Source organism: Grampus griseus (assembly GCF_964374135.1).
Source record: "Grampus griseus genome assembly, chromosome: 3".
NCBI lineage: Eukaryota > Metazoa > Chordata > Mammalia > Artiodactyla > Delphinidae > Grampus > Grampus griseus.
Window position 1 is genome coordinate 67,426,160 of NC_139019.1, and position 72,089 is coordinate 67,498,248.

Sequence of the window (72,089 nt, forward strand, 5' to 3'; positions counted from 1 at the left end):
CTTAATGTTTCCACTGGTAAATAAGGTAAACCATTTGGAATTATAGGTTTTATAGTAAAATCTTAGATAGAGTGATTTCCATGATTGCACTAAACAAAGTTTCAAGTTTAAAAATATTCATTTAATGAGATGACTTAAAAGAGGAATCACTAGTGAGGCTTTCATGAGATCACAGCTGAGGTGCTGGAGATTTCCGAAGAGATGCTTTAAATTATCATATGAGTTTGAATTGGATTGTTCACTGAGCAATCACAAATGTATCTGCTTTATGAAAGCAATGAGATCATAAAAATACAAGCCTTCTAAACTTGTTCCATCTCTAACTCCTCCCTTTAAGATTCACCGTCATCACCACAGTTTCCGTTTTTTATTTGACTCATGATTCTGACTCACCTTCCTTTTGGCCACTTGTTCTAGCTTTCAGGCAATTGTTTAATTCATATTCTCAACTACATGGATCTGGTCATAGGGATGTGGGAGTGAGATGAAAATGTAGCTTTTCCTGCAATATAGACCTTGTAGTCTTTAGGAGGAAGAAAAGCAAGATGAGAGAATGCAAGTCTCCAGGACTAACACACTCTTCTCTTGTTAATTCTGACATTGTCCATCCTTCATAACACCCATTATTATGACTACAGAACCTCTGACATTTTGCTTTGCTTTCCCAAACTTGGTATTGACCAGGGCTAAGGAGGTGGAATGCTAAGATATCCTTCCTAAGGAAGGAAATGGAAGAAGAGGCAGAGGAAAAAAAAAAAAAAAATCCCAACCTGCTAAAGATAGAGGAAACCTTTCAAAGTTATTTTCAGAAGAGACCTCTGGGATAGTTGGTAGCTAATTACAGTAAATTTATTATACTCTTTAAAAAAGTAGATGGACTGAGGACGTTGCAAGTAGGCCACTATAACCTGTTTCCATCCTTCAGTTATAGAAGTATTTTTTGAAGGAAGTGCCTAAGCTCTACAGAGGAGCAATGCAGTTGAGCCATTGTAATAATGTCTATGCTTTTATACAGGTTGGTGATCTGGTTGGGAATCATTGGCTGAATCTACAGGGTAGCTCTCTCAGGCCCACTTGCAGGGCTCAGAGAGTCAAAGATTCAGAGATTAGATCATGCTATGCAAATAGTCTCCAGCTAAATGTTTCCACTGGGCTTGGTGTCAGATTGGGCTTTATGACTTCCTAAAGGATCATGGTCCTATCACAATGAACAATTTAAATAAGGAAGCTTGGTTTTTCTTATATACAGAGAAACAATTGACAATTTATTTTTGTTATGATAACTGTGCTCAGCTTCTAGGTGAGTTTTATAAGGACAACTGAAGCACAGCAAGATAGCCTACAAGTGGATAATATTGAGAAAAAGTAGATATGCTTTCCCTCTTTTTTGCTGAATGCTTATATAAGTCAGGTGGAATAAAGTAAGGTTGGGGTGGGGTGTGGAGATTAGTGAAGTCCCTAATACCAGTAGTAAGCTTTTTAGACCATATAGAAGATTTTGCATTCTCCTTTAATGACTAAATGACCCAGACTTTGGGGGTAAAGCAGAAGTTTGAGAGAGAAAAAGTCTAGATGTTGATTAATAAGAAAGCTGTCCGAAATGGATAACAGATTTCATTTGAAAATGAGTTTCACCTTTATCTGTTAGAATTAATTGCAGAATGTCTTGCAAGAAATGTAAAGAGGTATTAGTTACAGGGAATTTACATCCTATCTCTTAATGAAGGGAATTTAAACAAAAGGAGTAGATAAAATAGGTTGACTTTTTTCTGCTAGATAGAATTGAGTGAAAGGAAAAGAAACAGGTGAAAGCACAAGCAACAGAAATACATCGTGTGGTATCTAATTAATGTAAGTAATTGAAAATTGGACAAGTGCTAGAATATATTAAATCCAGCACCTTTTTTGTATATTGGTAAAACACTATAATAAAAATAGCTCTTGGGAGAATTAATAATTAAAAATTTAATGGCATATAGTATTTAAAATACCTCCATTTGGAAAGTCATTTTTATAGTAATCAGCAAGGATCAAAAGATGTTTATTTCTAATTATTAACACTGTGTTAGTTCTGAGAATAATGATAAAGTTAATTCACATATTAACAGAGACAGAGGTGACTTTTGTAGATAAGAATTTAGGTTAACACCAAAATTCAAAAGATATAAAATTTTAGTATTCAACTTCATGGAATAGGAAGAATCATCATTATGAGTTTCTTTCAATAATTTGATTATTGCTCTTTATGGTATGCAAGGTAAAGACACATTATTGTTGTTGTTTTATTAGAAATCATGGTGGATAATACTTAAAAAAATTAAGATTGCCTCTGGACTGCAAGTCCTGGGATCAGTCCAATTTTTCAGTTTTCACTTAAACTGAAAAACACCCAAACAGCATTTCACAGTGCTGACTGTGAGACGTGTGTTCTCTTTCTTTTATCACTTTGAAACAGAAATTATAGAATAGTTGTATTTGGAATAGAAATTATAAAAATCAAACAAAAATTATATGTTTATATAAATTACAGTTTATGTCAGTATCCTTTGAGCAGTCACAAAAGTGGTCTTTTACAAGGATTTTTATTTTTCATAGTGCAATACAGAGTTTTATTTGCTAAATACTTTTCCAAGTTTGCTTCTAGGGACCCACATATATATAATAAATAATTCTAATTTAAATGTCACATAAAATGATTGGGTTTTACTATTAATATTTTTACAATAACGAAACTTTTGTTTAGAAGTAAGCTAGGAACAGATGTTTGTCCTTTCTTTATTGTAGTTGTGTTGCAGGAGTTTTTTGTAAAGGTGAGATTTGCAGTACCTACAAGCATGAAAATGATTTTACTCTCTTTCTGTGTGTTCTCAGAGAAAAGAAGAGGCTCTTTTAATTGTGCCAATAGCAAGAAAACAAGGATAAAAAAAGGAGAATAATTAGAAAGGCTGAATCAACAAGAAAATAAAAACAGAAAACAAAAACTAAAGAAAATCAACATGGTTATAATTAAAGTTAGTTTCTTGGAAAAAATCCTTGTTTAATGAAATCTTCACAGGATGTTTAGGATGAATGAGAACTATTTGGTAAGTCTAACTCAACCCATTTGTTTTTCAATATACAAGCCCAAATTTTAATAACTTCCCTAATTTTAAGAAATTTTTTATAACATACTTTGACTTCAAGTGAAATATTTGAAATATATGATTGTTACTTTCCTTGTACCTAGGAATGACTAAAATTATTGCCTTAGCTAATTTATTTAACCCAAGTCAATAAAACTTTCTGATTTTCAAAATAGGGATCATGTTATTTATCTCATGGTGTTATGATTAAAATTCAATAAGAAACCAGGAAGGGCATCACCAAAATGAAAGAGTAGGCAATTCCATACATCCATCTCCCCATAGAAACATTGAAAAACAAGGGGGTGGAGTCAAGATGGCAGAGTAGGAGGATGTGGAGTTCACATCTCCTCACAAGTAGGGTATCAACTAGGCGCCAGTGGGGGACTTCCTTCCCTAACATGGGAAAGGAAATAGCCACCCAAGTCTAGGAAGCATAGAGAGTCCCATACAGGATAAACCCAAGTAGAAACATGCCGAGACACATATTAATCAAACTAACAAAAATTAATACAAAGAAAAAATATTACAAGCAGCAAGGGAAAAGCACCAAGTAACATACAAGGGAATCCCCATGAGGTCATCAGCTGATTTTTCAGCAGGAACTCTGCAGACCAGAAGGAAATGGCAGGATATATTTAAAGTGATGAAAGGGAAAACCCAGGAGTATTCTACAACCAAGAAAGCTCTGCATGGCAAGGCACTCATTCAGATTCAATGGAGAAATGAAAAGCTTTACAGAAAAGCAAAAGCTCAGATAATAAAGAACCACCAAACCAGCTTTACAACAAATGCTAAAGGAACTTCTCTAGGCAAAAAACACAAGAGAAGAAAAAGACCCACAAAAAACCCACAAAACAATTAAGAAAACAGTAATAGAACATACATATCAATAATTATCTTGAATATAAATGGATTAAATGCTCCAACCAAAAGACACAGATTGGATGAATGGATACAAAAATAGGATCCATGTATATGCTGTCTACAAGAGACCCATTTCAAAGCTAGGGACACATACAGACTGAAAGTGAGGGGATGGAAAAAGATATTCCATGCAAATGGAAATCAAAAGAAAGCTGGAGTAGCAATACTCCTATCAGATAAAATAGAGTTTAAAATAAAGACTGTTACAAGGTATAAGGAGGGACACTACATAATGATCAAGGGATCAATCCAAGAAGATATAACAATTATAAATATTTATGTGCACAACATCAGGGCACCTCAATACATAAGGCAAATGCTAACAGCCATAAAAGGGGAAATCAACAGTAACACAATAATACTGGGGAATTTGTACACCCCACTTACACCAATGGGCAAATCATCCAGACAGAAAATTAATAAGGAAACACAAGTTTTAAATGACACAATAGACAAGATAGAATTAATTGATGTTTATAGGACATTCCACCTGAAAGCAACAAAATACATTTTCTTCTCAAGTGCACACGGAACATTCTTCAGGATAGATCATGTCTTGGGTCACAAATCAAGCCTCGGTAAATTTAAGAAAATTGAAATCATATCAAGCATCTTTTCTGACCACAATGCTATGAGATTAGTAATCAATTACAGGGAAAAAACTGTAAACAAACACATGGAGACTAAACAATACGCTACTAAATAACCAAGAGATTAGTGAAGAAATCAAAGAGTAAATAAAAAAATACATAGAAACAAATGACAATGAAAACATGATGACCCAAAACCTATGGGATGCATCAAAAGCAGTTCTAAGAGGGAAGTTTATAGCAATTCAATCTCACCTCAGGAAAAAAGAAAGGCCTCAATAAACATTCTAACCTTGGGACTTCCCTGGTGGTCCAGAGGTTAAGAATCTGTCTTGCAATGCAGGCATGCCATTTCAATCCCTGGTTGGGGAACAAAGATTCCACATGCTGTGGGGCAACTAAGATAGCATGCCTCAACTACTGAACCCACGCACCAAAACTAGAGAGCCCGTGTGCTGTAACTAAAAAGGCTGAATGATCTGGAGCCTGCATGCCACAACTAGAGAGAAGCCTATGCAGTGCAACAAAGAGCCCGCATGCTAAAATGAAAGATCCTGCATGCTGCAATGGAGACCCGACACAGCCAATAAATAAATAAATAAAATCTTACTTTACACCTAAAGCAACTAGAGAAAGGACAAAAAAACCCAACAAAATAAGTAGAATGAAAGAAATCATAAAGATCAGAGCAGAAATAAATGAAATAGAAATAAAGAAAACAATAGCAAAGATCAATAAAACTAAAAGTTGGTGCTTGGAGGAGATAAACAAAATTGATATACATTTAGCTGGACTCATCAAGAAAAAAAGAGAGGATCCAAATCACTAAAATTAGAAATGAAAATGGAGAAATTACAACAGACACCACAGATATACAAAGGATCATAAGAGACTACTACAAGCAACTATATGTCAATAAAATGGATAACCTGGAAGAAATGGACAAATACTTAGAAAGGTACAACCTTCCAAGACTGAACTAGGAAGAAAATATAAAGAGACCAATCACAAGTACTGAAATTGAAACTGTGATTAAAAATCTTCCAACAAACAAAAGTCCAGGACCAGATGGCTTCACAGGTGAATTCTATCAAACATTTAGAGAAGAGCTAACACCTATCCTTCTCAAACTCTTCCCAAAAACTGCATAGGGAGGAACACTCCCAAACTCGTTCTATGAGGCCACCATCACCCTGATACCAAAACCAGAGGTATCACAAAAGAGGAAAATTTATAGACCAATATCACTGATGAAAATAAACAAAAACTCCTCAACAAAATACTAGCACAAAAAGTCCGACAACACATTGAAAGGATCATGAACCATGATCAAGTGGGATTTATCCCAGGGATGCAAGGATTATTCAATATACACAAATAAATCAGTGTGGTACACCATATTAACAAATTAAAGAATAAAAACCATATGGTCATCTCAATAGATACAGAAAAAGCTTTTGACAAAATTCAACACCCATTTATGATAAAAACTCTCCAGAAAGTGGGCATAGAGGGAACCTACCTCAACATAATAAAGGCCATATATGACAAACCTATAGCAAACATCATTCTCAATGGTGAAAAACTGAAAGCATTTCCCCTAAGATCAGGAAGAAGACAAGAGTGTCCACTCTTGCCACTATTATTCAACATAGTCTGGGAAGTCCAACCACAGCAATCAGAGAAGAAAAAAGAAATAAAAGGAATCCAAATTGGAATCCAACAAGTATTCCTTGGAAAAGGAATCATTTTCAGATGACATGATACTACATATAGAAAACCCTAAAAATGCCACAAGAAAACTACTAGAGCTCATCAATGAAACTGGTAAAGTTGCAGGATACAAAATTAAGGCACAGAAAATCTCTTTCATTCCTATACACTAACGAAAGTTTAATTAAGAGAAATTAAGGAAACAATCCCATTTACCACTGCAACAATTAGAATAAAACCTACCTAAGTAGGCAAAAGACCTGTATTCAGAAAACTATAAAACACTTAAAGATTTAAGATTTCTTAAATCTAAGAAATCAAAGATGACACAAACAGATGGAGAGATATACCATGTTCTTGGATTGGAAGAATCAATAATGTGAAAATGACGATACTACCCAAAGCAATCTACAGATTCAATATAATCCCTATCAAACTACCAATGGCATTTTCCACAGAAGTACAACAAAGAAGCTTTACAATTTGTATGGAAACACAAAAGACCCTGAATAGCAAAAGCCACCTAGAGGAAAAAAAACAAAAATGGAGTTGGAGGAATCAGGCTCCTTAACATCAGACTATACTACAGGCTACAGTAATCAACACAGTATGGTACTGGAACAAAAACAGAAATATAGATCAATGGTACAGGATAGAAAGCCTAGAGATACACCCACACACCTATGGTCACCAAATCTATGACAAAGGAAACAAGAATATACAAGAGAGAAAAGAAAGTCTCTTCAACAAGTGCTGTTGGGAAAACTGGACAGCTACATGTAAAAGAATGAAATTAGAACACTCCCTAACACCATACACAAAAATAAACTCAAAATGTATTAAGGACCTTAATGTAAGACTGGAAACTATAAAAGTTTAGAGGAAAACATAGGAAAAACACTCTTTGACATAAATCACAGCAAGATCTTTTTTGACCCACATCCTAGAGTAGTGAAAATGAAAACAAAAATTAAAAAATGGGACCTAATGAAACTTAAAAGCTTTTGCCCAGCAAAGGAAACCATAAACAAGATGAAAAGACAACCCTCAGAATGGGAGAAAATATTTGCACATAAAGCAACTGACAAGGGATTAATCTCCAAAATATACAAAGAGCTCATACAACTCAATATCAAAACAAAAAAAAACAATCAAATAACGGGTAGAAGACCTAAATAGATATTTCTCCAAAGAAGACATACAGATGGCCAAGAGGCACATGAAAAATGCTCAACATCACTAATTATTAGAAAAATGCAAATCAAAACTACAACGAGTTATCACCTCACACCAGTCAGAATGGCCATCATTAAAAAATCTACAAACAGGGCTTCCCTGGTGGCGCGGTGGTTGGGAGTCCGCCTGCTGATGCGGAGGACGCGGGTTCGTGCCTCAGTCTGGGAGGATGCTGCATGCCGTGGAGCGGCTGGGCCCGTGAGCCATGGCCACTGGGCCTGCACATCCGGAGCCTGTGCTCCGCAGCAGGAGAGGCCACAGCAGTGAGAGGCCCACGTACCGCAAAAAAAAAAAAAAAAAAAAATCTGCAAACAATATATGCTGGAGAGAGTGTGAGAAAAGGGAACCCTCTTGTACTGTTGGTGGAAATGTAAATTGATACACCCACTATGGAGAACCGTATGGAGGTTCCTTAAAAAAACTAAAAATAGAACTACCATATGACCCAGCAATCCCACTACAGGGTGTATAGCCTGAGAAAACCATAATTCAAAAAGAGTCATGTACCCCAATATTCATTGCAGCACTATTTACAATAGCCAGGTCATGTAGGCAACCTAAATGTCCATCATCAGATGAATGGATAAAGAAGATGTGGTACATATATACAATGGAATATTACTCAGCCATAAAAAGGAATGAAACTGGGTCATTTGTAGAGAGATGGATGGAAGTAGAGTCCGTCATACAGAGTGAAGTAAACCAGAAGGAGAAAAACAAATATCGTATATTGATGCATATATGTTGAATCCAGAAAAATGGTACAGATGAACCTATATGCGGGCAGGAATAGAGATGCAGATGTAGAGAACAGATGTGTGGACACGGAGGGGGAAGGGGGGTGGGACGAATTGGGATATTAGGATTGACATATTTATACTACCATGTGTAAAATAGATAGCTAGTGGGAACCTCCTGTATAACACAGGAATCTCAGCTCGGTGCTCTGTGATGACCTAGATGGGTGGGATATTGGGGGGTGGGAGGGAGGTCCAAGAGGGACGGGATATATGTATACAAATAGCTGATTCACTTCATTGTACAGCAGAAACTAACACAACATTGTAAAGCAATTATATTCCAATTAAATAAAAAGAATAAATAGAAAACATAGCGCTAGAATAAAAGGTAGGCTGGAAAGGCAACTTTAATGAGCAATGAGGCCTTGAATGCAAAGAATGAGGAGATTGGGTTGATGAGAGGATGAGGCTGCAGACCCAACCAGCACTCAGATGCAGCTGTGAGCAACAATGTGGGAATTTTCCCCAAGAGCAGTTTGGTGAAGCCCTGGTTGGTATCTGGTAAAATCTGGGTGGTTTATCTTTACTAGAAAAAAAGAGCAGTTGAGAGTGTGGTGGTTTTAAAATATGTCGAGAATCTTTTATGACAGTCCTCCCTTCTAAAAATGAAATCCCTCCTCCCCTCCACTCATGTGGGGACAGACTTAGTGCCTTGCTTCTAACAACAAAAGTGTGACAGAAGTGACAGTGTGACTTCTGTCATAAAGGACCCTGAAGTTTCCTCCTTGCTCTCCCTTGGATCACTCACTCTGGCGACAGCTATGCTGTGAGGACACTAAAGTGGTCCTATGGGAAGGACCACAAGCAAGGAATGAGGCATGTGAGTGCACCATCTTGGAAGTGGCTCCTCCACCCACAGTCAGGCCTTCAGGTGATGCAGCCCTGGCATGAATGACAATCTTGGCTGCAGCTTCATAAGAGACCTGGAACCAAAACCATCCAGCTAAGCCACTCCTGAGTTCCTGACCCACAGAAAGTTATGAGATTATAAACCTGTATAAGCTGAAAAAAAGAAAGGAAAGAAAAAAAGAAAGAAAGAAAGAAAGACAAGCAGAAACTGTCAGAACCAACTTTTTCAGCACTCTAAAAAATAGTCAAAGATACAGTAACCAAGCAAATGCTAAACAAGAAAAAAGCAATATAAAAATGTTAAAACAAACAAACAAACAAAAAAACTTTGAGGCACTTTTACTTGTCTTTGCCCCACCACTCCCCAGACTCAAAGGTGGTCTTGAAGATAGTGGCTTGTCCCTTCAAAGGAAGTAGAGCAGATCTTATTCACAAAGTATTATGTTACTTTGTTCTAAGTTGTCTGATGGCTCTCTGAAGACTTAATGCCAGGTGCTCATTTCTGTTTTACCTAACTCAGAACTTGTTAAAGACAGAAGAGGGATGGGCATTGTTACAAACATTGTAACATTGTAAAGTGAATGAAAAACCTCTAGCTATCAGGGACAAAAGATTACAGTTGGAACATAAAATATACTGCCTAAATATGGTAGGAAAATCCAGGAAAAGATTCATTTGGGAAATTAGGACATTCAAAATTTCCCATGTCCTGGGTGCCCATGACCTGCACCCAGGACAGGGTGCATTAGCTCAGAGAAGACTTGAGAACATTCTAAACTTACACCTCTGCCTTATCTCTAGACTCAGGGCTAGCAAGAAGTGTATAGTAACTGAAAGGAAAAATTCATAGAAGGACTCAACAGCAGAACTGAGCAGGTGAAAGAATTAGTGAACTCAAAGACAGCACAATTGAAATTAACTAAAGTTTTATAATGAATATCCTCACCTGTCACATTTCCTTAATAAATATATTTAAATAAAATTTTTAATGTTTTAAAAGAATAAATTAAGGATGACATGAATATTTCAATGTAATTGAGACTAATTAATTGTCCAAACATTTTTAATTTGCCTACTTTGATTGCCTCTATGAAGTTCTGGAGATTCCTCAAACCACTCTCACTTCTCACACCAAATGCAAATCTGGGAGTCCTCAAGACCACAGTCAGATTCAATCATTTGCTACAAGTACTTGTAGAACTCAGAAAAGCCATTATACTCATGGTTATGGTTGATTACAACAAAATAAGTTAGTATCAGAGAGGAAATATGTACCTAGGGCACAGTCCTGGGGATACCAAGGCTTGGAGCTTCCAGTTGTCCTCTCCCAGTGGAACTGTGCAGGCAGCACCTGTTTTTACCAGCAGTGATGTGTAACAATATGCATAGAGTACTGCCAATCAAGGATGCTCACCTAAGCCCTGGTGTCCACAGTTTTATTGGAACTGGGTCACATAGAAATGTTTCACCCCCTATGTGGCTAAAGTTAGACTCTCCATTCCCTCCAGATGTTGAGCTGATTCTTTGTGGCCAAAGACCCCCAACCATAAATCATACCATTAGCATAGACTACCTGGCATGGCCAAAACCTCCAGGTAAACAAGGACTCACTTTCAGGCAGAGCATTCCAAGGGCTTAGAGGTTACCTCCCAAGAGCTGAAGCCAAAGCCCAAACCTCTTTTGAGTAAGTTACGCACCCTTTGTGTATTTATGCAGAAGAAACATTGAGTGATACCATTTATTGTTTTCTGCTCTTCTGGTATGTGATTGCTTACAAAAGTATTGCAGGTTGAACTATAGAATCCTTTGTGCAACTGACATTAAAGAAGGTTAATATACAATGAATTAATTAGAACATAAAGTATATAAATACAAGTATATGTATAATTAAATGTTATATATATCAAAACAAAGTAAACAGCATATAATTAAAATTTTGAATTCTCAAATTGAACATAATCTAAATTCTCAACAAATAAATATAAATTTGAATATCAGGGGAAGTTTTTCACCTCTATGGACATTTTTTTTCAATAAGTAATAAATGAAAGCTGAAAAAAAAAATCTAGTTTCATGCTTGTCTGCCTTCCATAGAATAGGACCTCTTATAATAGTAGCATTTTGCAGACAGTAGTTCAACTTAGATTTTACTGGAGAAAGAATGTTAAGAACCTCATTTAACTTGTGTGTATCAGTATATTGGAAAATGAAGAAATGTGGTTACAACTTCACAGTCCATTGCTCAGTTTTTCTGGGACTGTGGAATTGGAAAAACAAAACTGACCTCTAGAATATTTTGCAAAAGTAAGGATGATTAAAGCAAACTTGGAATTTTTTTTTCTTTTTTTTGTTTTTTTAACCGGTACACGGGCCGCTCTGCGGCATGTGGGATCTTCCTGGACCGGGACATGAACGCGTGTCCCCTGCATCAGCAGGTGGACTCTCAACCACTGCGCCACCAGCGAAGCCCAGAATTTTTTTTTTTCAAAAGAGTTTGATAAATCCTAATGCTGTGCTACTTGTTAGAGACTTCAATTGTCACACCTCGTGCTACTCTCTTAATATAGATAAAAACAATATTACCCTTCAATCTTATGGGAATAAGCATAAAAATAAAAGAATGGAAACTATACTCATAAACAACAAGATGGTAAAGAAGAGGACATTCAGCTCACCTTTCCCCATGAACACATCAAAAATACATCTGCTTGTGGTACAATTCTCACTGAAAACTAAACTGGAAACTAGCAGAATGACTTCTGTACAACCAAAGCTGTAAGAAAGATACACACGTAATTGGGTAGGAAGGAAATAAAAGCAATAGGGTCAGGACTTGTGTTACTGGGAGGGGACACAGAGGAAAAGGGAGACTATATGAGGGGACACCCTCCCTGGGGAGTGAGCAACGAGAGCCACAGATTGGGAACCACAGTTCTGGGGTCCTATGTTGGGGAGATGAGCCTCCTTGGCTGTTTGGAGAAACTCTGGGACTAACAGGAGGGTGGTAGGAAGCCTGGCTTGCCCCTGAGCAAGGTGAAGAGAGGTCTGATCTATGGGCTGCCGGATCTCCTGAGACCTTGTGACAACCCCAGCTGGAGCCAAGCAAACACTCCTGCCCCATTCACTCCACATCACAGTGTAGCACTGGATCTGGGGTGGCCACAGCCTGGGAGAAGATTAGACTGTGGGATACAGAGGCAACTCCAACCAAGGGCAGAGCCTGGATGGGGCGGCAGCAGCCATGGCCTTTACTAAAGCAGCCCACATCTCTGATGGTGGCTGCTCCACCACAGCTCACCCCTCAGTACACACCAAGAGTCTGCGTGGGCCCCACCTGCCCCACAATGTGGCTCCACAACAGGGTGGGGGTAGTGGGGGCTGGGGGCAGTGATCAGCTGTGAGGGACAAAAGGAACTTGGCACCCGGGGCTCATCTAAAAGAACCAAGGAAAACAAATGTGGGTGCCTGCACAGGCAGCACCTCTGAGACAGCTTGGATATTTGTCTACAGTGGACATGAGCCAAGAGCTCTCATGGGTCTCACTTGCTTCAGCATTCCCCTTCTCTGGGGCAAGGGTCCTGGTGCAGGGAGAGGGGAAAACACACACTTAAAGGGAACAGAGCCAGCTCAGGTCCAACCCTCAAGGCTTCTGCTCTAGCAACTTGGGATCAGACCCACAAGTCTACAAATAAAAAATGTTGGAGAGGATATGGAGAAAAGGGAACACTTGTACCCTGTTGGTGGGAATGTAAACTGGTGCAGCTACTATGGTAAACTGTATGGAGATCCCTCAAAAAACTAAAAATAGAACTACCATATGATCCAGCAATTCTACTCCTGGGAATATATCAAAAAAAAAGAAAAGAAAAGACTAATTTGAAAAGATTCGTGCACCCCAATGTTCATAGCAGCATTATTTACAATAGCCAAGATATGGAAGCAACCCAAGAGCCCATCAACAGACAAATGGTTAAAGAAGATATGGTACGTGTAGGCAATGGAATAATATTCAGCCATAAAAAAGAATGGAATTCTGCCACTTGCAGCAATGTAGATGGACCTAGAGAATATTATGCTTGGTGAAATGTCAGATAGAGAAAGACAAATACTGTATGATATCATTTTTATGTGGAATCTAAAAAAATAAATGAATGTATAAAGTAAAACAAAAACATACAGATATAGATAACTAGTGGTTACCAGTGAGGAGACAGGCATTGGGGGGAGGTGCAAGATAGGGATATGGGATTAAGAGATACAAATTACTAGGTATAAAATAGATAAGCAACAAGTATATATTTTATAGCACAGGGAATTATAGCCACTATATATATATATATATATATTTTTTTTTTTGGTACGCGGACCTCTCACTGTTGTGGCCTCTCCCGTTGTGGAGCACAGGCTCCGGACCGCAGGCTCAGCGGCATGGATCACGGGCCCAGCCGCTCCGCGGCATGTGGGATCTTCCCAGACTGGGGCATGAACCCGTGTCCCCTGCATCGGCAGGCGGATTCTCAACCACTGCGCCACCAGGGAAGCCCTATAGCCACTATTTTATAACAACTTTTAATGGAGTATAATCTGTAAAAATAATCACTATGCTGTATAAGTGAATTTAACATTGTAAATCAACTATACTTCGCTGTTTTAAAACGTCTATTAGAACAGAATGGAGATGCTGTGCATTATAGAATAGGAGAAAGAGAGAGAAAGAGACTGTCCTTGGGTGTTGTTCATCAGTAGTAATAATAGAAGTCATTTTCTCTAAGAGAAACTTTCCTGCTTAAAAAACCCCCAAATCATCAAGTTTTTAAACAGCCATTCCCCAGATAAATAAGAAAATATAAAACATACAACAAATAGTTTCTTCTAATTTGTCCTTCTTTGGGAAAATAATAAATAAAATAAACAAACTTATTTTCTATCAAGCTACAGAAATTTAGCCAAATTACAAAGACTAGAACTTTTTTCTCCTAAACAGTCTTTTTAAAAGAAAACCACTTTATTTTTCATTTATTAATTTATGAGTGAAGGGGAAGATTGAGCCAGCACTCATCAAATAAAATAAATTCATTAATGAGTCAAATTCACTTGAAAAAAATTGAAAAGTGATACTCAACTTACACGTCATTTCGTTGTAAAAAAAGGAAGAGAGAATATACTTTAAAAAAATATTTAGACACTTAAGTGCTTGTGATGATTTATACCTTTGATTTCAGCAGGGGTTAGGATCTCAACAGCAACACTGCAATTATTTGTAAAGTTCTGAACATGGCCTTTAGCACATGATTAAAATAAAGACACTTCACAAGTGGGATCTTAGGGATCTCTAGCAGCCAAAGGGAAAAAAAATAGGGGTTAATTTTGTTTTCTTTGAAATAAAAGTAATTGTATTAATAAAATCTGTGTAATAGCTATCAGCTCAGAAGTTTTATGATTGGGTGAAAAAGGGAGAAAAATATGGAACATACAAAGATTAGAAATAGCAATAATATAGATATGGAAAACTAACATTCACTTAAAACTTTTGATTTTACAAGGCACTTTAACATATACCACCTACTTTGTTCTCCACAGCAAACTTCTTATTAAGTTCTACCAAAATTCATTAGGTAAGAAAATGTTTTCAATATCCACATTTTACTGCTGTTTATACTGAGGCTCAGAGATTAAATGACCAGTCCAAGGTCATTACCAAGTAAGTATCATACCAGGACTTAAACACACATTCCTCTCAAAACACATCTTTTTCTATTAAACAAAACTGCCTTTATCATACTTTAGTATCACCAAACTAAATACCATTCATGAAGAGAAACAATTGAGACTGGTCTGTGTTAGATATTACTAGTCTTCAGGTCTCTAACTCCTTGGGCCAGGCAAATTTTTATTTCAACATTATCCAATTTATTCCAACATATTATTTATGACAAAGAAACCAATAGAAAAATGAATGCCAACTGAAATTTTAAATTATAAATGGTATGTTCTATGCATTAAAACTTTTGACATATGGTTATAGAAAAATTTTAAATAAATTTTATAGAACCTAAAATACTGAAACAGAAGTTTCCCTTTATCTTTTAAATCTAAAAAGGTTTCTTGAATTACTTTTATTTTCTCCTTATTGTGAGAAACAGAATATATTCTTAAATAATGTTAAGGAGCATCTCTATCTTTTCATGATAGTTAAAGTAATGTAAATTTTGTATTCCTACATGACAAAACAAATTTAATCATTCCTAATTTTCAAGAAGCTGCCATGTGCCAGAGGAGTTCCTTATCATAGTTACTCATAACTCTTGAAGAGACATTCAAGATGTTACTTATTAGCCATTTCAATTTTCTTGGATTCTAACATTTCATTTTAATTTAATATGAATGACAGTTTCTCAGCTTGGTCAGCAAAAGAAGTATAATCAGTTAGCAATGTAGGGATGGATGATGACACTAGGTTAGTCATTCATTTTTACTGATGGCATAAGTCTATCAGACATTAACCAATCTTGTTAATAGAAACCAATCTAAAGATTGGTTTTGGATATAGAAAAAGTATAGAGTTAACACAGTTGGAGTTTGATAGCATTTAATAATCTGTTCAATTAATCATCACTTGGAGCAGGGCTAGGAAACTAAGAGTAGTCTAAGCATTAAAGAAATATAATCATCTGATGAAAAGGTGTCTTAATTATAGAAAAATTAGAAGAAGCCTTAAAAGTATACAATCTCATTATTATTATTATTATTTTGGTTATTTCTCCCACAGCCATTACTTCTAAATATCCACTTAATTCATGTGTAAGGTGATAAAAAATAATTGACATATATGTTGTTATGGCTGGCAGTCAAATGATTTAAGTGATTCAAGGTAAAATTTTCAATTTTCCTATTTATGGTACTGGGACCAGGATATTTATGGTTTGTTATCCCAGGATAACATCATCACAAACTGTCACATGCTGGTATGGAACTGAGAAGCTGAATAATCATATTCAATCATTATAGAGTGATGTTTATATAGGTCATCCATTGAATCCTTATTAATTTTTCAATTCAAGTTGTTAAAGTTATGCATTGGATTTTCTTCATTGGGCTCGTTATAACAATAACTATTACCACAATGAAAGTAAAAAACCAAGACTCCAAAGAGACACAAATTTTGTCTCTCCATGTAGGGATGAAAGGGATCATAGTGCAACGTTTTTAAGCTTTTATTATTGGTGAAGTGTTTGATATTTTTAGTTTCTTGAGTAAACTAGAAAAACACACCATACTCTTGCATTTAAAAAATTTGAAGACACCTGCATTTAACATTTACTGAATTACTAATTCACAAAGAAATATCTTGTGTCATAAAACAATGCAGGTATTGTACTTGTTCCCTGATATTAAATCTAGCAGAAAATATAATACAAGGTCAGTTACAAAATGTTCTAGAAATTCAAACCCTAAGGGATTAGTTCTAATGGACAGATGTTATAGATTGTATGTCAGATGGCTGCAATTATTTTTTTCTCTCTATCCATGTCCCTTTACAATGTGATTTTGCAGCTTTTCCCATTAATAGGTAGAGTTTATTTTTCTACCCCTCAAATATGCACTGGCTTAGTGATTTCTTTGGCCAGTAGAACGTGGCAGAAGTGATGTGCCAGTTTGAGCCTGACCACACAACCATGAGGACAAGACTAGTTTCGGCTTCTGAAAAGTAGGATTACATAGGAGAAAATCAAAGCAGCTAATACCAACCTGACTTCCAGAGCAGAGCCATTTAGCTGATTCTCAGCGGATTATGAGGGAGCCCAAGCATGACCAAAAGAACGACACATCTGGAATATAGATTCAAGAATAATAATAAATGGTCATTGTTTTAAGCCACTAAATTTTGGAGTGGATTGTTAGGAAACAACAGGAAACTAATACAGCAGATAAGTAGGTGGCAGAATGTAAGTTGTTAGAAGTTTTAAGTCTGATGTGCAGAGATGAAGAAGATGTGGTAGGCGGAGGATTTAATTTTTCATTAATACTATGGAGTAGACACTCTGAAAAAATAATAGTCTTCATTTTTAATTTCTTGTTGATATTTTTAACAGATTCCTTTTTAAAAAGAGTTTTAGATTTACATTGAAAAGGATAGTACAGGGAGTTCCCATATATTCTGCATCTAACTCCCCCCTTTTAAAAAATCTTTTATTATTATGGAATATTTGTTATAATTAATGAAACAATACTGGTCCATTATTATTAACTAAAGTCCATACTTTATTCAGCTTCCCTTAGTTTAGCCTAATGTCCTTTTGCTTTTTCTCTATCATATCTAGGATACCACATTACATTTAGTCATCTGATCATAGGTTCCTCCTGGTTGTGACAGTATCACAGATTCTCTTGTTTCTGATGACTTTGACAGTGTTGAGGAGTCCTGGTCATGTATTTTGTACATCTATTGTGCCTATCTATTAGAACTTTTCTGGTGTTTTTTCACAGATTACTAAAGTTATGGCTTTAAGGGAGGGATACCACAGAGATAAATTGTTACTTCCATCATATCATATCCAGTATACAGGTATGATAGCAGGGTATCAACATGATTTTTCACTGTTGATATTGACCTTGATCACCTGGATGAGGTAGTGTTTGTCAGGTTTTTCTACTATAAAGTACAATAATTCTCCCCCTTTCCATTCTGTACTCAATAGAAGGCAGTCACTAAGCACAGCCCACACTAAGGAGGAGGGAATTGTGTTCCCCCTTCTTTAGGGCACTGTATCTACATAAATTATTTGGAATTATTCTGCATGGGAAGCTTGCCACTTCTCCAATTAATTTATTTATTCAGTAATTTATTTATAGCACTGTAGACTCATGGATATTTATTCTATATTTAGGGTTATAATCCAATGCTATGTTATCTTGTAGATCACATTTTTCCTGTCTTACCCATTAGAAGATAACTCATTTGGTCCTATTTCCCTTTGCCATATCCTCTTCAATGTAGGGTTCTTCTGCAGGGTGGTGGTGGTGGGGGCAGAGTTGGAATTTCCTTACTTTCTGGAACTAGATGATCTGGACTCATCTTGTGTATTTTCTGCCTCAGTTTTAGAATCAGCCATTTTCCCATAGAGAATGGTATAAAAACAAAGATCTGGGGATAAGATAGGTTTGTTGCTACTTGACTGTCTTTGCCTCTAGGCCCTATCAGTCCTCAGAGCAAGGAAATATATGTGTACCTTTAAATGAGTGGAATTCAAACATATCTATAAAGAGTTCTACATGTAACCATCTGTATCTACATTAAGCCAAACATGAGTTCATACCAATGTCTCCAAACCTACTGTAGTACCACACAGATCATTCTAGATCCCTCTTCTTTTTCCTTTTTCAAATGAGTATAATTGCTTTACAATGTTTTATTAGTTTCTGCTATACAACGAAGTGAATCAGCCATATGTATACATAAATCCCCTCCCTCATGGACCTCCCTCCCACCCGCCCCACCATCGCACCCATCTAGGTAATCACAGAGCACTGAGCTGTGCTCCCTGTGCTATACTATTATAGCTCCCACTAGCTATCTATTTTACATGTGGTAATGTATATATGTCAATCCTAATCTCCAGATTCGTCTGACCCTACTCTTCCCCCCCCATGTCCACATGTCCATTCTCTATGTCTGTGTCTCTATTCCTGCCCTACAAATAGGTTCATCTGTACCATTTTTCTGGATTCCACTTATATGCATTAATATATGATATTTTCTCTTTCTGACTTATTTCATTCTGTATGCCAGACTCTAGGTCCATTCACATCTCTACAAATGACCCAATTTCATTTCTTTTTATGGCTGAGTAATATTCCATTGTATATATGTACTATATCTTCTTTATCCATTCATCTGATGGTGGACATTCCATGACATGGCTATTGTAAATACTGTTACAATGAACATTGGGGTACATGTGTATTTTTGAATTATGGTTTTCTCAGGGTATATGCCCAGTAGTGGGATTGCTGGGTCATATGGTAGTTCTATTTTTAGTTTTTTAAGGAGCGTCCATAATGTTCTCCATAGTGGCTGTACCACTTTACATTCCCACCAACAGTGTAAGAAGGTTCCCTTTTCTCCACACCATCTCCAGCATTTATTATTTGTAGATTTTTTAATGATGGCCATTCTGACCAACGTGAGGTGATACCTCATTGTAGTTCTGATTGGCATTTCTCTAATAATTAGTGATGTTGAGCATTTTTTCATGTGCCTCTTGTCCATCTTTGTCTTCTTTGGAGAAATGTTTATTTAGGTCTTCTGCCCATTTTTTGATTGGCCTCTTGTTTTGATATTGACTTGCATGAGCTGTTTGTATATTTTGGAGATTAATTCCTTGTCAGTTGTTTCATTTGCAAATATTTTCTCCCATTCTGAGGGCTGTCTTTTCATCCTGTTTATGGTTTCTTTTGCTGTGCAGAAGGTTTTAAGTTTAATTAGGTCCCATTTGTTTATTTTTGTTTTTATTTTCATTACTCTAGGAGGTGGGTCAAAAAAGATCTTGCTGCAATTCATGTCAAAGAGTGTTCTGCCTATGTTTTTCTCTAAGAGTTTTATAGTGTCTGGCCTTACCTTTAGGTCTTTAATCCATTTTGAATTTATGTGTGTGTATGGTGTTAGGGAGTGTTCTAATTTCATTCTTTTGCATGTAGCTGTCCAGTTTTCCCAACACCACTTATTGAAAAGACTGTCTTTTCTCCATTGTATATTCCTGCTTCCTTTGTCATAGATTAGGTTAGCATAGGTGTGTGGGTTTATCTCTGGGCTTTCTATCTTATACCATTGATCTATATTTTTGTTTTTGTGCCAGTACCATACTGTTTTGATTACTGTAGCTTTGTAGTATAGTCTGAAGTCAGGGAGCCTGATTCCTCCAGCTCTGTTTTTCTTTCTCAAGATTGCTTTGGCTACTTGGGGTCTTTTGTGTTTCCATACAAACTGTAAAATTTGTTGTTCTAATTTTGTGAAAAATGCCATGGTAGTTTGATAGGGATTGCATTGAATCTGTAGATTGCTTTGGGTAGTATAGTCATTTTCACAATATTGCTTCTTCCAATCCAAGAACATGGTTTATCTCTCCATCTGTTTGTGTCATCTTTGATTTATTTCATTCATTAGTGTTTTATAGTTTTCCGAGTACAGTTCTTTTGCCTCCTTAGGTAAGTTTATTCCTAGGTATTTTATTCTTTTTGTTGAAATAGTAAATGGGATTGTTTCCTTAATTTTTCTTAATTGATCTTTTGTTGTTAGTGTATAGGAATGCAAGAGATTTCTGTGCATTAATTTTGTATCCTGCAACTTTACCAAATTCATTAATTAGCTCTAGTAGTTTTCTGGTGGCATCTTTAGGATTTTCTAAGTATAGTATCATGTCATCTGCAAAGAGTGACAGTTTTACTTCCTTTTTTCCAATTTGTGTTCCTTTTATTTCTTTCTCTTCTCTGATTGTTGTGGCTAGGACTTCCAAAACTATGTTGAATAATAGTGGTAAGAATGGATACCCTTGTCTTCTTCCTGATCTTAGAGGAAATGCTTTCAGTTTTTCACCATTGAGAATGATGTTTGCTATGGGTTTGTCATATATGGCCTTTATTATGTTGAGGTAGGTTCCCTCTATGCCCACTTTCTGGAGAGTTTTTATCATAAATGGGTGTTGAATTTTGTCAAAAGCTTTTTCTGCATCTATTGAGATGACCATATAGTTTTTATTCTTTAATTTGTTAATATGGTATATCACACTGATTAATTGTGTATATTGAATAATCCTTGCATCCCTAGGATAAATCTCACTTGATCATGGTTCATGATCCTTTTAATGTGTTGTTGGACTTTTTGTGCTAGTATTTTGTTGAGGATTTTTCGTCTATGTTCATCAGTGATATTGGTCTGTAAATTTTCTTTTTTGTGTGATATCTTTGTCTGGTTTTGGTATCAGGGTGATGGTGGCCTCATAGAATGAGTTTGGGAGTGTTCCTCCCTATGCAGTTTTCGGGAAGAGTTTGAGAAGGATAGGTGTTAGCTCTTCTCTAAATGTTTGATAGAATTCACCTGTGAAGCCATCTGGTCCTGGACTTTTGTTTGTTGGAAGATTTTTAATCACAGTTTCAATTTCAGTACTTGTGATTGGTCTCTTTATATTTTCTATTTCTTCCTGGTTCAGTCTTGGAAGGTTGTACCTTTCTAAGAATTTGTCCATTTCTTCCAGGTTGTCCATTTTATTGACATATAGTTGCTTGTAGTAGTCTCTTATGATCCATTGTATATCTGTGGTGTCTGTTGTAAATTCTCCATTTTCATTTCTAAGTTTATTGATTTGAATCCTCTCTGTTTTTTTTTTTTTCTTGATGAGTCTGGCTAAGGCTTTCTTATTTACATGTTAACTCTAACTCCAAAAGAAACTTGTTTCCAACAATCATCCATTTATTTAATTGTTCAATTCCAGTAAGACATATATAGCAGTAACAGAATTGCTTAGCCACTAAATATTATGCTTTTATCAGAAGCCTAATATCTCAGGTTTTTTTCAAAAAGAAATGATTTTTCTACTCTATGGTCCAGGTATATATAGCCAATTTATATAGCATATTCTCTCAGACTCCTCCCAGTCCTCTGTAACAGAAATTAATATGAATTGTTAAGCAACCTTTGTCCATTTGAACTTCCTGGAAAAACTAAGCCTTGTTTTGTACAATTCAGAGGCTTTTAAACAACACTATCACAACCTGCTATCATTAAGAGCAATTCTTTTAATTATCTCCATGGTTTTAAATAACATCTAGAAACCAACAACCCAAATTTAGAAAGCTATGTGTGTGGTGTCCCACAAAATCTTAAGTAATATATCCAATACTTCAGCTTCAGTAAAGTTAACTAAGACCTACCTCTATCCAAACACTTGACCTTCATCTCCACTGCCAACACCTCTGTGCAAGTAATCATGTCACCTTACATGAGCAAACTGCTACAATGACCTCTGAAATGATCCTTCCATTCTCCTTCTTAACTGTTGCAAACTATATTCCATACACCAGAAAGGGGAGATATTTAAAAGCATAATTGAGATCACATGTTTCTACTATGTTAAAACCCCTTCGGTTGCTTCTCATGTTTAGAATAAAATCCAGATTTTAACCATCACTTAAAATGGTCCTACATCGTCTCTCCCCAGCTTTTCCCTGTGTGGCAGTAACATTTCAAGAAATAGAACTTCACTGTTTTTTGAAAATGCTCTTGTTGTTGTTGTTTGTTTTTCCCTGCCTTAAGATCTTTTCATTTGTTTTTCTTCTGCCCATGACACCTTTTCCCAAATCTGTACTTGACTCATTCCTCGACATTCTTTAGCTCAAGCCTTAACTCTCTGGATGAACTTGTGTGAGTGCTGACACCATCTCTCCCATTCCCTCTCTTTCAAATTATCCCTGTTATTTCCAATATACATTCAAATTTCAGCTTAAAGCAATCTTGTTTACTAAATAGTATATTCTAACTTGTTTGCTGTCTCTTCCTATTAGGATATAACCCCCGTGTGAGGGTCTAATCATCATTGTGTATGTAATATCTATATCAGGGACTATTGAAGATATGTTACGGAGTAAGTGAATTAATGAATAAAATAAATATAATAACATTGTTCTAAAACTATGGATTTGGAGCTAATACCAAAAACGAGCATATTTTTATGCCAGTTTTCAACCTTTTTTAGATTTTCCTGTGGACTTAAGTTTTGTGACAGCTGAAATTAATCAAGGATTACTTATGTTGGGCAGAGAGGGTTGGAAATTGATCTATCTATCACATAACATTCTTCATCTTGTCAAAGTGGTAGTATAGTGCACTAGAAATTGACAGGTGAAGTCATTCTCATCTGGGAAATAATTCAGCAACTTTGCTAAAATCATAAAGGCCTTTACTTTAATGGAGGAAAATGAAAGTATTACTTAAAAAAAATTAACAACCCAGGATACAGGAGGTTATTTATTTAATGACACTAAACCTTAATAAATCCGATACACAGGAAAGCTACTTATTTTTGAATACATAAAATGAAGCTTAATTTGAAAAATTGGCTTCACTTCATGAGAGTACACAGGCCAACTCTACAAAATAAGTTACCTTTGTGTAGTTAGTTTCATGTGTTTTTGTTCTTGTTACAATTAAATCCTAGGAAAATATCCCTTAGAATTGTTATTTTTGAATTGAGGTCTTTCCTTGTTCATTTGTTTGTGAGGTTTCCTATGTTGTTGTTGTTCTTGTTTTTTAATGTCAATAGGTAAAGATATTTAAATTCAGGTATACAAATCAGTGAGTTTTAAGAAATTCTTACAGTAATATAATCACCACTGCAATCAAGATGCAGAATATTTCCAAAGCCTCAAAAAGTTCCTTCATGTCCTTTGTAGGTAATATTCTCTCCCCAAACCCAGTCCCTGGAAATCAGTGATTTGATATCTTTTCCCATGGTTTTGCCTTCTATAGAAAGTTATTTAAATGGAATTATAGTTTCAGCCTTTTCTACCTGGTTTTGCTCAAATCGTCTGCTGTTTTGGGGATTCAGCCATATGTTTGCATTTAGTGTGTTCTTTCTATTGCTGAGTAGTATCCCATTGGATGGATGCATTGCACTTTGTGTACTGAGTCACCAGTTGATAGATATTTGAATTGCCTCCAATTCTGGTAATTTTGAATTAATCTGCTATATACATCAATGCAGAGGTGCTTTTGTGGACATATATTTTATTTGTTTAGAAGCCCAATTGTTACTATAGTAATGTTTAGCTTTATAAAGTACTGGGTCCTAGGTGTTCTTATACTGGAATAGTTAGAACTTCTCTCACATTCCTCCTTCAATACCATCTACTAGCAACATATTTACCATTCCTCTTTTCTTTTAGGCTCAGGGTAAATGTTGGTCACCAGTGACACACGTCTAAAAATCTGTTTAAGTATAAGTGATTTCTTTAGTTCATTAAATATACCTCTAAAATTTATGTTCACTTGCATAATATAGTCAGGAACTGATTTATTCTTAATAAAGATACTTGGATATAGAAAACAAAAATTTAATTCACCTTGTGATTTAATTTGTTCTTTCATATACACAGATAGTTTTACATATATCTTTGTTTAATTCTTGTTTGAGATTTCAAGTCTATAACTTTTGTTCCTAAGAAGAGATGGTAGAGTCTCCTGGGATAATAGTTCAATAGGAACAGATTTTACTTCTTTCGTCAGTAAATATACCAGTGAAATCACACTAAATAGGAAATTATCTACAACACAGGAGTTTTCTTGTCATTCCATCTCTTGCACAAAGAAATAACTCTGGAGAATATAATACATATGAATATTGTGTGATTAATGTTGATAGAGTAGGAAACTCTATTTTACCATAAAATCAAAGAGAAAAAGCTAAATATTAAGGCAAAGACATGGAACTAAGAGAGGGTCTCTAGTACAATTATTCTTTAATATTTTCACTTTGACATTATAGAATTATCTTCCCAAAATACTAGATGCCACTAATAATTACATTTAAGCCATTCAATTAAAACTGTGGAATAAAATGTCAATTCTTTATAATGCTATGAGCTCTTTCACTCTACTTTTCATTCTAATGACCCATCACTACTTGCATATATCTTACAGTCCATGCAAAGTTTGACTTACTATTTCTGAACAAGCCATATTATTTCTGTTTCATCAGTATGGAATGACCTTAGCTTTATTTCCATTTTATATCCATGCAAATCCATGCAAAAGAAAAACTTAAATGTCAGTTCCTTTTCATTCTTTCTCTTACCTATCCCTTACTTTTTCCATTGCAATCCATAACCTGTGGTTTGTAATTTCAGAGTATATTTAACTGACCTCTAGTAAAATTAGCTATTTACACATTGCCCTTCATCTCCACAACTGTAGTATAATATAATTGAGGGCCATTCCTGGATGAATGCTACGCAAAGGGCTCTACTAAAGAATGAATACAAAAGTAACTATCTTTTAATTTAATAAGTGCAGGCAATGAGGGAGATGTCCAGGTAAACAGGGGTAATGTAATGCTACTCTGACACAATTCTAACTTTAGGATGCACAGTGCATTGTTAAATACAATTCACACTAGAATATAATATACTTAATAATAGAGAAATGCATAGTATTGAACAGTTTAAAACTTCTCAGAATAGGTAGCTGAGCAGGGTCATGCAAAGGAGTAAAAATATGATAGGTGAATGAGGAAGAGAATGCTAATTTTAGTCTGATTGTACAAGCCTGACTTGTTTTTCATTAGTGTAATAATAAGCTGAATAAGGAAGGGGCAGGGCAAGAGCAAGCCAGTTACTTCCTGAAATGCAGACATGATTCAATGGCATAAGTCCTTCCTCAACAAACTTGTTCTAGATCACCTCAAGGCTCCTTGTGGCTAGAAAATAAATTAATTAAGTTTTATTACAAAAGAGGGACATGCAAATTAAGGCAACTAAGGTATACTTTTTTATACTCACTATACTGGCAGAAATTAAAAAGTCTAATAATTCTAATTATAGGCAAAACATTGGAACATTGATAATTCTTATTTATCGAAAATGAGAGTGTAAATTGGTACAAATTCCTTAAAAATAATTTGGAATTACCTTGTCAAGGTGAACATTTACAAACTTTTTACACAGCTATTTTATTTTTAAGTATATGGCTTAGAAAAAAATATTCTATATGTACAAAGAGACAGGTACAAAATATATTTGCTTGTACTTTTCATAATAGCAAAACAAAATTGAAAAGGAAAAACTAAAAACAAGGCAAATATCCATTGACTTGAAATGGTTAAGCGAATTATAGTGTTTGCACACAATGGAATAGTTAAGGCAATGAAAATGAATGCATAGTCTACTACAAAAACAACATGGCTAAGTTATAGAAACAATGTTGAGTGAAGGAAATAATTACAGAATGTTACATAGAATATGACAACATGATGCCATTTCTTAAAGTGTAAAGCCAAGAAACACTAAATGATATATTTATGGATACCAGGTATATTGACATATATATTTTTTAAATGCAGTTGAGTAATGGAAGCAAAATTCCAGGTATTGGCTTATCTCTGTAGGAAGGCAAGGAAGATACTGGAAATGAGGTCTCAGCTCAAGAACACTGAAAATGATCTTTGTAAAAAAATAATTTTCTGCTTCGTATTTCATATTGGCTTCATGATTTATTTTAATGCTGCAAATGTTTTTAAAGTGAATATCTAAAGTAAAGGGTAGCTTCTTTATAGATATTTGGCATTTGTGTGAATCAGGCAACAAAAATGAAAGACCAAAGGTGTTGTTCAAAAGAAAATTGAAATAAAAAGTAAATAGAAATTAATATTTATTTTTACATATGTACTTGGAATGAAACCATGCCTTGAGTTTTTCGTATTCTTACTGCAATTAAGTGACAAACTTTTAACAAAATACAAATTAACAAATATAAATACTACAAAAATAACACATTTCACAGGAAAGTTATTGTTTATAGGTAGCAAAAATAGAGTATGAAAAAATTGACCAAAAACACACGCTAAGTAATGTCTACTTGTTCAGCTGCAGTGGTTGTTCTGATAATAGTTTCTTCAGTTTGTGTTTGGCCTATCAATCATATTAGGAATGAAAATTCAATCAATAATGTAAACATACAGCAATTTTACAGTAGATTTAGAGATATAAATGGATTGTGCTACTAAGTAGAAATGGATATTTTAAACATATTTTTGAGAAACAGAAAGCATATTGATCTAAAAACATATAGTTCCCGTGTCTTGATTAATAAGTAAATGTCATATTTTTACTAAATATACTTATAGTATTCAAGACCTCAGATGTTTCTCAAATATGTGATAATTCTGAAGGTTTAAAAGACTTATCAGAAAATGTTTAATACTTAAAACTCCTAATCATGAGGGCAACTATTTGAAAAGAAATATACCACAGAAGGAAATTTTTTGTTATACCACGGTAGATAAAAAGAAATTTCATCTTCAAAATTCAAAGCTTGTAAATATGCTTCAAGATAGCTAAAATTTAAAGAAATGTCAGTCTGCTGAAAGAGGAAAGATCCTGTAAAACCAAAAGGGAGGGAGGGGGAGAGAGAGAGAGAGAGGGAGAGAGAGAGAGAGAAAGGGAGAAAGGGAGGAGAGAGAGAGCAAGAGAAGGAAAAGTCGTGAATGTTTTGCTTTGACATCAGGTTACTCAGGATGTAATCTGCATTAAAACATAAAAAGGTCATTATGTAAGTATTTACAACTCTTAGCATTTGAATGAAATTTAAAGTTTCCACATCAAATGATCAAAGATGTAAGAACCAACTCACAGAGAAACAAATAAAATGACTGTTTATATGCACCAAGCCTTAATTTTTCCATTGAAGGAATAGAAATAGTCACTCATTAGCTAGCATACTTCTGTATATGCTCAGTGGCTCCAGAAATTTTACTCTAATTTTTTTACCCCCATATAATGAGACAATATACACACACACACACAATCACCATTGGATGAGACAGTTGCACCATGACACAGCTTTTATTTGGGCAGTCATGTAATGCTCCTTTGAAACCAGCAAGTACTTGGGAGAGACCACACATACTGTTGTTGCATGGAAAAAGCACAATACTCTGCTGAATTTGAAAACAAAATTATTATATTATAGAAATGTAGAAATGAAGCCTAGATATGAAATAACTCAAAGTCGCACAGCTAACCAATGAACAGAGTGGAGATTTGAACAAGTTCCATATAACTTAAAAAAAAAAGTGTTCTCACCACTCTTACCGATTTTCTTAGAACAGTGAACCTCTATGGGATGCCCTCAAGCCAACAGTCTCAGGGTCACCTGGCAATTTGCTGAAAATGTAAATTCTCAGGCCCCACTTAATTCACCCCTGAATTAGAAACTATGCAAGAGAGGCCCAGGAACCTATGATTTTAACAAGCCCTGCAGGTAATTCTGATATACATTAAAGTAGGAGAAACTGGCTTAGACTTTGGCACCTGACAAAAATAAATTCTGGGCTCCCACATTAATTCATGTAGTCCCTGTGTCAAGCAGAGTAACGGGCACCCGATACCAATCCAAGGGGAGGACTCCAAACACTTCTGCCCACTGCTTTTGGTATCTGAGTTGCCAAGGAAAACAATACAGTCAAGCACTGGATTGAACAAGGCTTTACTCACATAAAGAAGAGACCTAGCAAGATCTACTTCAATAGTTAGGGTCGGTCCCCAAGGTCAGCAGGTCCCTTGGCAGTGGGAGGCCAGTGCAAGGCAACAAGGCCCACACTCACCCTTCTCAGGGCTACAGTGGAAGGAAAGTTCTTCTGCTCCTTACAGGAGACAGATTTAACAGTGAGGTTGGCCAGGTGCCATGTGACACACACGCTTTAAGCAAAGACAAAAGAACACTGAAATATAGAAAGATACTCCCATAGGAGATGATAAACCCAGCACAGGCTGGTTGGGGCTCTGTATCTCTTGGTAAGAAAGTATTCCAAGCCCAAGGCTCATTTCTATGTAGCTGAATGTGAGTCTCAAAACTGCACTCATGAGACTGCCTTTCCCAAACACAAATTGTCTCTAAGAGGTATTATCTCTAAGAGAAAAGGTATTCTCTTAGGGGGAACAGAACCAATCAACATATCCTTTTAAATTATAGCCATAGTGTAGAAGACATGAGAAAAGGAGAGACTCTCATTATAGTACCTAAGCCTAATTTTGTATTCTTTACCTCCCCTTGTAAATATATTGTGCTCACCACTCAGATTCCTTTTTGCTATCTTTCTATACATTCCTGTAAGTATGCCCCTTCCATTTGAGTATCTTATATAAAAAATGTACTTTGTTAAAATGGAAAATACATTTATTTTGTTTTATTTGATAGTTGCAACACAAAAACCAAGGCTATACAACACACCGAAGAGTTTTATGAATGAAATAATAGACCAGACAATATCTAGTTGGTGAGAAGGTACAGCAACAGGAATCTCATAAACTTTATATGTTAGAAAACTATTTGATAATATTTGGTAAACATCACTATACATATATCATATGTATATATATATATAGTTTATATATATATCTACCTATTATATATATATATAATAGGTAGATACACAATCCTAGGAATATATTCAAAAGAAATCTATACATATATTCACCAAAAGACAAATAAAATAATGTTCATAGAAGTGATTTTTAATTCCAAGCCCTGAAACTATAAAAACCCAAATGCCCATCAAAGGAATAATGGATAAATAAATTGTGGTGTATTTATACAATGTGTTACTACACAGCAAAGACAATGATTGAACTATACCTACATCAAAAACATGGGTAAATCTTACATACCTAATGTTTAGGCAAAGAAGCCCAAAACACAAGAGTTCATTCTGCATAATTTATTCATATAATGTTTTAAAACAGGCAAGACTACTCCTAGATGTTAGAAATCAGAATAGTGCTTACCCTTACTGAGGCATGTAGTGGCTAGGAGAGAGTGTGCTGGTTATATTCTGCTTGTTTTGATCTGTGTGCTGGTTACATGACTGTATTTACTTTATGGATATCATTGAGCTGAACACTTATGATTCAGCCTTGTTTATTGTACTTCAGTTAAATATATATAAAGCAAAACTAAAATGGGCTTGCTATGGCCCATATATTATGAACCATATGAAAAAGTGTATTGATAAATAACTTTTGTTATTTATCAGTTTATTTTTGTTTATGTATTTACTAGCCAGATTGTGTCATGTGATACCTGCCTTTGGGATGCAAATTCATCATTTAACTGAGAAATAAATATTTGAACTGAAGCTAAGCAAATGTGAATATACCAATACACTTAAGTTCAAAAGATAGTATGTACTTGGAAACTGTGAACCTCTCCAGACATAATATGTACTTTTACTCAGAACAGTTCAGAAATCTTAATAGGGTGCCCATATCATTTAAACAGCCAGGTATGGAAGCGATAGAGGTAGAATAACATTACTTGAACTTTAATTATTTTTTAAATTTTATTAGTAAATGTAGATATCCCTACAGTTCTTGGATTTTGCTATTTTACACTATTTTCTTTTGAATAGCGATAGTCAGGGTCTTTAAAATGAGAGCAAGTTGGACTAAGTTTGACTTAAGTTCAACAAGATTTCAAGATCAGGTGTTTGCAAGGTCACTGCTAAAAGTGAAGTCATCTTTGATTGAATTATTTTTAACGGGCTTTGCATCTGTAGATTGCTACTTTATAACCAAAGCTAAATGTTGCCAAAATGATTCTCCTTAGCTCTAATAAAATATTACATATTCTCTAAGCTAGGAATTTTAAATGAATTTCTGCTAGGTGTATGGAATGAAGGCTTTGAAGAGATTATCTGGTATCTCAGGAAGTTTTTCTGGTCTAGTAAATGGTTCAGAGATTGATTGTTTATTGCTGTCTGCTAGTAGAGAGTTTATGGACTGTTTACTTATTTCAAGATGGTATAAACTTTGCCAGCAAGAAAGTTTCCTGCAGAATGTCTCCTCAAGGAAAAATGCATCAGCATCTTAACTGTGAAGGCCAAACAAGATTCAGCTTTTTATACAAACTAGATTTTGAGACTATTGCAGAAGCTATCTAGTTTATTTATTTATTTAATTTAAAAAAATAGTTGGTACATATTACATGCCTGCTCAGGAATATACAGACAGGAGATATTCCCTGATATTATTAATACTTATATGAGATCCAGTTTTCCATGTTAATTTTTGTTACTTTTAAGTTAAACATTCTACAGTTCCTAAAGATTGATTGGAATAAGAATTCTTCCAAATATATTTTCCATAATTAAATAAAAATTTTCATGCAAACATTTAATAAAGTATATATTGAATGCTTTATTGTGTGCTTGTCATTGTTATGGATGCTGGAAATATACACATATATGACAGGCACAAATCTTAAACCCTAGAGAAATGTCTTGATAAGAGGGAATGAACCACTGAATTAAAAACAGCATGTAATGATTTTTACAGGTTTCAAATTATTTTTGTATTTGCCACAAATATCCCCAACTGGATTTCAATTTCTACTCTGTCTCCCCTCAACCTAACTCTCAACTCCCTCTATTCCCTGTTTCATGGGGCTCTTCAAAGCATATTTGCATATTAAAACCTAATGCTTTGGTAAACTAACAGGTCAAAATTTCTCAAACTCACAAGGCTAGACACTCCCTTTTTATCAAGAAACTAATGTTACGGGATATAATTGGTATTGCATTAATCTCAATGTTACCTACAAGAAAACTGATAAAATAGTGGAAGGATTCATTAATCTTCACACTGTTTTCCTTATTAATTCTCTCTCTAATCTAACCCTAACCCTAACTACATTTAACTACTGGAGACTGAAATTGTCAAGTACTGGCTATAGGAAATTTATATGAATTCCAGTGCATCTAATTATAATTGAAGATTCTTTCTCTAAAGATTAAAAATGAAAATAATTTGTATATTGTTTTTACATTTTAATATACAGCACAAATATTGACATGATACATACTCAACACGTTTAATTTTCCACATCCACAAGAAGAGTCATTTATGTATTCGGCCAAAAAAGATCAACCATGTATGGTCACCAAATATGTGTTGGTATCATAAAATGTAAAGGAATAGTATACAAATTAAATTGTTTTCATAATATTTCATGTCACAAGAAAGAAGAGAACTCTTCAACGTGATGGTGTGCCAAATAGAAGGATACATGGATGTAAAGCTATGAAATTAATTTATTTCAACTCAATAAAGTGTCTTTCTTTCTAACATAAAACATTCCTACTAGTCATTTTGTGGATTTTCAACTGGTATGTAAAATTTCAAAAATTCAAGTGTTTTAGAAAGTTAAGAGATTTTACATGCATTAAAAATATCTGCTGTCTTTGATACCTGAAAATAGTTACAAAAGTTGTCAAGATCTGTTTCTTATCACTTAGTTAAATCATAAATAGCTTTCAGTCAGTCATCATGCAGTCTGATTATTCTCAGTACTAATCAGTATGAATATATTCACAGGCCCTGAATTTACTTTATTGGTAGGAGTGTAGCTACAGGGATTGTCAGGAGGACAGCAGAGAGTTATATTACTTGACTACTCTGATGTAGCAATCATTGTTCACGTCTAATGAAATTACTTATATAGACCCTATTACATTATTGTCACTTAAATGTATGTGGATATTTTCCACTCTGATTAAAACCATTAAAGATTAAGAAGCATTTGCTTGACACAAATGAACACTTCAGCCCCAGTGGGCCACTTATTGCTACTATTTTAAGTAGAGAATTCACTTGAAAAATACCTAAAATTCTAAAATTGTTTCCACCAAGGGCTACTTGAGGATTTTAGGCCACGAAGTTCTTCAGGTATTCATTGAGTTATGAGAAATAATGTTGGGTGAGCTACCCATATCATGAGAGGTGCTTTTAAGGTTCACTTAAAAACTACTTTTTTTCCAAGTACAAAGTTATCTTGTGAGAAAAATGAATAAGCTAAGGATTATTATTATAGTTAATAATCTGAGGCAACATGACCCTCCTATTAGACTTTGGGACAGTAGAGTCAGAATGTTTCTAAATGAGAAGAAAAAACAGTTACTTGTCCTCTGTGCTTGAATTCTCAAATTCAATTTTTCTAATATGAAACACAATAATACTGTTAGGCAGACTTAGTCCCTTCACTGTTTTGGGTTTGAGAGAACTAAAGAGAATGAAAGTGTAGATATATGTTTATAATTATATTAAAAATTACATTTTTATCTGCATAGCCATCTACTGTTTACTTATAAAATAAACGTGTAAGTAGGAGTACACATTTTGGTCACAGGACAATTGAGATTTGAGAAATAGTTTCTTTTTTCTATTTTTGCTTATATAATCATTATTCCAACAACTGTTTGTTCAATGAATTTAGTTACCTTTCTGAACCATGTGTAGAGGTAAAGAAAATAGGAATAGGAAAGTTTGTCTAGGATTCCTTGACAGATAATCCACTGTCTCTCCTTATACTTATCTGACATTCATCTGGCATAAACAAAGACATGGTTCTTGTAATAGTTTATTAACTTGTTTATATTTAAAACTGCAATTATATCAATATGGGATACTAGAAACATAGATTATAAGAGAGTAAATGGTTTTATAAAATAATAAATGTTTATAAAACACTTTATTCTATTAATATGGAATCAGTAAACTTGGCAAGGGACAGATAAAGCAAAATTAAAATCAAATGAGAGAGATTTCTTTGAGATGAAGGCATTGAGGGAGGTATTGTGGAGGGAGATTTGCATGGGGTGTAGAAAAATAAATAGGGTTTGGACATGTGTCTTTGGGGAAACAGAGCGAAGATGCAGCAGAAAAAACTAAGAGGCATTTATGGGGGAAAAATGTGTTATATAGTGGCTGAAGCGTACGGGAAATAAGGTCGAAAAACTTATGGTGAAGTAAAATTACATAGATTCCAGTGTTAGAAAATCAGATTTGGAAGCATTTAGTCTACAGAGGTGATCCAAATGTCGTAAATTGAAGGTAATTACTATTGAAAAAAGCCTAGAGGAAAAGAAGAGGCTCTAAGTAGGTTTGGAGTATGACAAAAAGAGGAGAAAGAGTTAAAGAAGCAGTTAGAAGGAAGAGTAAAAGATTTTGAAGAATACCTTAGAAAGAATTGTGTTATAGAAACCAAGGAAGCAGAGAAATTCTTGCTAGGCCTATCAATAATATCAAAATATACAGAGATGCATACTGCAAACAAACAATAAAATCCAATCTTTGGTTTAGTGATCACTGTACCTTAGTAGAGATTCAGTGAGAAAGTAGATATGAAGAAACTAAGAAAAGCAGTAGAATAGGACAGGAGAATTAGGATATTAAAATGGAAACCCATTCAGCCTAATCCCATTGAATCTAAAAGATGGCAGTTGGACTATGATAATATGTAAGATATGAGGTAAGCAAGATTTCAATGACAAAACTTTATAGGCAATATGAAGGGGCATGAGGCTGGGGCAAGAGAACAGATGTCCAGAATTTGAAATCCTATCAGTTGTACAATTTTTAGAGAAGAGGAAATTTACATACATTTATTTCCATGAACAGCAAAGGAGAAATTGAGCACCAGAATTGAGAACACTGAGAAAATGTGAGACTAACATTCTGAAATAATCAACTCTAAGCACATTAAAATTCCTCAAAATGGTAACAGAAACAATGTTAATAGGGTTTTGCTCACTGGTGCTAGAATCACTGAGAGAAGATTAGAGAAATAGTTCTGGAATTGAGAGGTAACATTAATGATAGAGACTATATATATATATATATATATATATATATATATATTTTTTTTTTTTTACAGAAAGTTTGGGCAAAGAGGAGGATTTGGATTCACTGGAGTATGTTACAATATTCTTTAGTATACTCTCCCTCAAGCTGTTTAAAAGACATTCAACATTCTGAAACATTTTGGCTAAAAGTGACAACCTTATAAGGAAACTGTTAACTAATAATAAAAATAATAACAGCAACAATTAAAATGATGATGATAATAGTGTTGATAATGATGGTGCTGTTGATGAATATATAAACCCTTGACCCTTATAAACAGCTTCAACAGTGGGCATTTAAAATCTCAATCTTGGTCAAATTGAATCAACTACCTCACTGGAGTAGTCACCTGCAAACTTAAGGGCTGATATTACAAATAGAAATGAACTAAGGCGTTTTTCTTTAATGTAACTAGCAACATTTACATACTTGAAAAAAAATAACAGTTTTAACATCTAAAAAAACCACACAAATTACCTATGTTGCATTCTAAAGTTTCTTTGAAATTTACCTTAGTAAGGACTTGCTATTCTGACCTCAGGTAAGCAAAATTTTTTTGCCAACATTTCCCTTCCTATAGAATCTGGATTTCATTATTTGCTTCATTTTCATCCTTACCACAGGTGCAAAGAACAGTTTCTCAGAGAAGGGAAAATAAACAAAATTATACATATCTTATAGTGTGAAATATTTAAAACAGAAAAAGAAGGAAAATGAAACATATCCTGTCCAGTTTTCCAAGTAAAAAAGGAGAAAAAAGAAAAATAATATATTTAAATTTGGAATCAGTCCCTAATGAATTCTGAAATCTATTATGGAAAACTGTGTGTGCAAGCACATGTATAGATAGATATACGAAATCTTGCATTTGACTCACTTCCCTCTTACACCCCTTGCACTGATGCATCCCCTGTGGGCAAACCCAAAATAGCCTGCTGAAGAAGAATACTTGGAGCATGCACAGCTGTACTTGATGAGCCAGCATAGACCTGTCAGCATTCAGCAGGCTTGGCAGATGACTACAGGTACAAAATTGAGCCCAGCCAGGATCAGCTGAGCCAAGCCGGGATCAGCAGAACCACCTATCTTAGAGCAACTCAAATTGTCATCTCACAGAATGTGAGCTAAATAAATGACTATTATATTAAGCTACTGAGTTTGGGATGGCTTATTGCATAGTAAAACTAACTAAATACAAATGCACTAAAAAAAAAAATCAAAGTAATAAAAATCTCCCACAAAACTAATTTTTAAAATATTTAAAAATCTCTTCTAGTAATATTGGCATTGTTTGGGGAAAGGCTTGCTCCTGATCAGAAAAAAAAATTTATTCCAAATTTTAAATTTTAGCATAATTGCTCCATTCCAATTTATCAGATTAGCTGACAAAATGAATGTGAATGCAGAACCTAAGGGACTGGGAGAAAGAACTAGAAATATGAAAAATGGTGGGATTAGGACATATGGTAACCACATATCTTGGTTTGTCTAGAGCAGTCATAGTTTGTGTCAGGATTCTCAATGACCTATCTTAGCGCTTGTCCCACCCACTTCTTTCTCAAATGTGTCCCCAACTGGACAAGAGATTATGTGGTCACTCTAGTACCTGGGAATAGGTAGTATGAGTAAAATGAAACCAAAGTAAAAACCTCTTCTATTTATAGCTTTCCTTAGGCAAGTGATATTTAAGTAACACTCCTCAACCAACAAAGTACCAAAGTAGCTTCGTGTACCTTTCTTGCTTTATATTTCAAATAAAAATTCTACAAGCATAATTCCATTGTGACAATTTACTTTAAAAGATCTGAAGATATGTGATGAAGTTTTATCTATTTCCTGTTAGATAGTGCAGACTAACAATGTTAGTGGTTGAATATTTAAATGTAAGCAGAGATAAGAGTTTTTCAGAAATCATTATCTATATAGAATTAGAAATTAGAAATGCATTAGTAATCACTAGTTTTGCTAAAATTGTATGTGAAGTGCTGAAATTTTTAACTGAAAAGTATTTTTGTCTGGAGAATGATTTTCAGAAGAATTCCTCCAAATTTCAAGATGATGAGAGGAGGTGGTAAGCTAATTACCTTGATTTACAAAATTCTACTGAGAAAGCTATTTATGGAAATGACACACCTCTTGTTTTTCAACCTCTAAGTTGGTTTCTGTTAGAGGAAAGAAAAATAAAACATGAAAAGCCTACAAACTGGCAATTTATTTGTAGAAACAAAAAATATTTTACCATAAAAAGTATGAGTCTATCATCTTTGTAGCTATAGTGATACACGATAATTAGATTAGGCAAGGCTATTTAAAATAATTTGATATATGGGAATGCATACATGCATTATGTCTTACATCAGTTAATAGTTATTACTAAATAAAAGTATTTCTTAATTCAACAAGTATGATACCTTATAACTAGAAAACCGATTTGCAGTTATTCCTTTCATTGGATAAACTTTACTTAAATTTCTGAGGTAACAAAGAAATATTAAACTTTGCCATTGACTGTAATTGAACTGTGAATCTGGTTTATAGTCACTATTATTCAAACACATTATCATCAATGTCATCCATTCACATTTCCAAGTTGTAAAACTGGGAATGTTTGTATACATTTCAAACTTCCCCTTTACTATCCTTATAGCCCATTTCCCAAGTCCCCAAGGTTCTTTTTGTTCTGTCATCCTACTTTCTAAATATCCATTAATCCATGCCTTCTGCAACTTTCTTATTTTATTTTCACCTAGACTACTTTAATAGCTTCCTATGTTATTTTAATTCTTTCCTGTATTTGTCCATTCCAGTCCATCTCCTATCCTGTTAGGGGAGTGAACTTTCTAAAATGTACATTTGACTTTTTCAATCCTAAACTTTATGTTACTGTTTTTTCAAACTATATTTACTAAGCCATCTGCATCAAAATCACTTGGAGAGGTTTTTTAAATATCAGTACTCATTATTTAGTTAGGGCTTATTCCATACCTTATGGTTCCAAAATCTCTGGGGAAGTGACCCCAAATCTGTATTTTAATAAGCTCCCAAGGTGATATTTACATAGACATACGAGAACTACTATTTTAAATGAGTCAAAGGTTTATTATTTCCTTCTTGGTAAAAACTGAATGTGGTAGATTAACTAATATTCCCTTCTCACGTCTATGTCCTAATCCCAGTAACCTGTGCACGTTACTTTATATGGCAAAAGGACTTTGCAGATGTGATTAAATTAAAAACTTGAGGTGCGGAGATTATCCTGAATGACACAACAGTTCATATAGGAGGGAGGTACTGGGAGTTAGATTCAGAAGAGAAGGCAATGTGATGACAGAAGTGGAGGTTGGAGTGATGCAATTACTGGCTTTGAAGATGAAAGGGGCCCAGGAGTCAAAGAATTTAGAGAATTTGGAAAAGACAAGGAAGACAGAAAAGACAAGGAAATAGATTCTCTCTTCAGAAACTCCAGAAGGATCCAGCCCTGCCAATACCTTGACTTTACCCAAGTGAAACTTATTCTGGACTTAGGACCTCCAGAAGTGTAAGAGAACAAATTTGTGTTTTTAAAGACACTGAGTTCATACTAATTTGTTATAACAGCAATAGGAACTGAATACACTGAATTTCTCTTCATGGCTCTTATGATGAGATTCCTGCTTTCCTAGCAAGACGTTTTCCCTGCCCTCCTCTACATACATTTTGGTTCCTTTTTCAAAACACCATGCTCTGTTTTGCTTTCTTACTTCATTCATGCTATTCCTTTCCCCTAAATATCCTACATTTTTCCCACTAGGATTAAGATCCTCTTGTTTTCCAAGACTCAACTTCGATTTGAGCTAACCTAGAAAGTTTTCCTTAGGCCCCTATTGTGAAATGATTGACCGGAACATTTTAGTTTTCACAATTTTCAGATTCTTTTTGGTGAACATTAATATCTGGTGTGCTACTGAGAAAGTAAATCTTAACTCCACCTCTGCCAAAAGTAAAAATTTTATTAGGACAAAAGTACAGAAACTGTCATAAAATTTATTCTTGTAAGTTTGGTAAAATACCTTCTATGCATAAATACTTCACTTGAAGTAGATGTAACAATATTATTGCAACAGTTTCAGGTAATCATCATCAGCTAATTAGTCATCTCAGATAGCTGAATCCTTAATTATGTTGGGGGGCATAAAATTAAATGGAATCATAAGCCTGGAGTACCACTAATATTATTGAGCCATAAGATTTGCCAAATTTTTATACCAAAATTTACTTTTATTATAAATCAACTGCTGAAGTAGGGATTAAATTAGTTTACACATAGACTTTTAAAATATGATTATGTTAATATAATGATTCCCTTCATAGATGTTTTACAATTGTTGTTGATATCGTACATAGCTGGATATAAAGGAATGCTAGCTTTTCTACCGAATCATATTTATTACACAGAACTTGATTATAAAAAATTAGTTAGAACGCCATTTTATAATATTGATTGCAGCATTATTTCAAGATTAGTGATAAGAACAATTTAAAATTCTTATAAAAGTAACTGAGGGTATATGCATAAATAAAACATCAGGGTTCCTGAGTTAACCTAGATAAGAATAAAGGTGTATCAAGCAGAAAAGACAGGTTATGTTGCTTTTGTTTGTTACGTGATGGGGAGTTGATATCTGTTTGTATGTGTGCACACTTGTACGTATGCAAACTCTCTGTGCATTGATAGTAACTAAACCCTAGAATATCTTATGGTAACAGTAGCCTCATGGTCAAGGTAAACATTTTTTCTACAAGTGAAAACATTAGCCATTGAACAATTACTATGTATCAAGGATTATGCCAAGTACTTCATAAGCATTGTCTACATTAATTTCTCATAATAACTTTGTGAGGTAGATTACCCAAGGTAATATAGAGCAGTAATGTAACATCATGTGATCCAATTTTTAGGGTCTATAAAATTTACCATTATATGGCTATTTCCTGCTAGTACCCCAAGTCAACGTTTGTCACATCCTTATCATTCAGCTGGAGTGAAGGAAGCCCTTTGGCAAGCTCTTCAGATACTGTCTCACTTCTCATATTCTTATGAAAATACAGCTAGAGTTGTTGAAACTGTGGATCTTTCAGACATTCCAAGGATGTAAAAATGGTTTTCCATTTATTTCTCTATTGAAATTGTTGGTTTCTAATGACTGATTTTCCAAATGATACAAAATAATGAACATGTGTTTGAGTTGGCCATGATATGAAGAATCAAATTTATGCAGTGACTGAATTCAAATCATTTTCACTGGTAAACACATTAAGCCAAAGGAATTTTTAATTGTTAAAACCTTATTTTGAATCCTCCATCAAGAGTACCACATTTGGACCATTAACTAAACTATATATGAACTTATATGGTATTCAAGATGAATAATTTTCATTGACTCTATAAAATAAATTTCATGTTGATAATTATATAAATTACTAATTTACAAATTTATATGATCTGAAGCACTGCTTCTGAGTATGTGGCAACAATGTTTATGATATTCATAATCATCAGATATCTAGCTTTCAGAGCATTTGCACATGCCTTTTCTCTCTTGTCTCCCTAAGAGGGCATCTTTGTTCCTCCAGCTGGCAATTAAAGTTTCACAGGATCAGATAGAAATTGCTTACATTTTAACCTGTATATTCAGGAATGATAATTAGTTTTGCAAACTGGACACATTAATGGAGTCTACGTGGTTGGGGAAATGATCATAAATATAAAATCAAAGAAGTCTGGCTTCATGGAAATAAGGATGAAGTCCTAAAATAAGCTTGGTACAACGTACTATCTTTAAATATCCACCTTTGCCTTCTAGCAGAATATTTTTGTATGGAGAATAAATATTTTCATCATTGCTACATCTTCTGAAAAATACCAGGAATCCCAAAATCTCATTGGGAGGCCACAGTGCATAAGTAATTGTGTTAGCTAATTAGATATTTGGAATTATTAGTATATATAGAGATGGAAATATGGAACCAAACTTATTTGTACCTAATTAAAAAATGTTTTAAAATGTTTCTTTTGCAAAAATATTATTCATAATAATTTAGGAGTTTAAAATTTTGAGTGTTTAAAGAGGATACTCTTTTGAACTCTTCTATATTTTGCCTTTTTATAAAGAGCTAGTAAAGAAAACTGTTCCCATAAACTTGCAAAATCTTCCATATTCCAAGCAATCTGTCCAGCTAGAATGGCATCCATCTGCATAGGCTGGTGAACTCATTTTAGTTTGGGATTTTATTCATGCAAAACACATGTACTATAATATGTGCTTAATAATCTCTATGGATTTGAAAGATAAATCTGCTTCTCTAAAAATCTTCATGCTGTCAGTCATCATAAAACTGTCAGTGTTTCTTTTTGCTATTATACTGGGATGTTCTAAAGATATATTTTTTAGAACCATTGTATTCACAGAGATGTACATTGGCCCAAGAGGGAAAAATGTGTTGGCAAAATGAAATCATATCTCATAAAAGCCATTTTTACATATTGTGAACCAATGTTTTTTAAGATTGGGCACCTGCGGGCTTCCCTGGTGGTGAAGTGGTTGAGAGTCTGCTTGCCGATGCAGGGGACACGGGTTCGTGCCCCGGTCCAGGAGGATCCCACATGCCACGGAGCAGCTGGGCCCGTGAGCCATGGCCACTGGGCCTGCGCATCCGGAGCCTGTGCTCCACAACGGGAGAGGCCACCATAGTGAGAGGCCTGCGTACTGCAAAAAAAAAAAAAAAAAAAAAATTGGGCACCTGCGAAATATGAATGAAACTGTTAGATTTCTAGAATGCTATTGTTTGTGTAATGTGACTCTTATGGGGCATGTCCAATTGCCGATTTTTTTTTGCTTTTTTGTTTTTTTTATATTTTAAAATACTTTACCTGAGTTAATGAGACAGTGGATTTTATTTTTACCTTAGTACATTATAATTTTTATTATTCATTTTACTGTTTAAGGTATAGAGGGATCTTTTTTTTTAGTTTTTGTTCTGTTTTTTGTTTCTATAGAGTAGGTTCTTATTAGTTATCCATTTTATACATATTAGTGTATAACTGTCTATCCCAATCTCCCAATTCATCACACCACCATCACTCCCCTGCCATTTTCCCCCTTCAGTTGCCAAATTTTACTTGCCTTGGGCCTACACGGCTCATTAGCCACAGAGTGTATTTCAGCTCAGATTACCACAAAGAATAAACTTTTGTCGTTTTTTTTTTCCTTTGGTTCAGTTGACACAGCAGTGGTTTAGGCTAAATGTTCATAATTTTATGATAAATCTGTGCATATAAACATTTAAGGGACCATAACAAACCTAATATCTTATGCTGTTGGTAGAGATTGTCTCCTGCTTTGTATAATTTTACCATGCTCTCAAATTTTCACTTGTTTTACAACCAAATCTTTTCACTTGCCTCACAAACCAAAACAGTTGAGTTTAAATGATTTTCTTAAGGAAGTAAAAAAACTGCAAATGGGTTTTAAATTATTGAAAATTAGAATCTACCTATTCTAACTAGAAAGAATCTAGACCAACTCCTTTATTTATTTTTTTATTTTATTTATTTTTTTTTGCAATACGCGGGCCTCTCACCGTTGTGGCCTCTCACTGTTGTGGCCTCTCCCGTTGCAGAGCACAGGCTACGGACGCGCAGGCTCAGCGGCCATGGCTCATGGGCCCAGCGGCTCAGCCGCATGTGGGATCTTCCCAGACTGGGGCATGAACCCGTTTCCCCTGCATTGGCAGGCAGACTCTCAACCACTGCGCCACCAGGGAAGCTCCAACTCCTTTATTTTTTAGATGAAGATGCTTGAAACCAAATCTTTAAACTTACCTGAAGTAACTCAGGTCTATAAAGTGAGAGCTGGGAACAGATCCAGATATTCTTATCCTGATTTCATTATTCTTTCTTCTAAATCATACTTCTACTATCTATTTGATAATAGATTCTTTTTAATGTTTTATGTTTTTTAGCTTTATTGAGATATAATTTACATACAACATTGTGTAAATGTAAGGTGTACATGTTGATTTGAAGCACTTATTTTTTTTATCCGTTCATTCATTGACAGACACTCTGGTTGTTTCCATATCTTGGCTATTGTGAATAATTTGCAATGACCATTGCAAATATCTCTTCAAGATTCCTTTTTTTTTTTCATTTCCTTTTGAAGTGGTGTTGCTAGATCATATGGTAGCTGTATTTTTAATGTTTTGAAAACATTCCATACTGTTTTCCATAGTGACTGTACCAATTTCCAGTCCTACCAACAGTGCACAAGAGTTCCTTTTTCTCTACATGTTCACCAACACTTGTTATCTCCTATCTTTTTGATGATTCTAACAGGTGTGATGTGATACTGTGATTTTGATTTACATTTCTCTGATGGTTAGTAATGCTGAACACATTTTCATGTATCTGTTGGCCTTTTGTAAGTCTTCTTTGGAAAATGTCTGTTCAGTTCCTCTGCCCATTTTTTATTAGGATTGTATGGGGTTTTGTTGCTGTTGTTGTTTTTATTTATTTATTAAATTATTTTGCATTCAGTTGTGTGAGTTTTTTATGTATTTTGGATATAACCCTTTATCAGATACATGTTTTGAAAATATTATCTCCCATCCTGTAGACTGCCTTTTCATTTTGTTGATGGTTTCCTACACTGTGCAGAAACTTTTTAGTTTGGTATAGTACCACTTGTTTATTTTTGCTTTTGTTACCTTTGTTTTTTGTGTCATACACAAAAACTCATTGTCAGGACCTATGTCAAGGAGCTTACCACCTATGTTTTTTTCTAGGAGTATTATGGTTTCATCTCTTACATTCAAGTCTTTAATCCATTTTGATTTTTTTGTATGGTGTAAGATAAGGACCTAGTTTCATTCTTTTGCACGTGGTTATGCAGTTTTACCAACATCATTTATTCAAGAAACTATCCTTTCCTCATTGTATTTTCTTGGCTCCTGTGTCATAAATTAACTGACCATATATGTATGGCCTTATTTCTAGGCTCTCTGTTCTGTTCCATTGTTCTATGTATCTGTTTTTATGCCAAAAGCATATTTCTTTGATCACTATAGCTTTGTAATATAGTTTGAAATCAGGAAATACCTCCACTGTTTAAAAAGGAAAAAAAAGTTAACACAGGTTGATAGGAAAAACATCATCTTATTTTGGTAGGTAAATGGAGAGTAGTGATAGTATTTCAGTTTTTAAAATGTGGAAATTAAATCAAAATTTGAATTTGCTTAGAACTGGATATATCTTCAGGGAAAAAGTGATAAAAATTGGAAATCAGAAAATTATATTTCTAATTCTTATATATGATAATAACAATTTAATAGGATAAGAATAAAATGTTAATTGCAGTTGATGACTATCTACCATGTCACAAAATTCAGCTCCCTCTTTATATTAAAGAACTCAATTTGTGGGAGTTTCCAAGCTTACAGAGCTAGTTTAATTAATGAATCTGTTCTTGTTTCACAATCTTAGTCATGTTTATCAACTACTCCAATTTTGCTATACATACAAGAAAATCTTCATTTTCAAGAAGGCAAGAAACTTACTCTTTGTTTTGTGCCAGTTTCAGCCTATCAATAACCAGGTTGTAGCTGGACCAGCCCTTGTGGTTCTTATTATGATTGTCAGATGCCATCAGCAATAACCATCAGGAAACTTTGAAAGAGAGAAGGTTTATTACTTACAAGTCCTGGAAATTACATGCACACCTGGGGACACACAGCAAGGTTTCAGTTAGTGAGAGAAGAGAGTACATGGGCCTGGGGTTCTGCTTTTACTGGGGTCCATGGTGAGGGCACCTAGAGTTTCATCACTCATTTTTTATTGTTGAGTTTAAAACATAAAAGTGGTAATTTAAAGCATAGGAAGAGTAAAAACAAGTGGCTCAAATGGTCAATTAATGAAATCAACCAAGACCCTTAAAACAATGGAGCATCGGTGGGGTGGGGGGAGCTGGCCTATCTAGTCATGTGCCTGGAGATGTGTTTATTCAAGATGGCCGTTTTTGAAGTGGATGCCTCAGCAATCAAGGCAATCAAAGCTTAAGTCAGACACTTGTATTACAAAAAAAGAAAAAAAAAATGGACTGGTCTTATACTACAGTTAGAATAGAGGCAGAAAAGTATCTATTATCCTTGGAAGTCATAGTGAGACTGAGAACTGGACCAGAGAAAATTAACAGATGTAAAATTTGATATACATGGCAGCCCCATAACTGCCTTACTTTCCTCCTAAGTTTTTAATGTCACTTAGGGTCCATTTACCATCTCTCTCTTGACTTAATCTGTCACCATCTGACTAAAACTAGCACTACTTACTGAGCACCAATAGTATATACTCACTGTACTATGAGAGAGAAAAACTAACACAGTTCTTTTCCAATTTTAATGGTCACGCAAATTACATGGAGGATCTTGTTAAAATGCGGATTCCAACTCAATCAATCTTGAGGGCCCTGAGATAGCATTTCTAACAAGCTTGCAGATGATGCCAACACTGCTCCACATATATTGATCATCAGCTATTTCAACTATGCATGTTTAAATGACTTACTCAAATTTCTTAGCTATATAATTAACAGAGGAACGTGATTCAAATGCAAGTATGTTTTACTTGAAAAAAAATTACACAGTGCTTAACAATAAAAATAATAGCTAATATTTATTGAGATTTACTTTCTGCCAGGTATGATGCTAAATTATTTAGATGCCTTCTTTTGCATAATACTCACGGAAATCCTTAGAAATAGTCACTATTCTTAAGTCAACATAATAGATGAGGACCTGAGACAAAGAAAGGGTAAGCAATTTGACCAATATCATAGAGATGTCAATAATCAAAACAATACTGCACCCCGGCATCTAACTATAGAGCCTATGCTATCAAACACCATGTTACACTGTTTCATAATTAGAAATTAAAATTCAAATATTTTCCACTACTCTATTTCTTACTGTGCTCAGGCTAAACACAAGGATAGACTCATTGCATGGAGTCTTTGTACCTTATATGGAATTAAATTCTAATTAAATTCTAAACTTTCATTTGTCTTGATTTTAAAGTTAAAACTCCATGTGTCTTTATTTTGCAAAGTTCCAAATGGCAGGAATGACTCAAAATCATCAATTCCTCTGGTGAGAATAGGAAGAATAATCAAACCTCCATCCATTAAACGTATTTACAATCCAAGTATCAAACCTCTTGTGTTATAGGGCTTCGCCTACCAGAGTGATATTTCTCAAACCCAGTTGTTCAATCTAAGTTTCTATTGACAGCTACAGACCACAGCAAGTACTTAGTGCTGTCTGAGGAAAAGGTAGATAGGAAAGTACAAGAGCAAAATGTGAAAGGCCTTTTTGAGAAATGATAGTAATGTTCAACTCATGCATTCTGAGACAATTAACCCTGATCTAAGTACTGTGCCAGTCTGCTCCTGTAGTAGCCACTTTTTAGATGACCTTATTAATTTCTCATTCTCTCTGGGTACAACTGTGAGTAGGTTCACATCGTGTGATGTCCTTCTCTTGTAAAGTGATTGGTCAAAGAATGCACATCTTAAGTAAGTTGAGACAGAGAATCATTAACTTCAGGTTGCTAAAGCTGTAAACTGAAATTTGATCAAATTACACCAAGAAAACATGGGACATGAGGCAGATATTTTTCAGATAGAGAAGAATGAATCAAATTGGGCCACAGAGAACTATCCAACGCCAAATAACAACCACTTTTTGATGCCCAATTGAATCTATACTCATGGATTTTGTAAGACTGCTCTGAGCCTTAAAATGAATTTCTCTTTCCTGCTTAGGTTAGCTTAGTGTTACTTTTGCTATTTACAACCAAAGACACCTCTTGAAAACAGCTAATTTCTTAGCTTCATAACCTTGAGTACAGTCCTTAGTTCCCTAATCTTCTCTGAACCTCAGCTCAGTCACAATTTTACCTTCTTGTACGAGTGCTACAATTAAACCAAATAATTCATGTACATTTGTAAGTTTAATACCTGACCAAAAGTAAGGCTCAGATAATGCTGTTGTTGTTTATCAAAACAAACAAACAAACAAATAAAAAAATACCTTCCTTATTTTTATCATGGTCCTTTGTTTGCATTTAAGAAGTAGGGCAGGGTCTTTTGCTATTGTTTTAGGGACTTTTCACATCTAGGTACCACAAGCTGCCAAAGTGGAAAGTTTTATTAAATATCATTGCTATATTTTATCATTTACTACTCAAAATATAAAACATTTACTATAAATGTCTATTACTTACAATTATTTGTGTAAATATTTCTGATCTGCAAAGGAAAGCTGATGTGTAAATTGGAACACACCATATTTCTGTTACACTTTCTAAAATTATGACAGATATATTTTGCAGCATGATACATATTTTAACATTCTGTCTTTGTGTATAGTTGCTACTTTAAGGAAAAAAGACTCAAATAATATATTATTTACTAAAATTAGTAGTAAATACTAGGAGGTAAATACTAGGATTGTAATTCAACCCTCCTAGTGCTACTAAATGTATTGTAACAATTGGCCCATATTTGAAAATAATAACTTTGTTAATTCTACAGAGAATTCCTTTACAATAAATATCATTCATTATAAAGATATTCCTTTGGGTGAGTAGTTTTTTTTTTTGCCTGAAGTGTTATATTTCTAATGCTTTCTCTCATGAACAAATCTCTAAAGATTTCAAGGTGGTATTATGTAATAATAAAATAAATGGGTTACAATTATGATAGACTCTTACATGTCTGAGACATTTTTAGTGCCTGGAGCACACAAAATTCAAAATTGTACAAGATCATCTCTAGTTGCAATAGTAGTAAACATTCTCTGTGTTTTTTTTTCTAAACCCATGAGTCACTTCAATAGGGTTTGGTTAGAAAGAAGGAACAGTTGACATTTTTATAAATGTTCTACCACTCAGTCAGAGGTCAGTTATGTTCCACAGAATGAATTTGACGGGACCCGCTGCAAGATAAACATTTAAAAAATTCTCTGCTGTAGCTTCAGTTATCTTCTCACCTTTAGGACAGAATTTTGTATTATAGTCCTTTTCCCACATTCAAAAAGCATACGACTGGTGGTATATTTTGTTAAATGCATAAGATATTGCCTTTTTGTGTGTGAGGGAGTAGGGGTGAGGGTACTTCCATCACTGTCAAAATCAAAGGGTAAATTTCAACAACATTAAAAATCACAGGGGTAGAGCATTAGAAAAATGTCTTGACTCTTCCACCTTGGGCTGCTCTTTGTCCTTCCCCTTTTCCTTTTGTCAGATGAAAAGTTTGAGGGGTGCTCTGAGAATAGGAGAAGGAAATTAACTCTGCTTTGAGCATAAGGCATAATTTAAGCTAATGCTCATCTCACTTCCAAGAAATTCTCAAATGGTAAGAAATAGATCAGTCTCTACTGAAGGTATAAAATATAAGTCACAGATTTAGTCTTGAATTCTAGAGAGAGAGAAGTACATTTTCTTTTTGTGTTAAAATGTGTGGATTATAAATTGTTTTATAATTTAACCAAACCTGTGTTTCAAATATATAAAGACTATTTTTTCAAATATGTTATTTAAAGTATATTTTATAACTTATAATATCTAGAATCCCAGATAAATATATATTATAAATATATTTATTTAACCTCATCTTCATATATAGGTATGAAATATATGTAACAAAGATTTTATTGCTACATTTGAAGTGTCTCTGAAATTATTTTGGTAAGAAATTCAGCAAACATTTCTTAATCCTCTCTTTTGGAGCATGCTATGGGCTGAACTGCATCTTACCTAAATTCATATGTTGAAGCTCTAACCCCCAATGTGACTGCATTTGGATATAGGGCTTTTAGGAATTAATTAAGGTTAAATTAGTAACAATTCATAATAAAAATAATGAATAATAAATAATAAAGGTTAAAAAAGGGTGGGGCTCTACTCCTATGTGATTAGTGTCCTCATAAGAAAAAGCACCAGAGAGTGCTCCTGCACATGTGCTAACTTGCTCTCTCTTTCTCTCTCTCTCTCTCTCTCACCTCTATATCTCTTTCTCCCTTTCTGCATACACAAAGAGGAGGTCATGTAAGCACACAGCAAGATGACAGTTGCCTGCAAGCCAGGAAGAGATCCCTCACCAGGAACTGAATCAGCTAGCACCTTGATCTTGGACTTTTAGCCTCCAGAACTGTGGGAAAATAAATTTCTGTTGTTTATAACACCTAGTCTATGGTGTTTTGTTATGGCATCCCAAGTTGACTAATAGAGAACATATGTGAAAATAATAATCCCGAAGGTGGTATAGATATTCTTACTATTATCCTTATGTAAAGATGTAAAAACCTAGAAAAAGAAATGAGGTATAGGAATACTTATATTTTGAGAATAATTTGTTAATACCACTTCATATACTTTGCTGCACACCTCTAATCAAGAATTGTAAAGCCAAATCTACATTTTATGCTTATTTCCTTTTCATTTTAAAATCTTGTCTTTCAATTACCTGATTCAGCAGTTTACATATCTTTTTTTTTTATTACCTACTCCTTCTAGTTTAAAAAAAAATGTCAAGAATAAATAAAGGAAAAGATATACATGTTCTACTATACTAACATAATGTATATTGGAAACATAAATATATTGATTTTAAAAAGGTGAGTTAAAACTTGAATAGACATTCTAATTATTTTTCTCATTACCCTAACAGCTATCTTGTGCATCTCCTAGAGCACAAACATTTTATTTGAGACCAATGCACTAACACATGAATCATTAAAGCTTCAAGTTGTTTCACATTATATGTCTTCTTCAAATAATTAAATGATTTTAGAAATGTGTAGGGCATTCTAGAGTATCAAGAATTGATACTCAATAGTACTGATTTCTCTTTTCTTCTAAGTATTATCTCCCCACCCCAGACTGTTCTCAGAATTTCTGAAAATTTGTCTATATTTCTACTTTTAGAATTGAATACTGTCAGCCCAAGAAAACTTTGTATATAATGACAGGTACAGTTTGAAAATTTAAACTTGTTTGGAAGTATATTCATGAGTCCTTTTTCCTTTATGCAGTTAATGTAGCCTGTGCAAACTTATCACAGAGACACAAATCTTCATTGCGTCTACAATAACTAAGATGATGGAGCAATGAGAACTGTGTGTGTGTGGCATCTAAACACTTTCACGATAGGAAGCATTCATCAAATTAATAATAAATTTCATATTTTTAAGTTTTAGAAATAAGAGAATAATAAATATTTACAGTGAAAGAGGACTGGATTTATTATTTTGCTCCTGATGACAGTTTGCCCTCTGAATCATATTATGTGATTTTATAGTATTTTAGATTAAAAAAAATTTTTAAAGCAATCAATTCATTATGCATGTTTCTTTGATATTGAACATGATACCATGTGCTGTATATTTAAATTCCAGTCCTCAAACTTTTGTGCTGAATCAGATCATAAATCAGAATACCCCCCACTATTTTTGTGAGTTTTATGGCAATGAATGATGTTATGAAGAATATATGAGGGAAAAATCTCCACTAACTACATAGTTATTGCATTTTCCAAAGGAATAAATCCTTGCTACCTAAGACCAGAAGTATAAAGTTCTCAATATTATAGAATTCATAACTGACAGGCACAGTCCAAAGGTCTTAATAATGGGGGGATGTTTTCCAGGTTTTAAAATGTAAAAATGGACCAGGGAAGGAAGATTAATAGAGCTCAAGCCAAATACACCCCTGACTCTATGTGTACCACCCCAGGATGGATTTGGGTCTTTCTTATTGATTGAACAATGGAATTTGGGCTTCTTACATAATAAGAAGTTTACATATTTAGAAGTTTACATATTTATTTACCTAACTTGAAATCAACAAGTTAGTTGTGATTAAGCCCTGTAAAACAATATTAAAATATTTGATGTTTACACACACACACACACACACACACAAACACATATATTGGTTTGGCCAAAAAGTTCGTTCGGATTATTCACAGGCTGTTATGCAAAACCCAAAAGAACTTTTGGCCAATCCAATATAAACATATTTACTGTTTCATTCATTTATACTCAGGAAGAGGGTAGTTCTTTTCCACTTTTATCCAGGTAATTTGGGTAAATTCATAGGATCATGGAATCCATGTTCAAATTTTGTTGAAATCTTTTTGAGTGTGCAATATTTAAGAGACAGGCCTTGCTATACAAATTCAGAAAGTATATAACCGCCCAACCTGAAAAACACAATTTATTCAGCTGAATTAACACATGCTGAGGGTGATATAATTTTTTATGTATAATTGTTGAATAGGTCAGTTTTAACTTTATTTAGACACATGCTGAACACTTAACAAGAGTTTTATTCATGCATCTCAACTTCCAAACTTCATAAATATTGATTTAAAGCAGAGCATTGGCTTCATTTTTTAAAATATGCAGTAAAAATCTTAGATGTGTTTAAGTTGAAAATGTTTTGGAAATATGTTTTAAAATATTTTAAAACATTTTTAAATAGGAAATATATGCACATGCAATGAAATGTATCACCTTTCCACCATACCTCTCAGCTTTTCAGAATCCCTCTTTTTACTGAAAGTAGATTTTTGTTTGCTTACAGACTTCCATAGAAAACCCATGAATATTTTACCATATACACAAATATAATACACTTTAACTCAAATGATAACATAGTTTGTATACAAATAACAGTATACTTAATGTTCTGAAACTTGCGTTTTTATTTATAGTTTTAATGATATATTTAAATTATTCTTATAAAATGCATAGAGTTGGCACAGTTTTTAATGGCTACTGATATTATGTTGCATAAATAACCTATTTTTACTAAAGTCACTTGTTATTTTACTTTTAGATTATTTCCAGAGTTTTGCAAGTACTGACAGTGTTGAAGTACACACGTTCATTTCATGAATGTATAAATATTTCCAAATGTATATCAAAGATAATGTCATATTTTTAACTTTGTCAGACATTGCCAATTTGTATCCCATAGTCTGACTCAATTAACAACCTTACTGCTTGATTATATGTATGGGTGCCAATTTTCCCACACTCTCCCCTGTAACATTATCAAGTTGTTTGAGTTCTATTAATTCAAAGCTGAATTGCTTCAAATCATGTAACAGAGTTCTCTCACTATAGCTCTCATTTACAGACATGCCAATAAATTTAAAGTCTGTCCTTCTTCGACTATAAGTAGAACATCTCTTTGATTTTAGTGTCTAATTTTCATATGGTATTTCATGGTTTAGGCCTCACATACACATCTTTCAAAACAGTTTAGTTTTTTGGTCAGTGTTTATAGAAGTATAATATATCTTATATCTACATCCTCAAAACTAAATAGTACATTAAAAGTTTATATGAGTGAACAGTCTCTATTTACAATCACACATCAGCATCAAATGTATTGATATTGGAAACATGAAAATTGTTAACTAAGATCATGAGCAGTCTTGGGTATTGATAATGCTAAATAAGGGCCTTAATGATTTTAGAGTGAGTTTGAAGAATTCTCTCCCACTGTCAGATTGTTCTGACATATACTGTCTTTCATATCTGGTTTCTGTATTTGTGCATTTTTACAACAACTTCTATCTCATCAAGATTTTCTAAGGTTTAGCAAATGAAGGAAAGTAAGCAAAGTTAATACAGTAAAAGATATTATGCATGCAAAGCACTTGTTTGTTCATTAATAATAATAATTTCAACTGTTTAGTGAATTGGAAACAAAGTTTAAAGTGGTTTACAAACTAATGTGATGGTGGTTTTTTGCTTATTTGTAGGCATTTTATTATGTTTTAGTTATTTTGGGATTTGGAGTTTACATTACCCATTATAACTCATTCTAATTGGGAAGAACATGTGATTCTTCTAAAACATATATTGTCTTTAAGTTGTGAACATTCACAGATATATGTACTGAGCATATGAGTGGTTATTGCCTTGACAGCTCAGAAGCAGTGGACAGCAGTTCCACTCCATTGAAACAACTGTTCTCAGATACTCAGAACAAGTCATTTTGGTCTTTGGAAATATGGTCTGAATACTGGACATTTAGTATTATCAAATTCTTCCAAAGTTTTTCTAAATCTCTCTCAAATAAACTAGCTATTTGTGTCTACAGTGTTTGCATTAATATCATATCTAACATCAATCTCTGTGTTTCACAGCAGAACTATATGATTGGTGGAAAGTTTTCAATAGACATAGTAAAAGTATATACTTCCTTTAATTAAACAGGATTCAGACTTATGAAGAGAGTTACACGAGGCAGGAGAATAGAGAAGCTCAAATTCCCAAAAGGTTGAAGAGTTGATAATAATGGTAACTCATGGGGAGGAACAACTGCCCTTCACCATTTTCAAAGGAGTTTCAGTGCTTCCCTGTTCTTTATCACCACCCCCATTTACAACTGTGTGTGTGCATGCATGCCCACAGGTGTGTCGACTCTGTTTTACATATCTACCTGGCAAATAACTGGTGTAAAACTCAGCACATTGCTGAGTATTCACTTTGAGACTGACTAAATTCAATTCAGGAAAAAATCTAATTCAAAGCCACCACTCACAGATCAATGCATTAGCACAAGTACTTTTTGGTATGCTGAATAAAGAATATCAAAAACAAGTGTTTTTTTTTTTTTTAATGTGATGAGATAATGTATTTTAATTATTAATAAATATATTTGTTCCCAGTATTTTTTAAAGCCCATGACCCATCGTTGTTTTCAAGAGGCATATGGTGTACTTTATGCTCATTGCCTTGAGTAAGAAATGACACACCAAAACAAGATAGGCAAGAATTTGTTCCCCTTCCTTGATTTTTGAGTTCCAAAGTTTATACCCTTTAAATTAAAAAAAATGAACTAATTTATGTTCATATACAGAAACAAATATTTAATTTGATGCTGAGACACACGGTCAGAGCTGTTTCCCCTGGAATTTGAAAGTATATTCTAGATTAAGGAAGTAAGCACATCAAAAGAGAAGCAAGGAATATATTTAATGGGTCCCTGAGAAAAAGATAGCAGGTAGAAAGCTATGTCCTATTGCTTCTCTCCAAGTCTTGGCTTGGTATGAGGAACTAAAACCTCAGGTTTTCCAAGATCTGAGAGCAGATAGGCAAATGTGTCAGCTCTCAGAGCTTGGAGAAGAAGGAAGGTCCTGTGAATAGCATAACATTAATTATCACCCAGTGGAGAGGTCCAGAAAAGAACATTGAGTTTAGTTATACCAAATTAAATCAAAGAAACATGTCTTACATATCTGAATTTATGGATTTCAATTGGCAACTGTTACATAGAAAGGATTTTGAAAAACATGAAAAATTAGCTAGATTAACAACCAATTATATATTTTACAAAGAGAAACTAGAGATGCCAACTAAAAACATTCTTCATTTGAATGTAGTGTGAATAAAATTGCTCTTGAAGAATTAGTAATCCATTAACTATGCCAAAAGGAAGACCAGTAATAAATATCTTTGTTTGACTCATACATTGACTTATTTACGGTGCATCTATGGAGGATGTACTGTAGGAAATTAACTATGACATGTGCTGGGGACGTTATAAATTGAAAAGTTTCTCTCCTTAGGCAATGTGTCTGTGTAAGCATCAAATACCTGCTTATCAACATGATTTAATGAACACTAATAGGGTGAAATGAGATGAAAGAATCACCATGTCTACTTTACAACAGACTTCTTAGAATATTTAACACCATGTACTCTTTATAATTTTAAAGGGATGCCTCATATTCCTCAAAAGCAAATCAGTGACCAAAATGTACTGGAGGGAATTATAACAACCTAAATAATCAAAGGAAATTTTGTTATATTTCTCTGTCATGATATTGACATAAAGTAAGATGTACATATATGACTGATTAACATCTTTTAGAATATTATTGTTTTTAAAATCTTCCATTATCCACATAGAAATATATATTTGAAAAAAGTTTACAGAGTTCAGAAGTTAAGGATTAAAATTGTAGGGGCATTTAGAATTATAATAAATATCTATATTAAAAATATAGCCTAAAACAGTTAGTGACATTCATGCATACATTTAGTTTTATTTTGTCCTTAATTCTTTATAGAAGCCTCTCAAGAGAGAATACAAAGTGTTCTTTGAAATCTAAGTGGTGACCCACATGGGGATAATTATGAAAGTATGACTATTCTGTGGGACAATATAAACGCTATACAGTTGAAGAACAGACATATAAACCTATGATTTAAAAGATGGCAGTATTTCATGGTGTTTTGTTTCTGCTTGCATTTTTGTAATATTTTTCAAATTATAGAGCTTAAGGAACAACTACAGTGTAGGTCAAGATTATATTACCAAAAATGGAATCACTTCTAACTGAAACATGGTATATAACGAGAATGAAACTGTCTTGGTGTCACAGTTCATGAACTGTATACTTTCCTTATGTCTATAAGTGGAAAGGACATTAAATTATTTATTTCTGAGCTTTTGCCTAAAGGAGAAACACAGATGTTTTTAACATCTCATTTTAGCAAAACATCAACGATTGACATTTTTGTCCTAAAGTAGAGATTTGTTTCCCCCCAGATACAGACCACTTAGCACATGATTTTGCATTTTAAATATAAATACTATTTGAAATAGCTGATTTTGTAAATCAGTAAATAAATTCTTAGGATGTTAAATACAGATTTACTTTAAATATGTTTTATGTCTGTTATTAATTAACTCTAATTTTGTGAAGGAAGAACACCTCATGATGCAAGGCTGGCTTAGATGGTATTGTTCTTCTTTTGTAGACTTTATATCTTTTTAGAGAAATATATTTAGAATTGTGAGACATAAAAGATTACCTTTTTATATTGTTGCAAAAGATTTTACATGGAAAACCTGACATCAATCGTTGATAGGAACAAAGGACCAATATAATACATGTACATGTCTTTGAAGGATAATGAAAGTTACCACAACAGGCAATTTTTGTTCAAGTCAACAATATGAATTTTATAGTTAATCTTATATGTAGGAAAAAACCTTAAGTAGTATAAAAAGGTCAAATCCTATAACAAAGAGTTAAGCATAAATTTTCTTAGAAAATAACAAATTCCTAAAGCATATTTCAAAAATCATCAAACCAACAAATTACAAAATGAATTTCTAATATCCATTGACCTAAACTAAGTAATACATTTTTCTCATAAAATGCAAATTCCTTGATATTTATATAATATTACATAAATTAAAATTATAGCAAACTCAGAGCTTATAAACTTAAATTTGGGCCAAATGCCTTAATATTAAGTGCAAAATATGTTTCTTTTTATACAAAATTTAACATAGAGAAGCCAAACATTTTGCATCACATTAATTTTATGGTTTTATGATATAAATAGGGGAATATTTTGTTCATATCCACTCACTGAAAAATTGCTGCTAAATGTTATATTGTAAGTAACCATACACATTAGAATTCAGGTTTATATCAATTTTGAATATAAGAAATTAGGGTATTTAAATGATTCACTAGGACAATGTTAGAATTAACAGTTAACTATTTTGGTTCAGAGTATAGAAGATCATATCAGTAGTTGGACAATTTTGAGAGTATTCCAGGTTAGCAAAGTGAGGGACTTAAGAATACACATCTACAGTGGCCAACTTTGATAGACATGTTCAAATACAAGCTTCCCTTAATTTGGTCTAATATTTCTAATTCTAGGAATGAAATGAGGGCCAAGCTATTTTTTATCCCCAAGTATAGGAGACAGCAAGTCATTCATGTGCTAACTTTTCAGATATTTCTTATAAAATCCCAACACAATTATATACTTTTATGTGTTTTTCCAAATAAACTTGATAATTTTTAAATCAACTTATTGTTCTGAATCTTATTATCTCAAGATAGTGTTGTGGAAAAGTAATTAGATAGTTACCTTTCCTAGAGGAGACACAAACCCTTTACATCTGAGCTGTATTTCTTCAACAAGTAAAATTCAAAACACATCCCAATTCTGACAATAAAGGCCCCACTTTTCTGTATGTGACTCTTCTTTTCATGGCTTGTGAGTGAAATAAATGATCATGAAGAAAAAAATTTCTTGCCTCACTTTCAAATTCAGGGTTTACTTTACACTTTACTGTACATTAACTAAAGCAATTGACAGTGTGGCCCAGATATAAGCTATGGTCCCATGAGGTTCAAATTTCACTCCGAGTTGCATTTAAGAAGGCAACGTTTAACATCAAATACTAATTGAAACGGAATCCAAATTTTATTTACTTTTCTCAAAGCACATTAATGAAGGCTCATTTTACCTCTCAAAGTAACATCTTCAGAATTTCCTTTCTCTATTTCTTAAATATGAATCTTTTCTAAGTTTGACCCACTTACATATCAAATCTTTACTCTTTCTCTATACCTTGCTTAATGTAACTTTAAATTTTTAAAATCTATTTTATGCTTGACTTAGACCCCATATTCATGTCTAAATTGAATTTTTCTTGGTTTTCTTGTCTTCCTTTTACTGTAGTTGAACAAAGACTTTCCTTTTGTGGTCAGTAGATGACAGTTTTGTGAAAACACTCATCTATTAGGTAATTTTAAAAATTTCCCAATAAATAGGTACAGATTTAATTTTTTTGCATATTTGGAGAGTGATATCTAATTCTACTGATTATTTTAATGATCTGTGGATGCTCCCAAAATTTGAGATGTGATCCAGGTATCCTACAATTACCCTGTAATATTTGCTTTCTCCTTTTAGCACATTCCTTTCCACACCAACACTAAAACTACCTCTGTAGAATTTTTAATTTGCTCTGGGCCATGTATGACAACTAGATATCAAACATATTAAGTATAGATCTCAGGAGTATTTGCATTTTGATAAAAAATTATGCCTTAATGAAAGCAAATCAATATTGAATATTAATATTCTAGACATGAGGTTAAGTTGTTATGGTAGAACTTTTTGAGCAAGAGGCTTTGATACAGGTTGATTTTGTATAAGTAAACATTGCCTAATTGTGCATAACTATATAACTGTGAAAAATGGAGGAGCTTTAATAGAAATGCTACAACCAAAATCAGAGCCATTTGTAGTTTTACTATGCATTTATAGCTCTACTATGATTTAACAGACCACTTAAATAATGATTTAATCTCTAATGTAGGCCTGATCATTTGTATACAATTCTTTCTTCCCAAATCTCTCGTATTTAGTATATTTGTCTCTAATTGTCACAATTAATTTTACTACTTGCATATCTTTCTTTACAAATGTACTGGAAAATAAAATAGTGTAGTGAGGTATGAAAACCTTAATTCCTTCTGCTTTAAGAAATTTTACAACTTTTGACTGATAAGAACATTTAGGGGTTGACAAAAAAATTAAAACTGTTATAAAATCTTTAAGAGATTTCAATTTAAGATGATACAGTCTTTTAGGTTTTCTGACACATTCTTAAAATATGCTACTTTGGCATAAGGGTTATTTTGAGTTAAAGGCACTTGAAAAGCACCACATGTAAAAGGAACGTTCTAATCCCCTCTTTCTTCTTGAAAACAAGAGCTAAAACTCCCATATAATTTTCCATTATAAGTTTTCATATGTAATCTTATAAAAATTTTATTATTTTCTCAAAACTGTAAACATTCAAAATTTACCCCTTAAATATTAAGAATCTGAATACCCAATAATCATTAGGAAAGTAAATATGTAATAAAATATTTTCTTCTGCTGCCTTAATATAATGCCAAATCCAAATGAATTTATACATAAATTGTACCAAACTCTCAAGGAACATATAATATCATATTTTTTGAAGAGAAAATTAACATTACCTAATTTATTTTGTGAAAATGTCATAATCACAATAACGAAGGCAAGTAAGAACACTATAATAAAGAATAAAGGACTGAAAACTTTAATAAGTCAAATGTTAAGACCTCAGTAAAAGTTTAGCATATATTTAATCAAGTGGTTTTATTTTTAAAAAATGGATTATGATTAAATAGGTTTATTTAATGAATGCAAAGATAGTTCAATTCCTAAAATTATATTTATGTATAATATCACACTGGCTAAGATGAAAATAGTGATTATCATAAAGAAACACAGAAAAGCATATGAAATATGACACTCATTCATGCTTAGAAACAACAACAGTGGTTAAATACTCTAAGCAATCCTTTTAAAGTGATAGGCTAACGATATTGAAAAATGAACAAAAGAGACACATAAGGTCTCTTTCGTTCATTTGGCAATATCATATGGAGAGATTTAAACAAGGCAATAAGGTTATAAAATAAATCAGAGATACAAAATTGGAAAAGAACAGGAAATATTATTTGACTCTCTAAAATTAAAACAAAAACTATTTAGAACTAATGAAAAAAAGTTTGGCCAGTATGGATGTACTATAACTAGCCATGTTCCTTTACATTAATATACAAGTATTAAAAATTATGAAATATTCAATTTATAGTTGCCATAATAACAACTATAAACAACTAAAACTGAGTATTAAACAACAGAACAAAAATATGGAAGCACTTGTGGAAAAAAATTAAAACAAAATTTTGTTCCACAAGGGTCCATAATTAAACCACTAATGGAAAGGAGATATTTGTGATGCAATAATTTAAGAAAAAATATGTAAGTATACATCTTAAGAATGCCAAAATTTTAAATGAAAAGGCAACAGAAAATGGGTTAAAAATATTCACAGAAAATAGAATGAAAAAGAAAGCTGAAGAATCAATAAAGTAGTAAAAGGATGCTCACTCTCACATGCATATAGGAAAATACAAATTAAAAGCACAATGTACAATAGCATACCATGCTCATCAGTTAAGGAAGAATAAAACATAAAGGTTGACATTACCATGTATTTCAAAAGATATCAGTGAGTTATCTTTTACTGCCAGTTGGAAAGGGTTATAAATTGTCACAAGCACTTTGAAGAGCAATTTGGAAATATGTAATAGCCTAAAAATCACCAAACCTCCTTCAGTGTATATGATCTAGAGGTAGAGGTCATTCCAGAGTCGTTGTTAGAAAATAATTGATTTGATATTTAAGAATAATTTCTCACAGGCATCTATAATTTCAGAAAATCTCCAGTTTTAACTGATACCAGGAAAGTCCAGCTGAAATCATTGGGGTATGTTGTGGGAAGCAAAAGCATACATCATAGGCACAAGTACCTGCTTTCTGATAGATAGAGGACGTTGGGTGGTACAAATATTTTGGATATGTACCTTGATCAAAAAAGGAAACACTACATTTTTTAAAGAACTGAAACAATAAAATGCAAAGAAAATATATTTTCTTTATGAAAAAGAGGTTGCTCTTAGTGGATTGAGTGCAGATGAGATAGTACCATGTAGACAGTATAAACGTAATAAGCACCATTTTATAGATATATAAATGTACATCGTCTTATAAAGCACACATTTCATACTGAATCAGTAATTAAATAAATAGTACCTCATGTCTTGAAAAATTCCTAATACATGCAATTTATAATAAGCATTAGTTTGGTCCCCAAAACATCTCAATTAATGACTATTCCCCTTTTAATACCATGTCAGTATGTCCATTTGTTATCTTCACTTTGTGGCCACTCTGGTAAAAATCTGCTCACGTTTAGTCATGTAATACACAGTTATCACTATTTAGTCAAATTATCTGTGTACTCTTCAATAATATTGTAGGTAGTTTTCCAGTAACTTTTCATGTTGCTTTTTGTCAAACCCTCAGGGAAAGACTGCCCAAACAAGGCAACAAAGTTCATGGCTTGGCAGATGTTTTCCAATTACAGACAAACAATTCAGTCAACTCAAGTTTCCTGCAGGAAGGGATGATATTGATTCATAAAAGTTTTAGTGCCTCACATTGGTATGATTTCGAGATGTTTTAATTACATATTGCTTTGAATCTCTTGACAATGAATGCATTGCACTGAACAGAAAAGTTACAGCCAGTTGGTTTTCTGTCAGGTTGAATAAGTTACGTTCCTTGTATTTCCAGCTATTTACTTTTATAGCTGTCAGGTCTCAATACCTCCAAGATTAGGAAGGATAGTCAATAGGATACCACTCAGTAAACTCCAGGTATTGATGAAAATTACATCATTCTATTCATTTATTTTTCAACGACTAATAAATTAATTTTAAAAGAAATATCTTCCTAATACACTGATTGTTTGGCAATAATTAATATCACATAGTGGTGAAAGACTTGCTTAATTGCAAAATCATCACACTACATTTCCTAAAGATGATCAATTTATTTTTCTTTTACCAGAAGCAAGTATATATAGTAGAGATGATGATCACGTAATTAGCTTTTCTAATAGTATTTTTAGTGAAAGATGCAATTTTTTAAAAATTTCTCTGAAAATTCTACTATAATTATATTGCAGAATATGTGCTATTCAGTGTATTTTTATTGCCTTAGAGAATGGATGTAAGACAAATACTGCTAATTCTCTAGCCAACATTCAAGCACTCTTGATAATGTAGCCAAGTAATGATGTTTCACCTTCCTTAGAAGTCAAGTGTTTTGCCTTGTAACATAGTCTGAGTCAATGAGATATACGCAGAAATGTCCTTTTAAAAGGCACAATAGGATAATATAACACTAGACATGCTACAAGGCAGATAGCTTTTGCAAATACTTTTTCTAATTATAGTAGTCTAGAAAAAATAGAATATTTTATGATCATACCATCAAGCTATAATCACTAAGAATTATACAAAATATACACATACAAAAAGCGTATATCTAACACTATAAGTTAGGGAAGTTCTGGCATAATTATGAACTCCCTGTGCTTTTCTTCTTTCCTCCAAATGTAAAACTTCAACACTTATTTGACCTAGCGTTGCATGGAATAAGTTATTTTCTGCATGCCTCCACACTTGTACAAAATTTTTGCCTAGCTATAGTTTTCTCATGGGCAGGAACTCCAACACTAATATATTTTTCAGGGGAAATTTCAAGGCAAAAAAATCAATAAAAATTTATAGGAAATGATCATGGATAGCTACACCTATACATTTAACACATTTTTTAAAAATCTGAGATAAATATACACAAATAAAATAAAAGTAAAATACATTATACATGGCTGATAAGAAATCATATTTAAAACATATTGATATTAATGTTAAATAATGAAGCAAATATAATTATCATATAGTTCCATAATAGTATATATATATTTATATGCATTATCTTAATACTGTAAGTGGGTTATAAACAGGGTATTGAACTCTTGGAGGGGAGTAAGTAGTTTCCAGCACTTTACCTAAATAGAAAATAGATACCATAGATAATAGGTTACTATGGATAACTGTTATAATAGATTACTGTAATAATAGGTTACTATAATAAAGCTTACATGTTAACCAAAAATACTATATCCTTAGCTACAGAAAGACCTAGTTAATTGGGTCTATTTCTTTATAACTTACATTAAAAAGCAGAATTTCACATTTTAAGTTTTTATTAAAATTTTTTGTAAAAATAAATATCAGATTTGCATTTGATTGGAATATTTATGCACATTAATTTCAAGGGAACTAATATGATGATTTATTGCCAGAAAATATCATTTTTTCTTTAATAGTCAGGGTATTGTAAATGATTTGGCCATTGTTTAAAGAATTATTAAAATAAAATGTTCATAGTTAAATAGAAAATAGGCCTATAGCACTGAAAGTAGCTAAAGAAATGTCTTACAAATATGAAAAAATATGCTGTGCACATTAGTGGAATGTTTTATTTAAAGAGAATATTTTGATTTTCTCCATCTGACACATTTCTTTTCACTAGAGTTATGTTAATTTTAGATATAATGTACTTTAGAAAGTAAAGGTATGAAAAAATTTCACTTATTACATCAGTTTTACTAAATTAATATTGTTTAAATATACTGTTAAGCATACAAAATATGGAGCTCAGTCCATGGACAATTGATAACAAAGAATAAAATTCAATCCGCATGTTTAGAGTTATACTTCCTTGTAACTAACTACTGGGAAGACACCACAGATTACTTTAACATTAATAAAATAGGCTTAAAAGGAATGGACAGCATTTCTGTTAACCCATCCATTCTGGGCAATTTGTCATATTGGACAGAATGTAGAACACAATGAAACATCACATTGGATGCGTGATGAGCTCTCTAAATTTTGCAATTATTACTTTCTAGTACAAAGTTTATTCTAACGAGTAAATTTTCTCAATTCCAGTATATTAACAAAAAGATTCTAGGTTTCAGGACATTTGGCTAGATGACCCCTAAAAATACCATGCTTATTTAAAAATATTAATTAGTAATTTAGGTTTGAGTAGAATGGACAAAAAACAAGGCTAATATCAGTTGGATTTATTAGTTCCTCTAAACTACTCCTTTTGCCTAATAGGCTGAATCAGATATGCCAACTCATTTCAATTTACTATGAAGCCTGAATAAAAATGGCCATAAAAGATTAAGAAGAGGATCATTTTACATTAGGCAGTTATACTTGAAAATATCTTTAGAAGAGAGAGGAGGGAAGGTCAGTCACATTAAATATGTTACTATGAACCTCATATTCTCTGGTACCTTTATTTCTTTATTATTTTTTCAGGTATTTTATTATAAGTAGTTTTTTAGGTAACAGATGTTTTCCAATAACTTTGCTTTTGATTTCACCTTGTTTTATACCTACTCCTTTTCAACCTTGGAAAATATTTGTCAGATTTTAAAAGCACTGACTTGAATTCTAGAGGAAAATATTTTTGCCAACATTTCTACAGAAATTTTTTTGAGCAGAAATCAAATATATCTACCAGACATTGTGTTTGCTCTATTCACAGCTGAATTCCAGATGATGTAGGCAATTAAATAGTAGTGGAACAAAAAAAATTGAATTTTGAGTGAGAGTTAGAGAATATTTTCATTGTATCTCTATCTTGAAGTTGTAAAGGCAAAGTGTCACTGCCAATTAATCTTTAGCTTCGCTGAAATATCGTTTTCTGTAAAGATTTATTTTAATAGGAATATACTCTTATGTGTTACAATTTCATACACTGGTGTTCAAGTTAAAAATTTAGTGTGTCCTTTTGCTTTTCTCTATAGATAATAAAGTGAATCTTACAGGATTATGACTGCATTGTTTCAAGTTTAGGGATTTCATTTATCTGAATCTGTGGCTTTTCTAGCTAAGCCGTACATAGAGATAATGATACTATGTATGTTATATTATGAACCATCTAAACTCCCATTGCAAGAAAAAATAGAGCCGTGGCACATACATGGATAAAGGTAACCGTGGATAAATTCTTGACTGAAAAGGAAAGAGCCAATAAGAGTATTGTAGCTATTAAAGAGTTAAATGAACAATCCAGTGAGTTTAATTCAGATGTTGAGTGGAGAACAAATGAATAGAACTCAGAGTGTTCCAGGGTCCTTACTGATATCTTACATTCATATCTTACAAGAGTTTGGAGGCTGGGAAAATATGTGGTAAGACCTAACTAGATATATCATTTCTTTACAGATAAATTGCAACTTTTTTCATATAAATATATAATGTTGTTGTAGTCTTTGATTTACATCAGCTGCATCCATTACAGTATGATGGAATAACATCACACACATTAATTTGCTGGTTTGCAACGATATGGCTGAGAGAGAAGAGATTAAGGTAGAGGTAGATGTAGGAGTAAAGGGACAGATTGAAGAGAACAGAAAGGAGAGGCAGAGAGGTTTTTTTTTTGAAGTAAGAGATAGAATAATTTTTGGTTCAAACAAATCCTTGAACTCCATTATTTCAGGGCAAGGAGGAAGTATTTATATGCATAAATAAAATACAAGTTCTTTTCAGAATCTGAGGTTCTGGGTTTTGTAAATTAAAGGACAATTTACGGGATTCTCAAGAGTAACTCTGACTACATTGTGATTTTTCTTCTGGCAGTATGACTTCAGAATCTAACACATGAATAAGAGGAGAACCCATTGTATACAAATTATAAAAGAGAGATAGTCAAAAGCAATTTGTATTTTTTAAAAGTCAATTGAGAAAACGTCATATGCCTAATCTCCTACCACATTTCACATGGTAGATTAATGTCCATCTAAATTAAAGTAAAAATTCAGAAATTTCTAGAGATTTTTCTTGGTTACATTTGAATTTATGGTCCATTCCTTCATCAGTGTCCATTTTTCTTAATCAACAAGCATTTTTCACAAAGATCAGACTGTTCTTTCTTAAGTTCAAAAGGCTCTAAGGTTCAGAAAAGCTTTACCAAGAGTAGCATGAGATTCAAGTCTAAATGTGATTAGAAATGATCCTTAAATGTCAACTTGACTGAATATTATCAGCTTATACCACTGAAAAATGTGTTCTCTCCTGTCATCCTTCTTGGATTTGACAAGGTCAATAATATCAAAGCTGCAGAGTCAAGATAGCTTTTTTTTCTTTTTCTTTCCTAAACTACATACCAGACCAGTAGGGGGAAAAAGGTAATATTAGATTGATTTGGCAAAAGTAAATAAATCCCATTTTAGAATTAAATTTAAGAATTTTTCAAAAACTCAAAACTTTATTTTGACCAGAATACATAATATTGAAAGAAAGGAAAATAACATCACATGAGAAACAATATTACTCTGCATAGGCATATATATTTTAAGGCATCTTGACCAGGCCATATTAGCTTTGTCTTGTTTGTAATAATTTTATATAGTTCAAATATTTAATTCTTTAGTTACTGGATTTTCTAATGCCTTACTTCTCTATCATATGTGTCAGTTCTGGCTTACGTTTTGCAGTGTTCTCCCATTCTTATATAAAACACAGTATCAGAAAAGGGTCACAGCAACATGTTAGAAAATAGACTGCTTGTATAAAATATGGAAAAATTTATTTTAAAAAATGACTTAAATCACTTCTCTGCTGTTTATTTATTAAAGTTTTGATACATGGCTATGACCACAAAATACCAATGGCTTTATGAAAATCGTGATTTTTAAAAAAATTTTATTGGAGTATAGTTGATTTACAATGTTGTGTTAGTTTCAGGTGTACAGCAAAGTGCATCAGTTATGCATATACATATATCTACTTTTATTTAAGATTCTTTTCCCATATAGGCCATTAAAGATTATTGAGTAGACTTCCCTGTGCTATACAGCAGGTTCTTATTAGTTATCCATTTATATATAGTAGTGTGTATATGTCAATGAACGTTTCAGTCTCAAATGTATCCACCGTAACTCAAAAATAAGGTTACATACTTCCAGTCCAGAAGTAAGGCAGTCATGAACACTTATCTTTTCATTTCTTCATTACACTGGACACTGAGCAAAAATAATGATGTAGATCAGGAATCAGCAGAGAGAGCTGAAGAGTGTGTTTGGGCAGCAGGCTGGTGACTGAGTGCCAATTTCCGTAAGTAACATAAACTGCATGCTAAGTTTCAAAAATTTGGTGGGGAGGAAAAGGAAAGGGAAAACATGAAACTTAGAATCTCTTTTAGGGTACAGACTGGCAAATGAAAAGGAATGTTAGCCTCATAGTGACAATAGCAGCCAGCATGATGTGTATATAGATACTTAACCAAAGTCATTAGTGAATTATTTGCAGTGGTTCAGTGATTCCCAATGTTCTTGTCTATTAAATGGTAAGTGCATTAAGAAGTATAAGAATGGCTGTCGAAATTAGTTTCACCTTCAGATAAATAATTAAAGAAGAGATATATAAAGTTCTGAGCAAATGAAAGGTTGGAATTCTAAAACCTAGGGAAGCCATCTCTGCATGAACCTCATTTTCTTTCAGTATTGTACCCATTCTCTTAACGCTGGAACTTTGAACATATTTCTGCATAGAATAATCTTTCTCCCCTTTTACCTCTTTAATTCATCTTTAGATATTACTCTTATTATCACTTTGTCAAGCCATACTTCACAGTTCCTTAGACTAGGTGAGGTCCCATTTCTTTTCTTTTCTTTTTTTTTTTAAATAAATTTTTTTATTTATTTATTTTTGGCTGTGTTGGGTCTTTGCTGCTGTGCACAGGCTTTCTCTAGTTGCAGCGAGTGGGGGCTACTCTTCTTTGCGGTGCGCGGGCTTCTCATTTTGGTGGCTTCTCTTGTTTGAGCATGGCTCTAGGTACGTGAGCTTCAGTAGTTGTGGCACGTGGGCTCAGTAGTTGTGGCCTGCAGGCTCTAGAGTGCAGACTCAGTAGTTGTGGTGCACGGGCTTAGTTGCTGCTCAGCATGTGGGATCTTCCCAGACCAGGGACCGGACCCATGTCTCCTGCATTGGCAGGCGGATTCTTAACCACTGCACCACCAGAAAGTCCCCCATTTCTATATCATGTGTCTGCTATAACTTCTATTCCTATCTTAAAATGGCTACAATAACTTTCTTATCTCTTTTTAGTAGACATTCCAAGGTCTACTTATTAACATCTTTAAAAGCCCTAGGAGAATTTTTGAATACTGAGAACATATCTTGATATAAATTTTTATAGGCTTGAGATATGTCTTTAAACAAGAGGAGCACTTCACAAGGTTTTGTTTGTTTCCTAGCTACAATTTTGCCAAGAATTTTCCAGGATCTTCAAAAAGATTATCTTCTCCAGTCGCCTTGACAACTCATATAACAAAAGGAGCCAAATTTTTCACATCTTTTGTTATTTCAAAATACCATGTAAACTACATTTTATATAATAGGAAGTCTGATTATTCTGAAACACATGCAAGATCATAAAAATTTATAGAGCCATGTATTAAAAATTATGAAAATATATTATGCAAATGTACATGCTATAATCCATTCCAGGTAACAGGTGAGAGCACACTCACATTATTCTCACCCTAAGGGTACACTGCAATTATGTATTGAAATTAAGCCTCTGAGATTGCTTATACTTTTAGCAGTAACGTTAAAAAATGTCCTTAGATAGACCTGAGCAAAGAGAAGCCCTTGTCATTAGCTACATGTTTTAGATGATTCTGCCTACCAGAAACATTGAAACATTTTTTTTTTCTTTTTGTCCTTGTAAAACATGTTTTCTGAATTTTTAGCAATTTGTTGAGTACACAATAAATACAGGAAAGGATGTGTGAGATAAACCAGGTTCTCCTGTTGAAAAAATGTGGGTCTGAGAGTGCACCAGTGTGTGCATGAGTTGTGTGTATTTGTGTAGTGTGTGTTGATGGCACATAAGTAGAAAAGTATAATCTTGGCCTTGGGAAATTCAACTGTTTTTGTTTTAAGCTGGCCACCCAAATCAATAAAAAAAATGTGTAACCAAATAGATAACTATGTTTCACTCCTTCCCTCTGCTTAGATGGTCTTAATTTGAAAGATCTTTCTAATTGCCTGGAAAGCAGAACAGGTAAGGTTATTTGTGGGGACAGGAAAGCAGTCCATTCAGCTCTCTGAGGAGTGTGACCCACTCAGTCTCTATCATAGTTCGGGAGTCATCCACACAGTTCCAGCTCTGCCCCTTCAGTCTCAGCTGAACCCATGTCACTACTCTGACTTCCAGCCCTAGGACTGCCATAGGGTGAAAGGTGCCCTGAAAGTCTCTGGCTTGTACAGGTAAGGTGTATGGGGAGACCTGGTGTCAGGGTCCAAGTCTGGGGAAAGAGGTTGGACAATAGCTGTATCTTGGTTTAAAACTTTAAAATGTTTAGACCTATAGTATATGGTACTCCATCTGTATTGCATGAGCATACATATAGTAGTTGTATGTAAAAAAAAAAAATGTAAACAGGGAAATTTCCATATGTAAGTGCAGTCAGATATTACAAGAAAAAAAACTGATGTTTCCAAAGAGTTTTCATTAATATTGGAAAACTCTTACAATGATTGGTGTAAGGGTATAATAGATAGATAGATAGATAGATAGCTGGCTGGCTGAGTTATAGATAATTCACTATTTGCCTTTATATTTGTCTTTAATTTTATTTAACGTAGGCATTGGAAAATACATTTTAATTTTAAAAATTCCTCCAAATATTTTTAAATGTCTGCTTGTCAAATTACAAAACCTGGAATAAAATACTTGGTGACATGTAATTAAAAACTCGAAAACATATTTCTTCTTTCAAAATTGAGGGCAAGGGCTTCCCTGGTGGCGCAGTGTTTGAGAGTCCGTCTGCCGATGCAGGGGACACGGGTTCGTGCCCCGGTCCGGGAAGATCCCACATGCCATGGAGCGGCTGGGCCCGTGAGCCATGGCTGCTGAGCCTGTGCGTCCAGAGCCTGTGCTCCGCAATGGGAGAGGCCACAACAGTGAGAGGCCCGCGTACCGCAAAAAAAAAAAAAAAAAAACAAAAAACTGAGGGCAAACAAAGATTGTAATCACCAATTATAGTGTGAACTCCAAATTAATTTGCCTTTCCTCTCTATTCACTTAGCCAAATCAGGATGGCATTAGAGGTTAAAAAATGTCATTTGACATTAGGCATTTTTTTCAATACTCAGAAAATTCAGGATCTTGCCTACATTATTTTTTTAGCATTTTTTAACAGTCTTTATTGAATTTGTTACAATATTGCTTCTGTTTTATGTTTTGGTTCCTTGGCTGCGAGGCGTATAGGATCTTAGCTTCGTGACCAGGTATCGAACCTGCACCCCCTGCATTGGAAGGTGAAGTCTTAACCACTGGACCGCCAGGGAAATCCCTTGACTACATTATATTTCTATTTTTTGACAAGTATTAGGAATTTCTGAATCTTCAAAACAGTTCAATGAATTCAAATGGCAGGTATACTTGTAAACATTATCCACATTGTAGGCATGTAGAACTATGAATTAAAAAACACCTTGGATTTCTTATTCAATATTAAATCATTAAAGACCACAACATTTTGACTCTGTCTTTAGAAGGATGACATTTCTTAATGTTTTCTATAATGTAACTAAAATTGAAGAAAATAAAGTAAAATGTGAACCAATCCTCAATGTAAAAATGTCATTAAACCTTGCAGTAAATTATTATTCTATAGAGTTTTAAATTTTAAATTAATAAGTTATCTTGGTGCTCTCAAATACAGAACTGGGTTTCTGTTCGGATAGGAAAATAATAGGTTTAGAAATTTGAAAACAAATGGTCTGAGTGCTTTGCATTCAACTGTTCACTTGGGCATTTTCAGTTATAGAATTGTTTTCTGACTCATCATATTCATGACTATCAGGCACTTCTGAAAGAATGATTGGGCTGGATATAAGTATTAGTTCTATTAATTCACTGTTTAACCACTTCATTTCTCCAGGTAAAGATTCAAAACAAATATGTGATCAAGATAGCTTGGCATAGGGTAGCACTGACTTTGATATTTTCCTAAAGGGTCATTTACTATCTGTCTGTCCAAATCTCTGTTTCATAGCAGTTATGTCTGAGGGACATCCAGGTTTTCACAAAAGAGAGACACAAATAAGATCTCTATTACACATGAGAAATATTTAATTTTAAGGCCTCTTGTTACTTCAATGTTGTGTTAGGCTTTAGAGAGCCTTACTTTGAACACATGCTGTTCAAGATTCTTCAGTGACCCAGATTGCTAATACTTCTTGACCAACCATCTCTCATTACTCAGTTCTCTAAATTTCAGTCTTCTGCACCATTCTAAAATTCAATCTATTTTCCTTTACCCAGTGAGACTGTCACTCTCTGTTTTGGCTCCGTTTACCTACAATATTTTGGAAATATTCTCAAGCTAGAAGCTGCAGTGATTGTGGTGCTTGCCTCATGGGCTTCCTTGTTCTCAAGAATCACATCTCTGGGGCTTCCCTGGTGGTACAGTGGCTGAGAATCTGTCTGTCAATGCAGGGGACACAGGTTCGAGCCCTGGTCCAGGAGGATCCCACATGCCGCGGAACAACTAAGCCCATGCGGCACAACTACTGAGCCTGCGCTCTAGGGCCCGTGAGCCACAACTACTGAGCCCGTGCGCCACAACTACTGAGCCCCTGTGCCACAGCTACTGAAACTCACACGCCTAGAGCTTGTGCTCGGCAACAGGAGAAGCCACCGTAATGAGAAGTCCACGCACCGCATCAGAAGAGTGGCCCCCACTCACCGCAACTAGAGAGAGCTCGCGTGCAGCCACAAAGACCCAATGCAGCCAAAAATAAATAAATTTATTAAAAAAAAAAAAGAATCACATCTCTGTGCTGAAACACTTCTTTTATATATTTTCCTCAATTTTCCATTTCTTTATTGCAGGGGAATAAGTCAAATTCCAAATAGTCCAGAATAACTAGGACCAAAATTGCAATATTTTCTTTTAAAGAATTTTAAATATGTAAGAAGAAATTATTTATTTTGTGGAAATGTATCAGCCATTTCAATTTAACATCATCAAACCACTCTAAAATATACATATTTAAAAAAATAACAGCAGGTCTATTCTTCAACTCTGTAAAAAAATGTAACCCACACATCTCTCTGTACTTGTTTTTCAGAATCAAAGAAATAATTTCATCATCTATATTAATGGGTACAAAATAATGATTAATGAGTGAAAGACTCCACCCTCATTTCCTTCTTTGTCTTACCTCTAGATATTCAAATATACTTAATATATTCTTTGCATGTGTATATACCCTTGAAATATATGAAGTTATCCATCCCCAGACACTTAAGTATGCCTAATATATTCCCTTGCATATGTATATATCTTTGAAAGGTATAAAAAATTCCTTATAAATATTAAAGAACTGATATTAATCCTTCTAATATTCACCTTTATAATCCCAAACTGATAATTACTCACGTGCATTGACATCATTTTTTGTATAGAGTTTCCATATGACAAATTACTTTAACAATTGAAAAATACATAAGTGGAATAAAGTTTATATTAGCAGTCATAATTTTGTTTACATTTGCAATATTAATGCCAAAACATGTGAAATGCTGTATGCACGCTAAGCCAAGCTATCTGCTTTTGTCACACATACACCTGATGATACAGTCAGGATAAAAACTTTATTTCAACTATGTAGAGACATATGTGGATTTAAAAGACTTTTTTTCATTGAGAGTTTTAAAAAGGAATTGATACTTTCAAAAGACATCTTGCATTTTACTTGGAAATTTGGATTGTGAGGTTAGAGACATAAATATGTTCATGTTTTATAACCAAACATTTTGTGAGTTTTTGTATTAGCTTCATTAAAAATTCATAAGCATGTCTCCCAAGATTTCATAATAATAGGTATTCTTTTTCTTCCAGTGAGAAAAATGATTTTTTTCCTTCCATGTATACCAATAAGTTATGAACCCTGCCATCATTTGAAAACATATCATAT